Here is a 71,485-nt window from a genome sequence, read left to right as displayed (position 1 = left end):
GGGGCATGCCAGCTGGTCCCACAACAGCTGGCCTCCTAAGCAACATCACCAGGAGTAGACCCAGAAAGCTCCTGAGTTGTGAATGCCACAGATCTCAGGGGCATAATTCAAGCCTAGTGGGCCTAGAACTAGGACATGTATCCAGGCTCCCTCGCCCACCAATGACGTTCAGAGCTGGCTGTGAACTTCCCAGCTCTGACCTCCCCCTGTGATGGGCTAACCTAGAAAAATCCAGCCTGAGCCCCTCTGTGCTCTGCAGAAGCGTTGCTATGGAGCTGAATGGAGATGTTACTCTGTGAATCAGTACCATCTCCAGAAAAACACATGGACCGACCAGAAACCCCCAGCTCTTGTGCAGATGGGAAGAAGTGTTCAGTTGGCTCAAAAGAACGGACTGCATGAAGAGGCGTGCCAGGGCACAATGGGAACAGCCCATGAAAGAGCAGGGAAAAGCTATAAATGGGAGCTAGTATATGACAAATTCCACAAGGATTCATGGAATAATATAAAGTTACTGAATAATATTCTGCCAGACACTTGATGCCAGCCTTTTGCAAACTTCCTTGTACCCCGGAAAGCTCTGCTCACTGGGAGCATAGCCCTATGATTAAGGTACCAGATTGGTGCAGGAGGGGTTATGATTCATTTCCCTGCTTTGCTACAGACTTCCCCAGAATCCCTGGGCCTGTCACTTATGGACAAATTTTTAAAGTTATTTGAGCATCTAACTGCCAATGGGAATTAAGTGTCTAAATATGTTTACATATGGGGCTCTTAGGGAGGGTTGTCACCTCTCAGATGCCATTGCCACAACTGACATACACTCAGGAGAGCTGGCAACCCTGTTCCTAGGATCTCCAGGCCTCAGTTTGCCATCTGTAAAATGGAGAGCCCAGCACTGTCTTGCCTCACAGGGTGTTTTTGAAAAGACTAAATGCAATTCAGCCCAAGAAGCTCTCAGATACTGCAGCAATGCAGACTAAGCCAAATAAAGAGCCCTCCAGCAGGATAACTGCTGAGTACCCTGGTAAACCCATATCTTGCTCCATCCATTCTATGATCTCTCCAGGTCTGTTCTCAGAGATGTTACAGTTTGAGCCAGTTCCTAAGGGCAAACTATCACCATTTACCTCTATTTCCTCTGTCCACTTCTAAAGGGAAGAATGCCTTTTGTACTTAATCCACTAATTAGGCCTGTATTGCAGTATATAGGAACCTAATCCCCTAATTATATGTAAGCAGGTGTGATTGGAGGGTGGGTGATTATTTTTCAGATGGGCTGCACTGGAGGCTTGCAGCTGATTTGATCAGTGTAAATTGACTGATCAGCTAACTAATTGAGTATCTTATAAAAAAGACTCAGGTGCAGCAGTGAGCTCAGAAGATGAGGAAAGTGATATAGTGTTTCTCTAAGGGCTGGGGGTGTTTAGTAGTGGTGCCACTTGAAGGGCATGTTTCACTGAGTCATAGTACACTGGAAAATCAGTGAAGCTGTCTGTGGAGGGTCTAATTACAGGAGTAGGGCCTACAGCAGGGGTACCTGAGACAGGACAGTGTAGGGAGGAGTAAGATAGAGCAGAGGAAAGGAGAACTATCTGGGGGAGGCCTCCTTGAGCAATAAGTTAAGCTGCTGTTTGGGGAGGCAAGGCCTCCCCCCCATCTTATAGCACTGACCAAACTCCAGTGGTGCTCTGCCCAGGGCCTTCTCCTCCTACTCTCTGTGCACTCCTTCTAGCCAATTCCCTGAACCTAAATGTAGCAAATGACGGGGGGTCGGTGGGACACTCTTCTAAAATCTCCCTAAAGAAAAGGGAGTGTGTCATCCACTACATGCCAGGTTGTGAAGACTGGGCATGCAGATTGCACCTAATTAAAAGCACTAAATGGTGGGATTTAAGAAGTCGGCCACAGGTATTTTGATATACTCTAAAGTTCATCAACAATTTATTTGCAAAGCTTTGTACTAAAGGCAAATCTGTTGTCCTGCTGAATACAAAATTAAATATTATTCAAGATGTCATGCAACTCATCTGCTTTGTTTCCTTTATCAGTATTTCTAAGATGATTTTATTTTAAATTCATGTTTAAGCCTTCACACAGTAATCATTCCAGATGACGAAATATTTAATACGCTGAATCAAAGGCATTATTTAAACTTATCAGAGTTGACTAGTGTGTGGATAATAAAGTCCAATGCTTTTAGACAAAGGGAACAGTGATTTATTTTGTGTGATCTCCATAACAAGAGACAGGTTTGTGAAATTACCATAAGTTTATTAAAAATGTTTCTAAAGATTGTCAGCATAACAAAGGACTTCGTATCTTCCTAAGGAACTGATTTGGTGGGTTCCCTTAAAACTAGTTCATCAAATAAGTAACGAAAGCAGCTCAATTGTCCAGCTATCTGGAAGAGAAGGGATGTTGTCCCTTTAAGGGCTCTCTTAAACAGGGGAGGAAGGAAGGGAGAGCAGAGAGGGATAGAAAGGACTAAAAGACTTTGGAAGCAATTTTTGTACAATATTAATTACAACTAAAATGTGTATTTTAGTTAAGGGTGGCCTTTTGCAGAATTTATTTTAAAGGTGTATGTCTGATGAGCCAAGCATTTAAGGCTGAATACTCAGATTTGCATCTAAAAATCTCTGCAAGGATTTTACACTCTTCAACAACAAAGTAATGAAATATTTAAAGCAATTTTAAACTATGGTCCTGTGGAGATGATATAGTAAAGCACAACCATTTTTGTCAGTAAACTAAGAAACTGACTATCTTTGGGGTGGCACATAACAGTTAAATGGCTGTTATATTAAGGGCTGTGTTACAGGTTCAATTTTATGTTAACAGGGCTGGAAGGCTTTTCACTTTTAAGTTCATAGATCTACTCCATGGGAAGACTCTCAGCCTGCGGGGTCAGAATAGGGATAGGAAGAGGGAACTGGTTGAGTGCTAAGACCCAGGGAAGGCATTGCCTCCCCTTGCCTCTTCTACCAGCTACCCATGGAGGCCTGATTTATGAATAGCTGAGAAAAGAGCACAATCCCTCCTCTCTTACACTGGTTATCTTCAAAGATAGCTATTAGAGCTGGCCAGAGCTTCCAAATGCTAACACAGTCCTTGACCCCCTCAAAGTGCTGGGGTATCCGATCTGGAAGTAGGCTACACCCCTTATGAAAGAAGCCACTTCCAAGCCCAGATCCCACCTTTCCCACACTGGTTGAGTTTAGGGGCATTCCAATCTGTGGTACAGGTTGAATATCTCTAATCTGGAACTCTTTTGTCTGGCAAACTCCATAATCCAGAATGATTTTAGTTAGCTGGACGACCACTTATCATGGGGTGTGGTCAACCTTCCCACGAGCCCATAAAGTTTGTTTCCAGCCACCAGTCCTGGCTGTCAGTGTTCCGTGCTGTAATTTACCCCTAAATGTTTTTTCAAAGAGCCCCGTAAGCAGTGGAGGTGTAATGTGCTAGAAAATATTGACCTCCCATCATCCAGCAAATTCTCTCAACTGGCACCAGTCGAGTCCTGAGAGTGCCGGACAAGAGAGGTTCATCCTGTATTGGTTTGGACTGGCTTTTTCCCCTCCCCCCTCACAAAACTGCTTTTACTCCAAGCTGCGGACTTGCTGTTTCTCTACAGCTGTGACTCCCAACCTTTCCAGACTGTTCTCCCCCTTTCAGGAGTCTAATTTGTCTTGCTTTCCTCCACATTTCACTTAATTTAAAAACAACTTGCTTACTAAATCAGACACAAACATACAAGGGTGTCACAGGACACTGCTATTGAAAACTTGCTTCCTTTTGAATTTTTAACATATAATTATGAAATAAATCAATTGGAATATAACTATTATATGTTCATGTCAGTATACAGTGTGCAAAGCCATATCAGCAAGCGTTGTATGAAATTTTAGTGTGTACTGAGCAGCATTCCCCCCAATTATCTCCATCCATGGGCAGAACAGATGTAGTTTTGTGTACCCAGGCATGTGCAAATGTGCACCACCAGTAGAAACATGCTGCTGGCTGTGGGCACTGTGTGAATCAGCTAGGATCTCTCCTGGGTGACTGGCCAAGCACACAGCACGTGGCAAGTCGACAGCACAGAGTGAGGAGGGATGGATGTGGTGTGGCACTGTCTGCTGGTGAGGCATAAAGACACATTCGTTCTCTGAGCTCTAGAAGGTGATTGCTCTAACGAGCCTGTTGCGGGGGGGGGGTTTTTGCTCATTTGTTTTGGTGGTTTGGTTTGGTTTGGTTTCTGCGTGTGTCCCAATATTGGGCAACGAGGACCATTTTCAACACAATGACATTAATGGATTGCAGTGGAATTACTTGAGTTGTATTATCACCATAAGGGCCTCGATGCTGGAGCAGTGTCCGAGCTGGGCTCGGAACAGGCCAGGGAAAAGGTTTTTAAACTTTGTTTCCCTGACTGTCACTGGCTTGGGACTCAGCCAGGACCCACAACAAATTAGAACAGTCTTCAGAGTCATCTCCCTTATGCCAGGCTGCATCCGATCGCAGGGGACCAACCAGCTGGGTCTCCGGCACCTTTGTGCCACTGAAATGGAGTAAAGTATCAGAGGGGTGGCCGTGTTAGTCTGGATCTGTAGCAGCAACGAAGGGTCCTGTGGCACCTTATAGACTAACAGAAAACTTTAGAGCATGAGCTTTCGTGAGTTAACTCACTTCTTCAGATGCTGGTCTTGGAAATCTGCAAGGCCAGGTATAAATAGGCCAGAGCATGGCTGGCCTAGAACAACGCTTCCTCAACTCTCGTCCACTAACACCCCAGCTCTATTTACGCTACATTGACGACATCTTCATCATCTGGACCCATGGGAAGGAGACTCTGGAGGAATTCCACCAGGACTTCAACAACTTCCACCCCAACATCAAGCTCAGCCTGGACCAATCTACATAGGAGATCCACTTCCTTGACACTACCGTGCTTATACACAATGGACACATCAGTACCACCCTGTACTGTAAACCCACTGACCGCTACGCCTACCTTCATGCCTCCAGCTTCCATCCCAGACACACCACACGATCCATCGTTTACAGCCAAGCACTTAGATATAACCGCATTTGTTCCAACCCCTCCGACAGATACAAACACCTACAGGATCTGCACCAAGCATTCTTGAGACTGCAATACCCACCTGAGGAAGTGAGAAAACAAATCAACAGAGCCAGATGTGTGCCACGAAGCCTCCTGCTACAGGACAAGCCCAAGAGAGAAACCAACAGAACACCACTAGCCATCACCTACAGTCCTCAGCTAAAACCTCTACAGCGCATCATCAGGGATCTACAACCCATCCTGGACAATGATCCCGCACTTTCACAGGCCTTGGGAAGCAGACCTATCATTGCTCACAGACAACCTGCCAACCTAAAACAAATCCTAACAAGCAACTATACACCGCACCACAGTCACTCTATCTCAGGGACCCATCCATGCAACAAACCTCGTTGCCGGCTCTGCCCACATATACACACCAGCAACATCATTACAGGACCTAACCGGATCAGCCACACCATCGTGGGTTCATTCAGCTGCACATCTACCAATGTAATTTATGCCATCACGTGCCAGCAATGCCCCTCTGCCATATACATTGGACAAACTGGACAGTCTCTACGTAAAAGAATAAATGCACACAAATCAGACATCAGAAATGGCAATATACAAAAACCCATAGGAGAGCACTTCAATCTCCCAGGACACACAGTAGCAGATTTAAAAGTAGCTATCCTGCAGCAAAGAAATTTCAAGACCAGACTCCAAAGAGAAATTGCTGAGCTACAATACATCTGCAAATTCAATACCCTCAACTCAGGCTTAAACAAAGACTGTGAATGGCTGGCTAAATACAAAAGCAGCTTCCCCTCTCTTGGAGTTCACACCTCCAGATCTACTGATGACAATACAACTCAGCCTTCCTGACTGAGCTAACCTCGTTATCCCCAGCCTTGCTCTGGCCTATTTATACCTGGCCTTGCAGATTTCCAGGAACAGCATCTGAAGAAGTGAGTTAACTCACGAAAGCTCATGCTCTAAAGTTTTCTGTTAGTCTATAAGGTGCCACAGGACCCTTCGTTGCTGAAATGGAGTAGACCCCCTGGAGCAGGGGCTGGAATTTTGGCCAAATAGTTATGGCTTTTGTACTAGCATCTTTCAATGGACTGAGACTACAGCATATTGACGTCCACCAGGAGCTGAAAGGCAGGTTATTTCACATGCCTGCTGCTGCACTACGATTTGGCTTCAAACAGACACAAACATTAATAGTTTCTCTCCAGTGTACCTAAGCCATGAAACAATCCATTCCTGTACAGCAAACACATACTATCATTTCAGCCCAGCAATCTCAATACAGGGGAACAGTCCACAGAGTCTGAACATTTTACTGTAGCAGGAGATTCTGGTAATTGTTTGAAGATCCCAAGTTGAGGCGGGAGAGCTACTTACTTTTGGCTGAGAGTTGTAACTGGACACCACTGGCATGCACACATGCATGTGAGCTATCACATACTAAGCTAGCCCCACAGTGACTATGCTATGCTGAAGCTTTTCTATAAAAGGTCACTTTTAATATTAATCTCATTACCACGTCAGGAAGGATGGATCTGGAAGCGTCTTTTGTAAAGCTAAAGGTCTCTGTAGATCTCTGCATCTTTACCAAGACGAGAGCAATAACTGTATTGTTAGGTCTGCACCTGCCAATGGCAGATGCAGTGTGAAATGGTGTAACTGGTATTCTCAGAGGGGTAGAATTCACCTCTGTGCAAAGGGAACGATCCAAGTCCTTAACCAATCCATGCTTCTGGTGCAGACCCTTAACAGTCATGTGATCTAAAAATAGTAATAAATATGGGCTCATTTAGTTGCCTCCTGCAACTGGAGCTGTTCGACAGTGGAGCTCTGTGCATGGCTGCCCCATACATTTTGCTTACTCTTTCCCAAGCACAGGGTTGCCAGATATTGCTGGTTTTCATCCGCATGGTTTTCTTCTACTGGTATTAAAAAGTGACACACACTTACAGCAAGCGCATGTGAAGTGAGGTACGTACTTATTGCACACAACATTGGCTGTGAGAGCCACATGCGTCCTCTGCATCCAGGCAAAGCACTGCTCCATTTCAGCTGCCAGGCCCTGCCCAGCTGAGGTATACCAGTGCCATTAGCAAAACTGTCCTATCACGGGAGACCACCTTGGTTACGACAGTCTTGCAGCCCACTGAGCTGGAGGGCCACTCACGCGGCCCACTCAGTAGTCTACATTGCCCTCAGTGCATCAGGGGTTGTGTTTTTGCATTTTCCTGCACAACGGTGAGGGCTAGAGACCTACCTTTCTTTCAAATGAAAGCCAAGAAGCTCATGGAAATCACAGGACTCCAGGAGCTGCGACCCACCTCACCTGGAATCCAGTTGATTGCCACCCAAAAGGATTAAGATGTAGCAGTACTTTGACTGGATGCAGAGGGCGCATGTGGCTCTCACAGCCAATGTTGTGTGCAATCAGTACGTACCTCACTTCACATGCACTTGCTTTAAGTGTGTGTCACTTTTTAATACCAGTAGAAGACTGAGGCTGAAGACTGAAGGACCCTGAATAATTTTCAGAGAGTGATGGGAGAATCACTGTGCTCCAACAGTTGGACTGTGAAGTCGAAGTAGGCCAACCTCAGCACGGCCCAAACAGTGCACTTTTAAGCGTATTTCAGACCTTGCCTCACCAGTTTTAGAGCTGGCTGCCCCCCATCTCTAGCTGTTCGTGGCTTGGTGAAAAGCCCATCCCAACCAATGGGAAACTGACCCACTGGGCCACTGCTGACACGGCCTGTGCACACAGGGGGAAACTCCTGAAAGTGCAGTGAGTGGTGGGCACCTCACGCCCTCCATGCCTCCAAAAATCTGTCCCCTGAGCATTGGTTGGGGAACAGTTTTACCACTCTTTTTCAGACCTCACGACCTGAAGAGTCACTTTGAACAGCAGCTCGCTTGCGGTCTATGGTGCAATGAGGGTTCTTTTTTTGAAGTTGTGACCAGACCCCTTTAAACGAGGGTATGACCACGCTTGGCAGAACGCACTGGGAGGGACCACAGCAGAAGTTGGGGCAGGATCCTGTCCTGAGTGAAAACAGTAACAAAGCTTGAATTGACTCCAAAAGTGGAGGCTCACTTCATGTATTATTTTACGGACACCTCTTCTCTGATCCACCTCACGGGTACCCTTCCTTCTCCTTGGGCCAGCTACAGCAGCTGATGATGAACGAAAACACCATGCGGGAAATACCAAATGTGCTTTTCTCTCTCTGTAGCAGTTGGCAGTACGGAAGGGGAGCCAGCACCATGTGAACTGCCAGGTCTCTGCAGTCCACCCATGGCTGCCCTGTGGGGCCCCTGAGGTCCCTCAGTCAGTTTGGAACGTTTACCATCTCTACAGTCAATGGGTGGAACATTTGGTAACATCGCTCCAGCCGGCCTCTGTGGCCGCTGTTTGTCTGGCAATGAATGAGGACATGTGGAAGGAAGCCAAACCAGTCCAGGAAATCCTCCAAATCTTCACTGTTGTTCCACATTTGTCTGGCATCCCCAGCAGCTCAGCTGTGGTCTGGGAGCTCAGCTAGAGAACGAAGAAGTCCTTGTTGGACAAATCGGTGCATGGGCAGACAGCAAGCACTGACAGCTGGGCACCTGGGGGCTCTAGCCTATTTCTGTCCAAGGCTGGCTTGCAAAGGTGAGTTTCCCAGCTGGATTTGGGCCTGGCTTGGCTCTTCTGCTTCAGTTTGTCGCCATGGTCACAGCACTGACATGGCAGGAACAGCTTGGCTCGCTGCTTGGTCTTTGACATGAGGGCTGGGGCCGTCCCGATCCGAGCGGCAGGGCCTGTTCTGGAGCTCTGCGGTTCCAGCCAGCCTTTCAACCTGCTCCTCCTCTTCTGGACATGATCCAGGCTGATGTCTGACTGCGAGGAGCAGCTCTCGTTCCATCCTGAGCCAGCGTTCAGGCTCTGCAGGGGCAGGGCAAGACGTAAAGCTTTCCAGAACTTGGAGCTGGAGGGCTTGGATTTATCCCCGTCCCAGGTCACAAAGGCAGTGGACTCCTTCAGCCGGAGAAGGTCAGGACTGGGGATCTGCAGTGGCTGGTACTCCACCACTACGAGCTTGGTGGAGATGGTGTTCTGGCACAGGATACCCAGTTTGAATTCCAGCAAACTGATGCTCTTCTCTGTCAGGTAACCGGGGCTCAGAACCACGATCATCCGCCGGCTTCGCTGAATGAAGTCAAAAACTGCCTCAGTGGTATCTAGAGAGGCAAGGGCAGGAGAGGAAAACAAAGCCACATGAGGTGATTTCACTGGACCCCTGCATCATCCTTCCCATCGGGAGAAGAGAGAAGTCTGTTAAGTGTGGCCCAGCAAAACTGCATTTTCCCGGGGTCCCGGCCCACAGCAAATATCAACAGCTGATCTGTTTTTCAGTCAGCATCACCGTTACGGTCGGGGTAGTAGGCAGAGTCTGTGTCTGTCTGTAAGTTTCCTTGGCAGGGATGTTGGTGAATTAGGAGCATACCAGGTCAGATCAGGTTGATCCATTCCAGTATTCTGTCCCCAACATTGCCAGGTGCACATACTTCACAGGAAGGAGCAAGGGTTGGTGATGGAATTACCCGCCTATAGGACGTGCAGCTGTTTGGCATTGCTAGAGTAATGCATATATATTTTTAGAAGACACTCTTGAAATGATTGTAGGGCAGTTCTCTGGCCTGCACCGTGCAGGTGCTCAAAACAGCCGGTGCCTTCTGATCATGGCATCTAGGAAAGCAACCAGTTTATCTGTCCCTGAAAGCCTGTTTTTCAGGGGTTTGCACCAGTAACAGAAGCCATCAGGGGTTTCTGGGCAACTCCAGAAAGCCACCCTTTTCTTGTCTCACACTGGCTGTCCAAACACTGATGAATCCAAAATTAGAGACCTTTGGATATGTTGGCCCTTACCTCCTCAGCATCTCAGGTCACCCCTCCCTCTAAAATGGGGACAGTAAAAGTACTGTCTGGCAGAGAAGTTGGTTAAAGTGCATACATTAAGGCGAGCTCCTTAGAAAGGTGCTAGGCAAGTCCTGTGTGTTTACTACTATTAACAGTATTGAAATGGAACTGCACCCAGGAATGGCCCTAGCCTTTCTGTCTATAGCTCAGATGATGCAGGTTATAGAAAGTGCATTAATGCCTGATATACACAAGGATTGTGGCTATATGGCTTCATAGCTAATAGGATGGGGCTTAAAATGGCTGAGCCACCTAGCAAATTAACTCACCCTAATAAACATTGTTACCATGAAAACCCCATAACTTTTGAAGAGGTGGCCATACGGTGTCAGTAAAGGCACAGGGTAACTGGAACTGGTAGGGTGTGACCAGGCAGGGAGTGCTGGAGGAAAACATTCATAAACACAACACAAAAGAACCCGACAAAGAGCTTCCTTTGCACAAGAGAGCAAACCCAGCGACTTCAGTCCTCCTTGGTCAAAGCCCTGGCAGCTTTCACCTGGGAAGCAGATTGCTGCTTCAGTTGGCTCTTCCGTGCACTTTTACCAAGCTGGCCTGGCCCAGCATTGTGGGGTTCTCACTCGGTCCATTCGTACTGCATGGCTGTGCAATGCAGCCTGGGGGTGGGGAGGGGAAGGAGACAGACTAGCTGTTCCTTGCTAGCGACTGGCTTGCAGGGTCTTGTCTGGGTGCCTGTACAAGCATGTGTGTGTGTGTGCTGCAGAGCACCCTCAAGTCATGTGCAGAAGGGTCTAAGAGCTAGACATTTCAATTAGACCTTTCAAGGCTCTCAAGTTAGAGTACATCCAGTGCCCTAGGCATTCATTTGGCCTGCAGTCTGGAGAGGCTAGTTTGTGCATCGACAACCTCCTAGTGTGTAGGCAGGAAAGAAGAAAGCCAGAGCAGACTGAGACTCCTTCCCAGACGAACAGGTGATGGGATAACAAGCCTAAGGGAGTGGCTGATTTGATTAGGGATGAATCCCTAGCACTGACACAGATTTCCTGGGTGCCCTTGGGCCAGTCACTTATTTGCTCTGTGCCTCAGTTTCCCCATTTATAAAACATTTTGTCTGTTTTGTGTTTTTAGAGTGAAAGCTGTTCAGGACAGGGCCTTTCAGTCAGAGGGAGAGAGAGAGAGAGTGTGTGTGCGCGCGCGCGCGCCCGCACAGTCCTATCAACAAGGGGACCCGGTCCTGAGCTGGAGCCTTTGGGTGCTATTTATAACATGAACAGGCACCACTATTTGGATGGCATCAATGTGACTGAGGTGGTGCCTAGGCCTTGTGACGCTGGGCCTCTGCAGATGGGACAATTCCACCCTCTTGGGTTCTCTGTACCATAGATGCTGCTGCCTTGACAGAAATTTTGCCTTCGGCCCCATGTATTTGCTGAGGAATTAATGGGATAAAATGAAACTCAAGAGAATCATACAGGGACCGAAATGCAAAAGTGAAACTAAACATTTTATTTAAAAGTAAAATATATTAAAAAAAACCCAACAGCACTAATATGTCACAAGTAGGAAATGGTAGAATGGAAAACGGGCAACCTGGAACAGCCTAAAGCCCTCAAATGGAATGGAAAGCAAAGTCCGTTCTCCTGTGTGCAAAGCCCTCCCCGACCCCCAGTGAGATAAAATGAAGGTCTTTACCTTGAGCTGTCTATTACTCAATGTAAAGTCATAGCAGAGTCATGGGAATATACAAAAATGAAAGTACACACTGTGCTAAAATCCCTGCACTGGAAACCAAATACCACTAATAAAGTGGATAGGCTATTTTGAGATGGGACCCAGCAAGCTGCCCTATACACAGGACATTCAAAAGTCAAACACTGCAGTCAGTGATAACTTTGGTGCTTTTCTTCTTCACATGGTGCATGGAGATTGCCTGCCTCTTGATAATCCCATCTGGAAATGGGCATCTTGAATCAAGGTTGTCAATTGAGTTATGCTGACTTATGCCAGAGAAGGACATGGCCCATTATTAAATAAAACAAACAAACAATTAAAATCACACAAGTATAATAAAGCAAGAGGATTTTCGTTCCTAAACTAACTCTGTACTAACAATGGACATCTTGGTGCCTAAGCCGCCAGTGAGCTGCAAGATGCCTTGGCTGGGAGATAGGGGGACATCCATGCAGGCACTCCATTCTTTAAACCAATTTAGAAGCAAACAAAAAGTGTTCTGAGTGTCATTTGGGGCCTTCCCTACTGCATGCAGGTTTTCCAGCTGCTTCATGGCCACTTTGGTTACTTTTATTTGGAGATGCTTCACACAAAGGTTCCAAAGTCAACAGGAAGAAATGGGGCAAAATGATGCATGTTACAGGTTAACCCTGGTTTTAAAGCGTTTTATAAGCTGGGCCATGCTGATGCTATCACATGTGAAAACATAGTAATGGATTTTATGGTGGAAGGAAACCACACTACCTCCAGCACAGCCAGTGGTGGATGACAGCTCCAGCCCAGCAAAATATGTGCTTTATTCTAAGCAAACAAGCAGTTCTATTGACTTCAGAGAAGCTACCTGAAACCTGGAGTCACCCAGACTCTTCATTTGCTTAAAAATAAGTACATGCATAAACGCTTTGCCAGACTGTGATCTAAGCCAAGATGCTTTGCAGCTGGGTTCCTTGGCTGTACCTCCAGCCCAGCCCCACTATTCCTGTCCAGTTGGAAGGATAGTGCACAGATTCCAACTGTATTTTCCTTTTAACAGTGGCTCTGCCGTCTGTATTGCAGTTTAATCAAGAGGTATCACAAGGACAAGGGATGCTGGCAAACCAGGAGTCAGATCATGCCAAGGTCCCTTGGTCCCACTGAACACTGACAAATGCAGAACTGGAAACCCACTGGGCACACCTGTGTGGGAGTATTATTAAAATAGGTATTAAATTCACCAAACTGCATCCCAACTTTATGAAATACTTATGGAGTGTTTCTTGTATTAACCTGACTGAGCACCTTTGACCATGTGACAAGGTGAGGCTGACAGCCACCATGGGCCAGAGAGCAAGGTGGGAGGGCGGGGCTGGCTCTGCACCCCTGGAAGGGGCGAGGCCAATGACAGAAAGGGCAGGACCCAGGGCAGTCAGCAATTAGTGCCATCTGGACCACAACAGTGGGGTCCCTCTCTCATGCCTGCGTGGAGCAGCACTGCCATGGCCCTTCAAAGGGGTCTGGAGCTCTGGCCCCCCACTGCTGAAATGCTGGCCCTGGAGCAACTGCCCCTTTTACCCTCCTCCTCTTCCCCCTCTTCTACCCATCCAGCCCAGCCGGTCAGTGGGCCTGCTGCATTGTAAACCTCTGTAACTCAGACAGGAAAGGTAACACAGGCTTCCCACAGGCGGGGTAGGTCCTGCCCATCAAGAAGGTCCATTGAAACCAAAACGGGCCATTGTGTGCTGTCAAAGAGCAGAGCCCTTGCTTAATTGTTCCTTCCCACACCCACAGCCTCCCAGAAGAGGAGGCAGGCATGTGAACGCATCACATCAGTTTGAACTCTGGCAGGAAGGAATAAAAATCCCCAACGGGAAGACACTGAGGCCCTGTGCTGCCTGAACTCTAAGCATAACCAAGAGATCCCCAAGGCTTGGCCCAGGTTAGCATGAAAGGATACAGAGCTTGTATAGAGCAGCAACTTCTATTACCCCTTTGGAAGTGTTACACATTTGTGTGTGTATCTTACCTGCTTTAACCTTTGCAATAGCTTTCAGCTCTTTCCTTACTTGATAACTTGTTAGTGTATTAAGGGATTGGCTCTCAGTGTTGTCTTTGGTGTGCTATCAAGGGTGCAACCAGTCCTTGGGGATTAGGAGTAACCTAAATAGTGTTGTGATTTTTGCGGAGAGGGGATAAGGGACCAACTACCACAAAGACAGGCTTACCTCAGTGGCAAGATAGTGCCCAAGGGGACTGCCCGTGACTGGCTGGCATCGTGCTTGAGTTAGTGAAATCCAGCCATAAAATGCTCAACTACTTTGAGGTTTGTGCTCTGCTTCTTCACGGTCTTTCTGGAGGTCTGTACTCACACTCGTCAGCCACTCCGGATGGCCTAACGCTCCTCAGCTGACAGGCGAGTTGCAAGTCAACCTGAGTTACAGTCTTAGCCACAGAAAAAATACATGCATTTGCCAGAAGTAACACAGCTCTGGAATAAAGCAAAAATGGCCCCTGGAGCAATACACCTAGATGCCTCAAGGGCGGCACGGAATTTTAGTTGTCAGTGATTAACAGGGGAAAACCAGTCTTCCTTCAATAGGATAGTAGGGCAGATTTGCCCTGCCTGAGAATAGACTATCCTCTAACGCAATCATTAGTACAAATGTCTGTCACAGCAGTGTTTCAAAGCTCCAGCCAGCAGCCAGACACCTGCCCCAGGAAGCTCACAACACGAAAGGCTCTTGCTCCAGAGCTGCGCCTTAGCACATCAAGCTCCTGCTTATTGGCACAAGGGCCAGTGCCTCCCATTTACTTACGGGGAAAGCAGCCCAGAGCTTAAGCACCCATTGACAGCAGAGGGGCCTGTACCACTGCCTTCAGCAGGAGGGGGCAGAGTGAAGGAATCGCTGAAGGCAGGCAGGGCTGGTGTGCTGGGGCATAGCACTGAAACGCACTGCTAGGGCTGGGCAGATTTGTCTGGCTGTAGGCCTGACCTGTATTAGCAGCACCGAACCGCTCCGCTCGTGCGTCACACTGCTTCTTGCACACCCAGCCCTGCTAGTGCCCTCAGTTCTTCTCACTTCAGTGAGGGAGAATTCAGAAACAAAACGGAGGTTGGCAAATACCCGTAATGGTGTAGATCTACTCAGCCAAAAATCAGCACAAGCAGGGCAATAAATAAAAATACTTTATTGCTTGATACACCTTAAAAAATCTGTGCAGGGGGTGTTCAGCCCTCCCTGAAAAATCAGGAAAGTACATGCAGACTCGGTCCTGTGTCTCTCCGCTAGAACTGCTGCGGTCTGCCTGTCCCACACTGTGAAACACGAGCAACGTTGCCCAGTTAATCTCTTTCCATTGCTGGGAGAGCACAGTGTGGACACTCCAGTGGATTGTTAGCTCTCTGGAGCGCTAGCCCCAGCAGGGCTGCCAGCAACAGAGGTGCTGATTGACCCACGTACCGAATGCATTTAGATGTGGGCAGATCTCAGAGAGAGGTGCTTTGGGTTTGGATTTTGAAAAAACAAAATCAAACCCCAGGACTGGTTTGACCTGGGGTTTGTTTTACCCAAATCCGCAGTGCTGGGGTAGGCAGAGACAGAGCACAACAGATCCATTCGGTTTTGCTCTGCCCTCCTGCTGGAGAGAGTGGACAGAACCTGGTCACGTTTCTGAATGACAGACCCTCTTAGCTGGAGATTTGCTTTGCAAAACCAAGGCAGGTTTAAACCTGGGCTCAATTTCCTGAGACACACCCCGTTTTACATGGGTGTGACGTTTCCCAGTCTGGCCCCTTAAGGTACATCAAGCAGTACTGAAGTCCTGTAGTTAAAAGAAGCCTGAAAGTTTGTGCTGCAGGACTGATATCCTGTGGCAACCCAGCAAAGTGTTCCTTTTAACTGCTGCCACACCGCTTTCCAACGACCAGCAGCCTCGTTGGAACAGGGCTGTTGCTCTTCAGCGGTGAAGTGGAGCTGTCTGGATCGCTGTGAAGTCCCTGAGCTTGTTCTATGAATAGGGGTCGCTGATGCATGGGAAGGCAGGATCTGCAGCATAGTATGAATAAAGAAACTCCTCAGTTCTGAGGATTGCGTACCAAGGGTGTCAAACTCCAAAGACTGCCAAGAGTTTCTGAGCTGGGCCAGCTTTCACCAGCAGGGCTGTAAAACAAATAGCACCAAAGTGCCTTCGAAACAAACCCTAACGAGGCATGTCTGTGGCAATCGCTTCACACATGCAATGTCCCTAAGGAGAGCCGTTCCCATGGGAACCCACCAGGGAATGGTAGGGACCCTCCAATGCTCCACATTGTCATGCACAGCCCATCCTGAAGCAGAAATCAGAGCAACACGGCCACCTCCGTCTCAGAGGAGCCTGACCGACTGTGTGACGCCTGGTCTGGCAGCTGTGTTCCAACTGCCCCAGTGCTCCCAGGCAGGGCTTGCTGCCACCATGAACCACTGAACAGAAGGGATTGGCAGTCTTACAGAGGGACAAAGGGGGACCGAGGTCCCAGAACACAGGAGCAGGCCTCGGGGGAGATCCTGAGAGTGAGAACACCTCCTTTCCCCCAGTGATGGGTGCTCGCCCCTTTCCTGGGTGGCAAATATTTAGACCCTGAGAATGGATGTAATACTGATTGGCTCTTTCCCATTTAAATGCAGGGCAGTGCGCACACAAGAGAGGGCAGCGAGCGCCTCTCTGAGCAGGTCAGTTTATTCCTCCATTGGGAGGTGCCATTCGGAAATGCTCGAGGTGGAATCCTTCATGGCAAACCAGCAGAGGACACGTTGCCCTCCCCACCCCCTTGGTCGCTTTCCCCTCCTCCCTCAAGCATCGCGCAGGGTCGAATAGGACAGGTCCTGCACACTGATGCTACAGCTCCTCGGCTGCTTCTTCACTGGCAACTCCACCTGCAGCTGCTTCCAGAACCTGCCCCGCGGGTACTTGGACTTCTCCCCTTTCCACTTGATGACCGTGAGCACAGTCTTGGCCTGCTTTAGCTCCTTCACCTTGCTCTGCTCGATGGCTTTGTACTCCACCAGGATGACTCTGATGCTGCCCGTGGAAGCCATGTTCTCCAGTCCAGCCTTGAGCTCCAGAAGGGCTTGCGTGCCCTGGAGGACGTAGTTGGGGCTCAGTACAACGAGCAGGCGGCGGCTTTTCTGGATGAAGCTCAGGGTTTCGTCTGTGACAACTGGGAGAGAGAGACACCGTGCTGGTTAGTGACAGCTGAGAACACACCATGGGAAGGCTGCAAGAAGTCTTCCCAGACACTCCCACCAGCTCTTGCTAATTAAGGCCTCTGCTCCAGCAGCCAGCGCCCCCTCTCCTTCCCAGCAGCTGGGCTTCGCTCATCCACCAAGCATCCACTAACCATACCCAATCCTGATCCAGGCTGCCCTTCAGTCCATGCCTCAGGGAGAGGCTCCCCGAGGGCAGAGCGCAGCAGGATAGCTCAGAGACAGTGCTATGTATACACCAGTGCACCATGCTAGAACGACACGAGTCGATTGCTGGGGGCAGCTGTGTGCAGAGAATCAAGACGCTTTGGTCCGGCCTGGATTTATCCTGGTTATAACTGGGACACGAGGAGACCATTAAATCTGTTGGAGCAAAGCAAGACTGTCCTGGGGTCTGGCTGGGCAACGTGGTCCCGTCACAGAGCTGCAGATGTCATTTAAGCCAAGTCTACACTAGATCTTAAAGTCGACTGTAGAGACACAATTCCAGCTGTGGCAATTGAGTAGCTGGAATCGACTCATCTACAGTCGGCTTTCCTGGCCGTCATCACTGAGAGACGTCAGCAGGAGAAACTCTCCCTTCGACCTCCCTGACTCCTCATGAGATTGAGGCGCACGGGGTCAACTGTCAAATCCCTGATCGTCCGATTTCCTGCATCCCAACTAGGTGCACAAAATCGAACCCTAGAAGATCGACCGTGACCGGGTTGATCTTCCAGGGTGTGAAGACGTACCCTAAGAAGCCAGGAACGTCTGTTTTCATCCTGCTGTCACACAGACAGGCCTTTCAGTAAACCTTCTTACCCCTCTGCCTTGGTGTCCCCCTCTGAGAGACGGGGCGAGTCATTATCCACTCATGGGGGTGTTCTGAGGGTTTATTGAATTCTGAATGGCAAGAGCCTTAATTATTCTCCTTGACCTATTATTGAGCTGCTGTTCCCAGCTCCCTCATCCCAACAAGAGGAACTGCAGGGTGTCCCCTGGTGCAGCCACCTCAGACACACCAGGCTTTTTCATGCGGCATCTCTAAGGCTAGGCCACGAGAGCCAGTGACTTGCTAGCTAGTCGAGATGCCTCCCCTTGCTACAGCAGCACTGAGCGGACCTGCTTTAGCCACAAAATTCATGGAAAGTCCTTCTGAAGTGCATCTCCCAGCGGCTGCCTCCCTAGTTCATAGACATGGAAGAGCTCTCACCTGGTCACTAAATGTAATGGAAAGGAAAGTAACACAGAAGTGTAACATTGCTGAGCTGTCGGGGTTGGGGGTGGGGGTTGATTTGCTCTTGCCAGAACAACATAAGAATGGTCAGGCCCAAGGTCCATCTAGCCCAGTGTCCTGTCTTCCGACAGTGAACAGTACCAGGTGCCCCAGAGGGAGTGAAAAGATCACGTAATCATCAAGCGATCTCTCCCCTGTCACCCTTCCCCAGCTTCTGGTGAGCAGGCTGGGGACACCATTCTGACCCATCCGGGCTAATCGCCGTTGACGGACCAAAGCTCCATGAATTTATCTAGCTGTTTTCCGAAACCTGTTAAGGTCCTGGCCTTTACTTGTAAGATAATCCACCTCCTCTGTTTCTTCATCGGGGCATGGCCTGGAGGCAGGCACTGGCTGTCGAAAACTATTCCATGGCCTGTCCTGCATCCCTAAGAGGTAGATGAGCTGAAGCCCCGTTGTGTGCGAGGGGGGAGCAGCAGCCACGCCGCATGCGGCACAGCAACGAATCATGACCTCACCACTGCCCTGGTGGGACCTACCCAGAAGCCGGCGGTGGATAACCGCTGCTGTGCGCCTGTGTCTCACAGGGGTTGTGGAAGAACCGCTGGCTGGGCTTGAAGGTGAGGAGTCATAAGGGAGAGGCAGCCAAGGGATACAGGCAGGGAAGAGAGAAGCAGCGACATGACAGAGCAGAGCAAGAGAGAGGTAAGCTTGGCAGGCAGATTTCTGTGAGCCACTGGGGCGGTCAGGCTTCAGCGGCATCTCATCCTGGAAACAATGGTTAGCAAATCTGCCTTCCCTGGCCCATGGCTTCAACAGCCCAGCCCGAGACAGGCTGTGCTGACACCAGCCATTCCGCTGTCCATGCAGGAGACAGTGAGAGGCAGACGCATGGTGGGGACTAGAGATCCCACATTCAGCCTGGCCTTTGCCCTTGTTGTTACACAGGAGGGGGCAGGTTACGGATGAGCTGCCAGTCCACTGTTACAAGGGAGCGCGCGGGTGAAGAGAACTTTTTTTGCCCTCCTTGTTCTACATAGCCCAGTGGCACTCTCAGGGTCTTTGCTTCTGGAGCACATCACAGGTGGTAGCAGCCACATCTCGGAGCCTGGTGCTGGAAACAGCCACAGGCAGCTTGGAGCTACGCTTGTCTGAGGTGGGCATCACATTCCTTTCTTCAGACCGGGCAAAGGAGTGGTCAGGGTCCCCTGGGGATGGTGGTGCCAGATGCGAAGTGGCAGATGTCACCAACCCACACAGGGGATTTAAACAAGTTTTTCTTTTCGTACAAGGACAGAGAGCCCAACAGATCAGACTGCAAAGCAACGGTGACTGCCAATTATCCACTTGGCGGCTGAGCTCAGCTGAAAGCAAGATCACCGCTGGTGCATGCCCAGGAGCTCTTAGCACAGCGCACTGCCAATCTGCTCTGCTGGACTTGGCTGATTTGTTTTTGTTTAGTTCTTCAGGTTCCTGCTGCTTCTTGCTGTTGGGAATTTAGGAAGAGGTGCAGGCTTGCCCTAAGGGCAGGATACAGCTGTCTGCTTGCTGACCTGCCATCTTCAGATACGATCCTCCCACATCTTACAACACAAACAGAGGGAGGATATGGCAAAGCTTTGCTGAAAGAGTGTCACTGGTCAGCTAGGAGTGGTGCCGGCCAGTCAGTAGCTATTGCTGGTAGAATAATGGTAAAAACATTCTTCAAATAATATAAGTCTTATAATGAAATTTGTAAATAACTTCTGACCAGTTCTCGAGATGACTGTCCCACTGAGTCAGGCTGAGCTGAAGTTCTGGCATGACTACACCCTGCTGCTGGAAATGTCACCTTCTCACACGTGCCACCAGTGGTCTTTGAATTTTACCTGGCACCTTTCATGTGGATAAGAGATTCCTCCTGTCCTGTGCTAACCTGCTGGTCAGTGTTGCTGCCGAACATCCCTTGTGCTCCACATGCACAGCAGATGAAGCAATCTCTGTGCACGCTGTTTGGAAGGTGCTCTGGGACCCGTGGAGATGAAAGATGCTTGTTTTTCTATTGTACCAGTCCACGAGAAGGTAGTATGGGTGACATTGCACAGGGCGGGAAAGGAGTGTGAGAACAACAGAAGGAAAGACAGAGGATGACATATAGTTAGTTTCTAAGGAGACTGTGCGTTTGTTAGGTTAGGGGAGCATACACCAGACAAGCACTCCTTGAGAGCACTGCAAGAACACAACAGAGCTGTCCTTCCTGCAGTGGATATAGTGAGCAGAGGTGACCCGGAAGGAGGCAGGGAAGGGAGTAGTCTGTTAATGGGAATTTGGGAGTAACACCAGAAGGAAAGGAAACAGTTACGCACTTTTTCAAGCAACCAGCCAATCCGCCCCATGCATGCTTCGTGTTGTACAGAACCAGAAATGCAGATCTGGAAAGGACCGTGCATGGAATTCTAGTCCAGCTCTCTGCACTGAGGCAGGAGTAAATATGATCTAGGTCAAGGGCGGGCAACCTGAAGCCTGTGGTTCCCCAGGGTAACCTACTGGCAGGCCACCAGACAGGCTGTTTACCTTGTGTCCACAGGTATGGCTGCCTGCAGCTCCCGTGGGCTGTGGTTCATCGTTCTCAGCCAATGGAGCAGTGGGAAATGGCAGCCAGCCCACACCCCTTCCCACAACTTCCATTGACTGGGAATGACAAACTGTGCCCAATGGGAGCTGCAAGCAGCCACACCTGCAGCTACAAGGTAAATCACCTTTCTACTGGCCTGCCAACTGCTTACCCCACTGAACCATGTGCGGTGTGTGGGCTGCCCATGACTGATCTAGACCAGCCCATGTCTAGCCTGTTCTTAAGCACCCCAATGACAGAGATTCCACAACACAGAACAGCCATAGTGGGTGAGACCAAATTCCATCTAGCCCAGTATCCTGTCTTCCAACAGTGGCCAATGCCAGGTGTCCCAGAAGGAATGAATAGAACAGGTGATAGTTGAGTGATCCATTCCCTGGTACCCAGTCCTAGCTTCTGAAAAACAGAGGCTAGGGACACCATTCCAGCCCATCCTAGATAACACCATTTAATGGACCTAACCCCCAAGAATTTATCTAGTTCTTTTTTGAAGCCTGTTATAGTCTTGGCCTTCACAACAATCCTCTGGCAAATAGTTCCATGCTTTGACAGTGCATTGTGAAGAACGCTCCATAGGTAATTTGTTTCAGTGCTTAATTACCCTGACCATTAGGAACCTTTTCCTAATTTCTAACCTCAATCTCCCTCGCTGAAGTTTAAGTTCATTGCTTCTTTTCCTATCCTCAGTGGTTAAGAAGAACAATACATCACCCCCTTCCTCATATGTCTTTTATGCATTTGAAGTCTTATCATATCCCCTCTGTCTTCTCCAGCCCCAAAAAAATTCCTGGCTTTTTTTTTCTTTTTAATTTTCCTTCATAGGTTAGATTTTTTAGACCTTTAATCACCCTTGTTCCTCTTCTGGACTTTGTACAAATCTTTCCCAAAATGTGGTGCTCAGAAATGGACACACTACTCCTGCTGAGGTCTTATCAGTGTGGAGCAGAGTAGAAGGGTTATTTCTCATGCTTTCCTTACTCTTGCTAATACATCTCACAATGATGTGCAATTTTTGGCAACAGTAGTACATAAACTCTCATTTCATTTGTGAGCTTCTATAGTCCCAGATCCGTTTCTGCAATACTACTTCCTAGGCAGGCATTTCCCATTTTGTACTTAAGTCGTTATTTCCTTCCAAAGTGGAATACTTTCGTTTTCAGTTACTCCCTTTCTATCCTCACTAAGCAACAGGCTTCCCATTTCTGTTCTTGCAACGTGGGCCGACATTGTTCTTGCTAGCATTGATCCTGCACTGGACCCATGCATGGGACCTTGGTTTTGACTGTATGCTATGAAGCCACATCTCACCCTTAACGAACGACCCCCTCTTGGAATTTACTGCACAAAAGGCATTGAGGGTCCAATGGTATCGCAGCTCACTGTCTCCAGGTTATCTGCGCATGAATACTTTTTTTTATGCCTGATTTCCAGCCAGGCAAACCCTCCCTGGGATGTGAGAGTCAGGCTGGATCCTTCCTTCTTGCACATCACCACAAGCAATAAAGACACGGTTGGCTAAATTATTTCTTCCAGTGGACCGCCCCCGCCACGTGCCAACACAGGCTTAAAATCAACCCTGTTGATGATGCATGAGGGACAGAATCCTGAACGGGGGCATAAAACAAACTATCAACCTGCAATCTGACTAGGAACTGACACTGGGAGCAGGTCTGCCGCAGAAGAGATGCCAGTTTACGCAGTCACTTCTCAGCACAGAACTGCACTTTTTAGCTTACAGATGCTTCAAAACTGTGTTATAAAGCAGAATAAATCCTGAAAATTAAGTCCAGAAAGAAACAAAACCATTTAAAATGATCAGTGTTCACCAAATCCACCCCCAGCTGCCTGGGGCTTTGCAGGGGATGAACTAACCTGGTATTTTCTCACTGGACACTGACTCAAAGCCCCCAGTCAGGACTGGAATCTGCCATGAAACTGTTAGGTTTTTGTAAAGGGACAGATGCTGCTGTCAGGTAACATCTATGCAAACACAAGGTTGGATCTGCTCTGTGGGCTATATTAGACTTCGCTGCATGGTTGGGTGACACGAAAACACTTTTCCTGAGCCTCCTCCCACCTGCGCTTGTCAGTGGGTAGCCGGAAAGAGAAGCCAAGGTCCTCTCCCCCTTTCTCTCAGCACTTCTTACCACTGTCCTCGGCCAGGTGGGTGGCAAGGAAGAGTGAACCTGGAGCCCAGCAAAGAGAGGAGCCCCTCTCCTATCAATCTCACCACTGCCTCCAACACAACGAGGAGAAGGGCAGGTATGGCGGGCATCCCCCCAGACAGACTTACTTCCCCCCGGGAGGCTGTCCCGGTCGAAGATACACAGCTTGTAGCCAAACTCATTCTCCAGCACTGCACGCAGGGTCATCAGCACAAACTCCTCCTCCTCTGCAGTCCGGGCGTAGGACACGTAAATGTCGTACTCCTTCCCGTCTGAGAGTCAGGAGCACAAAGAGACCCTCCTGTTACTGAGCCTGTCCCCACTGGTCAGCCCCCTCCCACCATCCTACTGACTCTCGAGCCTATGCCGTCTCGCCAAACACAGCTTTGCACTTCTACGGCCCCCTGCCGCAGCAGGGCTCAGACCACCAGGTACATGCGCAGGGCAGCAGCAGTAAATGGGGTATTCCATAGCGGGGTGCCTGGGAGATGAACACAGATTCCTAGGAAGCCTGATTGCAGTTCTGCACTCGAGGCAGAAGAGCATCCTTTTCACACCTCTAGCAGAAAAGCCACAGACTGGACAACACAGCTCTGTCCCTCGAGATAGTCCCATGAGAGATCTGAATGGGGCCATGCGTGAAGAGCTTACACTGTCATGGCCGTGCTGCACATATGCTGGGGCACCCGCAGCAGATTTCACCCTCCCAAACCCAGTGTCTGGCTCCTCTCGTGAGCACTCAATTCACCTAGAAAAGTGCAAACAGTTAAGGATTTTTAGGGTCAGTGTTACCTGCTTCTGGAGACGGTAGAAATGCCTAATGCAAAAGTTATTTCCAGAACCAACAGGATGGGGGAAAGAAGCAGGGGCTGTAATGTCCCCAAACCCTTACCTAGAATGGCTTCGTCCGTTCCAAAGTGAGCCCGGTAGAAGAGAACCATTTCCAGCCAGTAGACATGGTAGACGACGATCAGGATCACCACCAGCAAGATGGTGGCTCCTAGTCCGCAGGCCAGTTCCACAATGTACCTGGGAGCTAGAACAGGTATTAAAAATAGGCAGGTCTTCTGTCACGGAATGTGCTGGGCTGCCATTGTAATGGGCACATGGCTGGAACATGGGCAACCAAATGGCATAATAGCCCACGAGCCCATCTGTAAATAGATGTTCTCATAGGGCATCAAAGGCTTGATCTGGGATGGGAGGGAAATATTCTCCCACCATTGAGAGCTGACTGCTTTGCGTAGCTCAGCGTCCAGGATACTGAGATTTAAAAGAAGGATGCAAGTACAAAACCAGCTGTGATTTCCCACCCAACCCAGCTGGGCCGGCAGAAATGAACTGAGAAAAGCAATCAGGTTTGGCTGCCACAGGATGTACACTCTCCCATTGCTGTAAATGGGAACTGTTTGCATGCACCAAGGAGTTAAGACATCTATAGAACGACTGGATGACCTGGACGACATCCCGGTGGCAGAACACCAGAAGCCCCTGCCCTGAGGGCGAGGCCATGCCTTTCCACTCAGCCCTGTGGAAGGGTGACAGTCACTGCACCACCCCAGAAGCAACACCAACAAGGAACCGACTCGGTCAGAATCCTCCCCTGCTTTGAGGAAGAGTTTGTCACGTCCTTCCTTACTAGCCTCTCTGGCCCAGCCCCAGTTGTCAGGGCCTAGAGAGCTCAGAACTATGGTTCCAAGCCCCCATCTTTTCCCCACCCACTTGACCGCAATGGGGAATATCAGACATGCAACCTCTGCTTCCTTCCCTATAGCTGGAAATATAATCTGGGAAGCAATAAGGCTACACAAGAGCAGGGCAGCAGGAAGTATTTGCTCCCCTTATTCCCTTGTGCAACAGCTTGCAGCCAAGGGCCACCTTCCCCAAAAAATTTCTTCCACATTCGATCATGCTTTGCTGCATCCATTAGCCATTGCTGTGCAAGTATATTACCTTTCATTCTCACTATGGCCATCTGATGACTTTCCCCTTTGGCATTTCTGGCATGACAGGTGTAGTTGCGCTTCAAGTCGTTGGCTGTGACCTTGGGAATTATAAGAATCCTTTCTACCTGTTTGTTCCCAAGATCATCAGTAACAACACTGGAACAGAAAAGTTAAAGGGTTGCAGGAGGTAATATTGGCTGCACTGTAGCATTACCCACCCCCCACCACACACACAGAGGATTTCAACCTATCCATTTTGCAAAGTCACCACCATATTTAGGAATTGCTTCATTTTTCATAGACACTTTTACAGCAGAATAGCTTGACGTTTTGCATACTCTGAACTGGTTTTGTTTCATTTTCTTGGCATTACTTTTTCTTCTTGCTAGTGTGTGGTACATCGATGACCTGGGGCATTTCAAAAGGGAAGAGGGTGCTAGTCATAAGAGACTAGACAGAGATTCGTGAGATCTTGGTTCAATATCCACCTTCATCACAGACTCTCTGTAGGACCCTGGGCAAGTTGTGTAGTCTCTCTGTGCCTGAACTAGCCATCTGTATGATGGGATAATACAATTTCCTTTTTCCTCCACTTTGCTTTGTCTGTCTAGTGTGTAAACACTTTGAGGCAGGGACTATCTATCCTACAACCTGCAAAATGGACCCCCAAGCCTGGTTGGAACCTCTGTGTGCCACTGTAACATCTATTCATATACCCACAGATTCCACAGTAAGAAGGGACTCTTGCGATCACTGACTCTGATCCCCTGTATAGCCCAAGCAAGTGAACTTGCCCAAAACATTTTCAAGTGCTGACAATTTCTGACACATATCCAACTATGATTTTAAAATTAGCACTGACTGAGGATTCACCACAACCCTTTTTAAACTATTCCAATGGTTAATTACTCTTGCTGTTAAAACATTATGCCTTATTTCCAGTCTGAGTGTTTCCAACTTCAAATTCCAGTCACTGGACTGTGTCAGGCCTTTCACTGCTAGACTGAAGAGCCTGCTGGTGACGGGAAAGACCAGGCCCCAAAAGGCTCCTGCTGAGACATGTGGCCTTGCCCCACCCTCCAAACCATAGAAAAGCCATCCAGAAGAAGCAGCCAGTCAGGACCCAGGAAGGCCCATAAAATAGGAGCGCTAACACCAGAGCCAGCTCAGTGTGGCTGAAGACTTCGCAGGAGGAGGATCTACTCTGGAGAGCTCCAGGTAGAGACCTGGCCCACACTGTGGAAGGTGCTGATGCACTGCAGGTAGAGTCCTGAGAAGGGCAAGGACTCTGTTGGGCGCCATTATAGAACAGGCACTACGATGGGCTCTGTTAACAGCATACCCCAGAAGGTTTAGCTGAAAAAACACCCAGCTGCAGTTGCTATGCACTATGGTTCAGCAGGGATGGCTGAGTAATTGCAAGATGTATTGATACATAGATGGCGAAATAACCAGAAGGCTAAGTAGCTAAAAGACTTTTGAACTTCAGGGGGAATGCAGGTACCTGTATTCCCCAGACACAGGCACCCATGAGAGACGAGACAACCCCTGTTACACTGCTGTTAAGTATTTGTTCTCCCTGCAGGTATTTATAGACTGTGATCAAGTTAACCCTTCGCCATCTCTTTGTTAAACTCCGTAGATGGAGCTCCTTAGTCTAGCACTACACGGCAGGTTTTACTTGTTCTCATGGCTCTTCTCTGAGTCCTTCCAGTTAAACAACATCCTTCTTGAATTGTGGGCCTCAGGACTGGACACAGGTTTCAAACATCAGTGGCACATTAGTCTCACAAAGAGCCCTTGGTAATGTTCCCTCTAACCTTTTCCCATCCCTGTGTGAAATAACTTTTTATGTGCACGGAAGCATGTGTGAATGTGCACCACCAGTAGAAACAACACCTATCTGTGAGCATTCTGCTAACCAGCTGGGCAGCATTTGAGTCTCATGAGCAGCCGCCCAGGCACTCAGTTTCCAGAAAAAGCAGTCCTAGCTGGGTGTTGGGGGTGCTGTTCTGCTGGACAGTTTTTAGACAGATCATAGCACTTTCTAGGTCTCCTTGCAAGTTCTGATTTGGGTCATTACTTTTGGCCAATCTGCAGTGTCCCTGCAGCCTCCAGTAATCTTGCTCTTCTCTTCTTGCCCTAAAATGTCATGCACACTTGCTCTATGCTACTCCGCGGCACCACTTTTCAGTGGCACATGACGCTGTAGCAGCAGAATGTGCCGCTCTCTCCCTCTAGTGGCTGATCCTGGCATGTGTCTCAGCTCGGGGAGTTCTTCGCTTCAAGGAAGTAAACACTTGTATACTTGGTGCTGTTGCCTTGAGGGAGTTCAGTCGGCATTTGTAGCTGTTGTGCGTGCGCTTGCGAGGTCACGGGTCATTACAAGTGATTTCCGTACTTCTGTCATAAAGCACTTTGGGATCCTCCCCAGATGAAAAACATAACAGGGTATGGAAGATACCCTAACAAATCCATCGCTCGCTACATGTTTCAGGTCATTGTGAGAACGGCGGGTGAAGAGCTCAGACCTGCCTTTTCCAAAACCAGCTCCTGGAGGTAAAGGGGGACCCTCCCTTGGGTGTTAACAGTACAGAGTCACTGACACATAGCAATGCAGTTCCCTTATTCTCCATTAGATGGCAGTGGTGCACACTAGCCCTTTTTAGCTTGTGGAATCCCTTAATGATTCCTTTGGAAGAAAACTTGGTGAGCAGATCACGGTTATGTATCGTAACTACACACATGTCACACTGGGCCCCGGAGTCATTTGATATAATCTAAGAAATGAGCGACCCTTGGTTCTCAAGTTTGAGACTTGTCAATAACCTGACCAGGCTCTTTCTTCCAAGAGCTCTGAGCCCTGCCAAAAGGGGCAGTGTTGATGAATAGCCCCGGCCTATATGTGAGAGCTCACGTGCAGCTATTGGAGAGGGAAAGAACTAAGCAATGAACATCCTTCTTACTAAACATTACCTTTCGGAGACTTTTATTCTTGGATCTGGGATATCCTCTATATTTTTTCCATCAATGGTCCACCACACCTCTGTCCGGGAGTCCTTCAGGAAGGTGAAGTAGACATCACAGGGCACAACAAGATCCTCGCCTAGGAGAAGAGGGTTAGAGCAAAGTGGACACAGTGGCGGCACTGCCTTGCTTCTGCTTTCCAAAGCCTTTAGAACCCGAGTTTAAATGGAAATGAAAAGGAACAGTCCCAAGAGCAAAATGCCTGTGAACTGCACGGCAACTACTTAAGCCACCTCCACAGAGGCTCAGACTAAATGTATACTGCAAATAAAGACAGGACAGGAACAACCATCCATCATGCAGAGGAGGAGGAGGTTGAGAAAAGTGCATTCTTTAAATATTGGAAGTCAAATCCCTACAGAGAGGAAATAAAACATTGGCAAGTCAAGTGTAAAACTATAATTTGGCAGACCAAAAAAAAAAAATTAAAGAACAACTAGCAAAAGACACAGTTTAAAAAGAACCCAAAACCAAACAAATAAATTAAATAAATAAATAAAACCTACATCAGGAGCTGGGAGCCAAGCAGTCAGTGGCACCTCTGAATGATCAAGGGAGCATTCACCAAAGGCAAGAACATTGCGCAGAAGCTAAATGAACTTTTTTTGCATCTTTCTTCACTGCTGAGGACGTGAGGGAGATTCCCACAAATGTGCTGTTCTTTATGTGACAAAACTGAAGAACTGTCCCAGATTCAGGTGTCAACAGAGAGGCTTTGGAACAAATCACTAGCTTAAACCAGTGCTTTTTTTGTGCTGGTACGGGCTGGTACTCTGTACTGGCACCATGGCAGCCCCAGCTGGGATCCCCAGCCAGGTGATGGGAATACCCCACCAGCCCCATGGCTAGAAGCTGGCTGTGGTATGGAGTTCTGCTGGCAGCTCCAGCCCCAGGGATGTGGCCGGGGCCAAGTGAACTCCAGCAGCTGAGTCCAGGCAGAGAGCTGGCAGGGGTGCAGAGCCCCACTGGCAGCCCCAGTTGAAGAAACTCTGGCCTGGGAGTGGGGGCACAGGCAGGGAGCCAGATGAGTTGAGCCCCCTTTTTTTGAAACAAGTCACCAGGCCCTGATAACATTCACCCAAGAGTTCAGAAGGATCTCAAATATGGAATTGCCAAACTACAAACTCTTATATAACCTAGTGCTTATATTGGCCTCTGTACCGGATGAGTGGAGGATAGCTAATGTAAATGCTGATGTTTTCAAAAGGTTCCAGAGGTCATCCAGACAATTAGAGGTGGGGCTCACCTCAAGGGCCAAAACAGAATTATCAGACACGCAGATGAATAAGGTATGTTGGGAAAGTAAAGCTTGTGTAAAGGGAAATTCTGCATCACCAATCTGTTAGGGTTCTTTGACACTGTCAACACATAGGTAGCCAGGAGTGAGACAGTGGATACAGAGTACTTGGACTTTCAGAAACTTTGTTCCATAAAGGAAGGGCCCTCTCAGGGCTCAGTAACTTCTTACAAGAGAGGAAATGCAGAGCAGGAATAAATTGTGGGTTTTCGCAATGGGGAGAAGTAATTAGTGGGGTCCCCCAAGGAGCTGTCCTGGAACCTCTGCTGTTAAACACACTCGTAAATGATCAGTGTGACGGCCAGGTTTGCAGATGACACAAAAATCATTCAACATAGTTAAGTCCAAAGCTGACTGTGAGGAATTACAAAGAGATCTCACCAAACTAGATGGATGGTCAACAAAATGGCAGATGAAATTCAGTGTAGATAAATGCAAAGTAATGCAAACTGGAAAACAATCCCAAAAATCCACACAAAAGGGATGTAAAATTAAACTGTCACTCAAGGATGACATCTTAGACCCATTGTGGATAGTTCCCTGAAAACAATGTGCATCAGAAATCAAAAAGCAAAACAATATTAGGCAGTGTAAGGAAATTGTTATGAAAAGGATTAACAAATAACTATTGGAGCCTAAGCTTTCCTGGGCAAAGACTCACTCAGTCAGATGCATATGAAATGGGTCTTTCCCACAAAAGCTTATGCTCCAAAAAATCTGTTAGTCTATAAGGTGCCACAGGACTTCTTGTTGTTTTTGTGGATACAGACTAACACGGCTACCCCTCTGATACAAAAAAATATCACCCTTATTACACAGTTATCAGACACTGGAAAATGTATTTTGGCCATGTTCCTCTGAGGAGAGAGAACTCAAAAGAATGACCAGACCAGGTCAGCTCAGTGGTCCATCTAATGCAGGTGTCCTGACTTCCACCAGTGGCTGGTGCCACGTGCAGCAGAGGGAATGAACAAGACAGAGAATCTCTCATTGTCTCTGTATTTCACTTTTGTTTTACAACTGAACAGTAAAACACACCTCTCCCTAACCCAGTGCCTTTTTGATTCTTACCGCCACAGCGTGAATGCATGTGATGGGTCTTCACCCCACACTTGCAGGTCATGCAGACTAAAAAGAAGGCCAGTCAGCCTGCCAGGCCACCGTGGAGGGCAGTCAGGTGGTGTAAGCAACCCCCAGCCTGAATGAGAGTACCCCGCTGAGGAGACGCAGGCTGGGCTGTGTTCAGAAAAGCAAAAAGCTGATGGTAGAGGAGGCCGTAGGAAACAGCCTGGCTGGGAGAAGGGAGGTGGGTTTAGGGTTTTGGAGAGTAGTAGTATATAGTTACTCCCTGGGAGGAGGGTGTTGTGGGGCTGGCAAACCTACAGAAGTGGGGAGGGCCAGCAGATAAGGAAGGGTACAGGAAAACAGCGGCAAGGTCTGTGGTGGAACCGACCTTGACTGCTGACTAGAAAGTCCTTAGGCTAGAGTAGAGGGCAGGCCCAGGTTCCCCTACTGGCCACTGGGGAATTGACACCAGTTGGACAGTAAAGGGGTCATTTGTCAGAAGAGGCTTTGATATCCCATAAAGGGGAAATGCGCAGCGACCTGGCTGGAGGGATACGTCATGAAGAAGGAGCAGCCTGTCACAGAGACTGAGAGGTGGCAGCAGGGTGTGCAGCAAGCCCCAGAAAGGGGCACTAGCCTTGGCCAGCGCTGGTCCCCAGAGCAGCCAGGCAGAGGCACGCCTCGCTGGAAGAGAGCCTCAGGGCAGCACGCACGTAACTGACTTAGTCTCTCAAAACCGCAGAGGCAGAGCAGGGCTACTGTCCCCATTCTAGAGACGGAGACCTGAGGCACAGAGAGAGCGAATGGCTTTCCCAGGTCCCGCAGGAAATCAGTGGCAGAGCAGGAACTGAGCCCAGGTCTCCTGAGCTGGAATCTAGTGCCTTCAGCACGAGACCTTCCTCATTACAAATCACACTTATTATTCGTAACACTGCAGCTCCCGGAAGTTGTCAGTGTCCAAGGAACGACAAAGAATGCACAAAGCGGTGCAAACCCAGAATACTAGAGGGCTCCTGCCCCACGGAGCTAACAATCTAAAGAGGTCAGAGTGGACAGAGGGGAGGTTTGGCACAGACAGACAATACACACCAGGCAGAGAAAGTCCAGTCAAACCTGTAGGAAGTTCTCTAATGGCTGCAGATCCTAGTGTTGGATTGCCCCCAGCTGGGCCCCATTTTACCTTCCCCCTGCTCCAGTGATGTCCCTGCCATCTCTGCTGCTGAAGGTGCTCCTGCCAGTGGAACCTGATCTCTATGGAATCACAGAACACTAGAACTGGAAGGGACTGTGAGTGGTCCTCAAATCCAGACCTCCACCCTCATGGCAGGACCGAGCACCGGCAAGACCATCCCCGACAGCTGTCTGTCTAACTTGCTCTTGTATATCTCCAGTGCTGATATTGTTTCTCCCTCCTCACTGAGCAGTGGACCTACCCTGCCCTTGGTCCATGTTTAGCTGTCGGCTCAAAGAACCTTTCAAAGCTGTGTCCTTGTCTCCCATAATTGGGTTTTGGTGATTCGGAAGTTACGAAAAAGAGAGAGAACCCCACACTGCTTGCAAAAGCAATCACAGTCCCACCTATGTTCTGAGAAAAGGCATGAAGGCAAGCCACAGGAAAGCAGGCAAACAAGAGGAACCTCTCTGCTTGTTAATTACATGGCTTAACTTAATCCTCTCCATCACTGCATGCAGGCTTCCCGTGAGCCGCTACCTCTGTGATTTACCTGCTTCGCGGTCGTAGATTATTTTCTCATTCGGATAGTTAATCTTCGGTGGCTTTGCCTTGTTTGGAGACCCTGCAGAACAGAAAACAGAATCCCCATCCCAGGGGTCCCAGCTGAAAACGCAATCAGTCTTCATTAGGACTTTGAATTACTTCAGGCTCTTTTAGGAATTGTACAGGCCCATGCACTTGTCTCCAGAGGTCCCAGATTCAAGTCTTTCTGACAGCGGTTACAGGTGGGGAACTGACCCACACCCAGCAGGTGTGTTGGTTACATACTTCCCCTAACTGAGGATGTATGTCCAGCACTTCAGAAACCCGGTAAAATTCGGGATGAGCCCTCACTTGTAACCAGCAACACCTGGACCAGAACCTGGGAAGCTAGTGCAGTCTGAGTTAAAAGCCAGGGGCTCTCTGCTAAGGCTGCAGAGGAGACTCGTTCTCTCTTGCTGTAAGTGGCCTCAGAGCCAGCACGAGGCAGTGAATCGGACCAGTAGGTGTGTGTGTGTTACAGCCACACAGGGAGGTCATTCACTCCCTGTACCCCAGGTGGGTGCACCTATCTCCCACTGCACTTGCTGAGAGCATGTCCCAAAGGGCAGAAGCTGATCTAAGTAGAGAGTAGTCCAGTCACAAGACTTGGGGTCCAGTTCAAATTTTGAAACCCCCCAAATACAGGGCTGGCTAAAAGGTCTGGGCCTAGCTGCAGTCAAGAGGAAGCCCACATCCCTCTAGGCACTTCGGACTTCACCTCCAGTGCTGCTTATCACAGATTTTTGTCTACAGTTGCTCTCAAAAATAGCAAAACCAGTTTTCTCCTGCCAGCAGTACTCCCTCTTCCTACCCTGCATCCAGTGAGCAGTGGTTACCAGGTGACACCAACGTAGTCCAGCGTTTACCAGGTTTTTACGCTCTGCAGGGTGGCTGCTGCCACTTAAGCTAAACATTCTTTAGTACTTGCATTGCACCACACATGTGCTAGACACATTATTGGTAGCTCTGAAGAGACAGCCAGCCTCTGCCCTGAAGGTCCTACCATCTGAGCGGACAAGCCAGCTTCTTTTAAAATAGACCATCTGAGAAAGTAGGGAATGCACAGCAATCACTGGAAAAAATGAGACACTAGTTCTCACTATAAAAAGACATTAGCCTGTACTACGCAACTGTGGTGGGGCATTGCATTCAGCTGCTAGCAGAGGCCAGTCCAGATCATCTGAACCTCACTCGCATTGCTTACCTAGCCTGAGATGTGTTGTAGGCATTCACATGCCTGGCGAGGCTGACCCTAGCAGATTAATCAATTCATTTACACCGAGGAGTTTATGGTGGAAATGATCAGTCTCTGAGCCTGAAAGAGCCTCCTCCAGACCTTTTCATCTCTGCCGCTACAGTTCTGGATGTTTTTATCCTCCTTACCTACCACCTTCATCTCTATGGTCCGGGTGAGGTTGTAGGACCTTCCGTTCTCCTTGTAGGTCACAATGCAGGTGTAGTTGCCTTCATATACTTTGCGGACAATGCCAATGAGGAGTTTTGGGCCATCAGGATATCGGTCGTGGAAGTTTTTCACCAATGTACAGTTCTAGAAGCAGACAGCAAAACAATAAACTTGTTTTAAATCCCTCTACACAAATCTACAGCTATGCTTGGAATAATCCCAGGAGACAGTATTTGGATTCTGATTACATGCTAAGATCTAGATTCTAGCCTACCATCACATCTCATGAGTTCAATTAGATGAGAGGGAGGCTTGTTCCCACTGTGCCTCAGTTTCCCCGGATAGCTTACTTTTCAGGAAAGATTAAGGCTGGGATAATTAAAGGAGCTAGAAGGAATTAGGCCCTCAGTTCCCATGGAGCTGTAGGTCTGACTCCTCTTCAGCTCTCTTCCAAGCTACTTGTGCAGTTTGGGTTCTTCAGGTCAGTTTCCCATTGAAAGAGACATTCCAGTGATATGGAATAAGGGCACTGGCTTTGTTCAGTTTTTTTTTTTCTTTCACATGATAGGCACCTGTCCTGGAGCAGCAGATGCCACAAGCAGCCTGCAGGCAAATCCCTTCTTCCAGAAATATCATTATTTCTGGGACAAGCTCTGCCTCACAAAGTAGGGCAATGAAGACTGAGAGCACACTCCCTGGCTGTTAACAACTGCTCCCCCAAAGAATTCACACCCCAAAACTAGCCCTTCAGCACATCTTCACACTGTACGCTTCTCATGCAGTAACAGCACCAGCTGCTGTCTCCTGTCATAACATCCTCTAAGCTCCTAGGGCCACTAGGGCTTTTTAGGATGCAATTTTCAAGGTGCTCAGTACCCAGAGCTCCCAATAAAACCAGCTGGATCTGCTCAGGAAATTAGCCCATAAATGCACATAGCTTAGCCAAACCATGAACAAAGGGGAGATGTACCTAGCTCCAGATCATTTAGAGGGTGCAAACGCCAAGAAAGAAGAATTATTTAGACTAGTACCAAGGAGGTATAATGGGATAAAAGGAAAACCTCTGGCTGGAGATTATGGGAAAAGTCCCATAACAAGTGCTACGGGGATCTGGAAAGGCTTACAAGGGAAGTCATGGAGGCAAGTAAAACCTCCACCCTCTGCACCTCCAACGCTTTTATCACTAGAGTATCTGAGCACCAACCAAACTGGCTTGGTAAACCTTTGCCTCCATCTCTTCCCTTGGTGTAGTGGGCCATTCCTCTTCTTTATCTCTATGGAAGTGAGTGCAGGTACTCTAGGGAAGTGCCTTGAACAAGCAAGGCAATGGAGCAGATGAGCATAGTAGGCTTACTCCACCTCGGACTTACCAGGTCCTATAGAAGAACAAGCTCTGAGCAATGCTGCGATGTTGGAAGGGTGAGGCTCCCCGAAGATACAGAAGTTAAAAAAGAGAACAAGCTGTAAACTGAACTATTCATGAACTGACACCACGTTTCAAGGACACTTTGTCAACTGGTATCCATTGACACAGCACTTTTGCTCTCCAAGAGAATATACTGATTGACCCAAAATGAGTGATGGACCATTAGAAATCCATTGCAGAGGAACCTTAATTGGCTTTTTTGTTTGGCTTTTATGACAGTCTAGCTCCCATTAGCATAAGCCCCTTCTGAAAAAGGGCCTGTCGCTTGGCACTTGGGAAAGGTTTCCTGCATTGTCTGAAGATCTGCACGTTTCCCAAGTGATTATTTCTGATTGGTGCATTTCCAAGGCTGAGTTATCTTAATGTGACAGTTTAAGACAGCAGTAATACACCACTGTTAATGGCTTTTACTGGGAGAAGGACAGCTTGCTGCCTGCACAGTGATTTTCACAGGGCTCTCTGTTTCATTCTGCTAATTGATTGCCAATATTTGAACGTCCATTGATGCTACAGATTAGTCATTTTGAAGCCATTCCTCCTGGCCCAAACCAGAGGATTTTAGTTAGACCAGACGCACTACTTGCCAGATGTCACAAGTGAGCAGCTGCACGCTTCCACCTAAGAACTTCAAAACGCTACACCAACATCTGCAATTTTAGCTTCTCAGCCTTTTGTGTCTCCACCAAGTGTTCAAAGGGGATTCTCTACCCACTGGACTGGCACATGAGAAGTATCGCCCAGTCCCCAACAGTCTTACTGCTGGTACATTTAGCCCTGCTTGGAGCAGAGCTGGATGCTGCTCTGCCTGTCACTAGCCAGGGTGAATGGAATCTCAAAACCCTCAAACACAACATCAAGATTGTTGAAAGTGGGGTGCACCCAACTGCATGCATCAGAAAGGGGCCAAGTCTTCAGTGGCGTCTTCAGCTGAGCCGACCCCCCCCCCCCAAAAAAAACCAAAAACACACTTCTCTTACCTACCTCTTGACTAGTAACAACAGTCCAGCAATCGAGGTCAAGGCACTTTACTCAGGAGGTCACTAGCCCTAATTTACAAGTGGGGAAACTGAGGCACCCAGTAGGCATGTGGCCTGGACATTCAACAACCCAGGAACTGAACCAACCTCTCCAGAATCCCCGTCTTGCACCCTCTCCACAATGCCACCCTGAAGCTAAATGCTTCCTTGGGAGGCCCCAATTGTGCAACACTGCCAGCAAGGGAAATTTTACTGCCAGTTTCTAACAGATCAGAACTGCAGCAGCAGCTCCATGGACTTCAGTGGCGTTGCATCAGGGAGTTTGGGGAAAATTTGGCCTCTTGGCTCTCATGGGACAAGAGCTGAACAGTTTGCAACACAGTCTGACCGAGGCTAAAGTCCAACTATTCCTTTCCTTACCCTGTACCAGTTGACTGTTGGAGTTACACTGGGAGGATAAAAGCCATCAATATCGGGACAAACTATCGTCTCGTAAGCATGATCCAAATAGAACAGTTCTTCAGTGGGTTTTATTGACTGGCTGATGCACGAACCTTGGTCTTTCTGAACAACCTCCAGGGGAAAAGCAACCTTGCTGCAATAGGTTGTGTTTCTAAGGACAGAGGAGGAAAACGTGATTAGCTTAGTCTAGTTCATTTATAAGGCACCAAACAAAATACAGTTAAAAGTCAGAGTCTAAGGCATGGAAATCACAGCTTGGATGGGACATATACAGCTGGAATTGTTGTATTTACACAATGGAAGAAAACTCCAGACAGATACACTGAGGCACACATAGCATCCAAAGGGTATGTCTACAGAGCAAAGTTGTTTTGGAATAACAGCTGATATTCTGAAAGAACATTGCAAGCACCTATACAATGCAACTGGTGTTTCCAAGTAATTTTGAAATAGCAGGTGTCTTATTGTGAAATTGGTAAGCCTCATTGTCCAAGGAATAGCACCTATTTTGAAAGGGATATTTCTACTTTAAAATAGGTTCTATTGTGTATAGATGACCTATTTCAAAACAGCTGAATGCTACACCCACAATTTCTCCACCCCAAAAAAGAGCCGGCCTTTGCTTCCTGCTCTCAGCCCCTGCCATTTTACATGGGCCACCCGGCAGGCAGCCAGTGAAGACCCACATAGAGCTAACTGCCTTCTTCAAAGGTTAGTGAGTGTGGATTTTGGGGGAGGGGGAGGAGGAGTAGGATGAGTTAGATGGGGAGCTGGGGGTACCTGGTTTGGGGGAGGGGGATGGGGCAAGAGTGGGGGGCTGGTGGTGCCTGACTTGGGGATGGGGAGGGGAGGGGCTCAGAGGGGCAGCCTGCACGGCTCGCACGACTTGGGCAGCTGGCCCCAGCAGTGCAGGGCTCAGGTGGCTGGTGGGCCGCTGGCCCCAGCAGTGCGGGGCTTGGGCGGCTCAGGGCTGGCGGGTGGGTGGCTGGTCCTGGCAGCGTGGGGCTCAGGCGAGCAGCTTGGGCAGCTGGCCCATAGTTCAGGTGGGTGGCTGGCCCCGACAGCATGGGGCTTGGGCTGCTGGTGGGTGGGTGGCTGATCCTGGCAGCGCAGGGCTCAGGCAGGCGGCTCGAGCAGCTGGCTCACGGGACTCGGGTGTCTGGCAGGCAGGCGGGCAGGCAGCTGGCCTTGGTGGCTGGCAAGCAGCTAGCCCCGGCAGCTGGTGGGTGAGTGGCTCTGGCAGCACAGGGCTCGGGCAGGCGGGCAGCTGGCACAGGCAGCTCTGGCGGCTGGCATGGAGCTCAGGCAGCTGGCCAGTGGGGGCTGCACCAGACACCCACAAAGGGCCAAGAAAAACCATTTGTGCTTATTTTTAATTTTAAAGAACATTTTTGTATCAAGTTTTTTTATTTATTTTAAATTACAAACTGAATATTTTGTTAAAAGTTGGGGTTGGATGATGGCAAAGAGGATGTGGGGAGGTACGAGGGTTTCTCAAAAATCAAAAGGGGGTGGGGGCGTGATGCTGACAAGTCTGGGAACCACTGCCCTAGCTGGAAATTGCTCCTTAATGGAGAGGGTAGGTGAATTTCGACTGTATTCTCTGCATGGGCGCTCACAGTTAGCAATGAGAGATATGTGCATTAATGTCTCCAAGGCGCTAAGCGTGATTATAATATAAATTGGCTCAGCACTGAGAATTCTAGTAGCTGTCACAATCTTTCAGCATTAATTCATATGCAAGTGGCCTTCACCTGACAGTAAGTTATTAAGTTAGCAACACAATTTTCTTGTTATGGAAAAGGCATTTGAGTTCCCTAACATCCAACACCCCTCGCCCCACGGAGCTGCTTACCTGAGCATGCAGGTGTAGTTCCCAGTGTCATTGAGAAGGGCAGGCCGGAACCAAAGGGAGTCTTTTTCCTTGCTGATCCGGTTGTGGGGGAGACGGAAGTTGATTGGCTCCTCCAAGTCCCAGCCTTGCCCAATCCAGTACCAGATCAGGGTTAAGCCAGCTGAATGAGCTGTGCTGTAGTTGTATTTTAGGAAGGCCTCAAAAAGCGGGCACTTGATCCTGGCGGGTTCCCCATCATAGACCTGGATTTGTTTCATGGTGTCCACTCCCCAGTCATCACACCGCTCTAGGGCCAGAAGGAAGAGACAGCTGAGCTTCCACACGGGCAGAAAAGAACAGCTGGCCATGCGTCTGGTCCCACTGAAATCAACATGTCTAGTGGGGGCCTGGAGACAGAGCTGTCCCCTCACACAGGTGCGCTAGAACGCTGGCTTCAGAATGCTAGGCACTTGCAGAGCTGGCATGGGACGAGGCACAGTGCACGTCATTGGAGAGAGGGCTCAGAGGGGGCTCCAGACCAGCGTGGGAAAATGAACAGAGTCCTGAGACGCATTCCATGGCTACGCACGTCACAGAACAGGAGGACTGGGGGTTGACCGCAGGGGCTGGCAGAGGCAGAAGCCAGAGTCAATTCACATTCCACTTCAACATGAGAAAGGAGTAAAAATGGGCCAAAGGTGAGCTGTTCTTTCAACAGGACTCTCTCTTATTTCCAAGTTTGCCTCAGCGTGGAAGTTCCCTAATCATATAGATAGGGAATGCAAGTAAACCCCAAAGCCGCTGTGCTGGCGAACTGCCATGTTTCCCAATTCCCCTCTGCCCACAGAGGGAAAGCAATGGCATGACAACACATCCTGCCTCTGAGAGCCGGCCCTGCATGCTTCCCCAGAGCCTGTGCACATGCAGCAAACGGGGCTACGTCTGGGGGAGGCGCCAGGAGCGCAAGGCTTCCGACTCATGCTAAGCCACAAAACCACAGTGAGTCACACAGAAAACCAATCCTGACGCAGCAGTGCACTCAGACACACACGAGTGAATTTGCCAGAAAGGCCCTCAAGTATGCAGAGATCAGAGGAGTACTGCTAAGCAGTGCCCTAAGACCTCTGTTCTTTGGTCCAACCCTCTGTCTCCTGTTGCCTTGTAGGGATCAAGCCTGTCTGGCCCATACTCTTCCTTGGAGGGACAGTGGAAAGTATTTTGGCCCCAAGCTGACATTTAAAATACAAACAAGATGAAGAGCATGGCTACCACAACCCTTACACTGAGCAAGGCTAGCTTGCATACCTTAGTGCTACTGTTTACACGTAAGATTTGAAATATGTGGCCAATCTGAAGATAAATGTTTTCCTGGGATTTTAAGAGGCAAATAAGAATGGGATGTGCATTTCCCTGAAGGGTGAGGAACCCAAACCAGCAGGAGAAATTTAGCAACATGGACACCAAGTTGAACATTGTCCTGTCATTCTTCAATCTGGCGGGTTTCAGAGGCAGCCCTGTCAGTCTGTTTCAGCACAGATAACAAGGAGGTCAGTGCACCTCAAAGATTGTCAGTTTTATTGTGGCAGGAGCTGCAACTCACTTCACTGTATGCACACCCCCTGCTCAAAAAAGCGTATGCCCTAATAAAATGGTTAGTCTTTAAGGGGCCACCAGGCTCCTTGGTATTCTTCTGTTTGAGAGCAGAAAGCAAACTTAAAGAGTGAAAAGTAAAACTAGATTTAAAACAACTGTTTCCCTTTCAACTCCCTGCGTGGTACTTTCAAATGTGCCCGGTGCTGGTTGAACTCTGCTCCTAGTGAAATCAGTGGTAAAACACCAATAGGACTTCCTGGGGAGCAGAGCTAAGGCAAGACTAAATGCTATGGAAAACCTTATCCTGTAAGTCCAACATGGAGGTGGGAATTAGCTATCTAGCATCTTGGTCAAAGCCGAATGGAACACAGGTATAATCGTCAGGGCCAACCGTGACCAGTGCATTGCTAAGCTCCTTAGAACCATGAGGCCTGGACTACTTGATTTATACAAGCTCAAGACCTCAGAGTAGTTAACAAAGCCAACTACCTGCTAAATGCATGGTGAAGCTCTACTGCTATTGGCTTCAGGCACATTTCTTTTCCAAAGAAAGCCTACAGCCTCATTCCCTTTCTCCGCTTCTCAATAAGGGAAGCGCGTGCTCTCCCTCCTCTGAGCAGGGAGGGCTGTCCTGGGAGCATATCAGGGTACTGTAAATGAGGGTTCCATGAGTTGGAGTCCATTCTGCCCTGCGCCCTAGCTGCTCCTGACTTCACTATGTCTCTTGGGGCTGTGTGATGGTCTGTTCGTTTTAGTCCTCTAAAGAGCAGGGCCAGAAGGGAGGGAAACTCCTCAAGGAATCCATTTTGGAGCACTTGGAAGAGGGGAAAAAGACCAAAAGTGGACAACATGGATTCACCAAGGGCAAGTCTTGCCTGACCAATCTGATTAGCTTCTACGATGAGGTAACAGGCTCTGTGGACGCGGGGAAGTCAGTGGATGTGATATATCTCGACTTCAGCGAACGTTTTGACACAGTCTCCCACAACATTCTTGCCCATAAGTTAGGGAAGTCTGGATTGGATCCTTGGACTAGAAGATGGATAGAAAGCTGGCTGGATGGTCAGACCCAACGGGTAGTGGTCAATGGCTCAATATCTGGATGGCAGTCAGTTTCAAGAGGATCGCCACAACCTCTTTATTAATGATCTGGATGAGGGATTGGATTGCATCCTCAGCAAGTTTGTGGATGACAGAAAGCTAGGGGGAGAGGTAGATTCGTTGAAGGGTAGAGATAGAATCCAAAGTGACCTGGATAAATTGGAGGACTGGGCCAAAAGAAATCTTATGCAGTTCAACAAGGAGAAGTGCAGAGTCCTGCACCTGGGGTGGAAGAAGCCCAAGTATTGTTATAGGCTGGGGACCAATTGACTCATCAGCAGTACAGCAGACAGGGACCTACGGGTTATGGTGGATGAAAGGCTGGAGATGAGTAAACAGTGTGCCCTTGTAGCCAAGAAGGCTAACAACATATTAGGGTGCATTAGGAGGAGTATTTTGAGCAGATCTAGAGAAGTGGTTGTTCCCCTCTATTTGGCACTGGTGAGGCCACATCTGGAATATTGTGTCCAGTTTTGGGCCCCGAAGTATAAAAAGGATGTGGATGTGCTGGAGCAAGTTCAGCGGAGGGCAACAAAAATGGTTAAGGGGCTGGAGCACATGACTTATGAGAAGAGGCTGAGGGATTTGGGCTCGTTTAGTTTACAGAAGAGAAGACTGAGGGGTGATTTAATAGCAGCTTTCAACTTCCTGAAGAGGAGGTCTAAAGAGAATGGTGAAAAACTGTTCTCAGTGGTGTCAGATGGCAGAACAAGGAGCAACAGTCTGAAGTTAAAGAGGGAGAGGTGTAGGTTGGATATTAAGAAAAACTGCTTCACCAGGTGGGTGGTGAAGCACTGGAATGTGTTGCCTAAAGAGGTGGTGGATTCTCCATCCCTAGGGGTTTTTAAATCCCAGCTTGACAAGGTCCTGGCTGGGATGACATAGTTGGGGTTGATCCTGCTTGAAGCAGGGGGCTGGACTCAATGACCTCCTGAGGTCCCTTCCAGCCCTATGATTCTATGAAACCTATAGCAATACTAAAGTTCTGGGCACACACAGGTCAATGATCTGCACCTTTCTGGACAATTGTGTGTTGGTAGTGGTGGTAGTGGTGTTTTGGTGGATGGGCACATAAAGGCTACGTCTACACTAGCACACTATGTCGAAGTAGCCTATTTCGACGTAAGAACATCGAAATAAGCTCCTTTGACGCGTATTGTCTACACGTCCTCCAGGGCTGGTGCCGTTGACGTTCAGTGTCGAAGTAGCAACGGAGAACGTCGGAAGGAGCCACCCTGGAAGGAAATGCGGAGTGTCCACACACACAAGCACTTCCTATCAAAATACAGGGCCAGCAAAGCCCCAAGCTGCTCCCTTAAAGGGCCCTCCCAGACACACTCAGCCTGCACAGCACAAGATCCACAGAGCTGACAACCAGTTGCAGACCCTGTCAACGCAGCATGGACCCCCAGCTGCAGCAGCAGCAGCAGGAGCAGCCAGAAACCCCTGGGCTAAGGGCTGCTGCACACGGCAACCATAGAGCCCCGCAGGGGCTGGACAGAGTGTCTCTCAACCTCCTCAGCTGATGGCCGCCATGGAGGACCCGCTATTTCGAAGCAGCGGGACACGGATCATCTACACACACCCTGCTTCAACATTCAGCGTCGAAGTAGGGCTCTATTCCCATCTTTGGATGGGAATAGTGATTTCAATGTCTCGCCGCCTAACGTCGATTTCAGCGTCGAAATAGCACACGGCGCGTGTAGACGCGACGTGTGCTATTTCGACATTGTGCCAGCTACTCCGAAGTAGCCGGCTAGTGTAGACGCACCCAAAATATTATCGTGACTTTTCCATGGTTGTCCATTACGATGGTAACCAGACAGCAAGGAGGTGTATTACCTGGGCTGGGTAAATTTTCCAGAGAGATTAGTAAGGCAGTCCAAAGGAATGGCCAGCGATCGCTCTGACCATTGCATGGATTCAGGAGCCAAGACATGCTTAGAAATCTCTACGTGGAAAAGCGGGTGGGCTGCAAAGCACAGTGAACTTGGGCAAAATGAAGCAGGGGGCCACATGGATACAGCATAGCTGCTCTGTACACTACAACACAGAGCCCTGGCATTAGATTACTGGCCTTAGTTCCATGGGAAGATGGAGATGATGACTGCACCTCAGACTGAATCTGGATAAACACTCTCAGGGTGCAGGAAGGAAAGACAAGGCGCATCAGTCGCAACTTGGATGGCAGAAACAAGTGTCCTTTCCATTTAAATCTTCAAGGCTGGACTCCCCTCTAACCCTCCCTCAAGGCTCAGGCTGGTGTTAAAGGATGCAGCCAGCGCTCACCGGCTGATGTGCATTTAGATTCACTATTGTGGGTGCTTCAGGCCTGAGGAACTGGGTTTTGTTTAGATGGGAGGACAAGTGAACTGATCTCACGCACACACAAAAGCCATGTTTTTCCTCTTCAGCCATTCCATGGCTCTTAGCCCAGTGCAGAGAATGCCCTAGCTGCTGGGCCTCGCCTGGCACTGCCGCAGAACAATGCAGAGCCTGCTGGGTTTGTGAGGCTGGCAGAAAGCTGGCTGTATCATTTCCCCAGTACGCGAGGGATTTAATCTGTGCCGCAGACTGATCTGGATTTGCTTGCGTTCAGCAGCGTTGCGTGTGCCGGCTCCCTGCCGAACTCTTCCCCCGCCCCAATCCAGGAGGCTTCATTAGAAGTTCAGATACCTGTTGGCCATGGATGCCAGCAAGTGCATAACCCTTTAGTGGGTGATGTCAGTCTCAAAAGGCAACAGTGGCATTTTATCCTTCCCTGGGCATTTCACAAGTAAGTGGATAGAGCACTGTACTAAGGCCAGGTCTACACTATGTCAAAAAAAAAAATCGATTTAAGCTATGCAACTCCAGTTATGTGAATTGCGTAGCTGGAGTTGATGTATCCTAAATCGATTTCTCCTGCTGTTCCCTCAGCAGGCGATGGACAGGAGAAATTCTCCCACTGACTTCCCTTAGTCCTCGCAACAGTGAGGAGCACCAGGGTCGACGGTGGAGCCCTGATAGTTCGATTTAGTGCAGCCCTGCTAAGCTAAATCGAACCCCGGAAGATCAACCACCACCATATCTATTTTCCTGCAAGTGTAGATACACCCTGAGACCCTGAAGACCACTGGCCTGCTGTGTTATATTGCACAAATCACATCCCCATGCAGTGTCTCAGTTTCCCCACATGAGGCAGGGTCTTAAAACACCACTTTCCTCCCTTAGAACAGGATAAATGACAGATATGCCAGACCCAGAACTTTAATCCCAACTTCCTCACATCTTTGTGGTTTTTTAAAAAAAAAAAAAAAAATGACCCTGGCCGGCTCTTGTTTTTTGTTTTTCAGATCTCCTGACCAATGACATTCTGCCAAACCAGCCCTGCTCTCAGTTTTTTTGCCCATAGATAGTTAAAATCTTGGAAACACAATTACAAAGAGCTGCTTGTGCAATAAGCTGTCTACCCCACTGGCATCTGCTAGGACACCATTTGCCAACTAGATGCATCCTTTTTAATCGTTTCGTATCCTTGGAAAGCTGCCCTCCCTGCAAAGTGTGTTGGATTATGCGGTAACAGCAGGCTGGGAGCCAGTGATGGTGGTTGTTTCTTAATGGATATGCTGATGAGTGCCTGACTGCTCCAGCAGGCACAACAGCAAGCTTCTTCTGATCTATCTGCACATTCCTCCAGCACACCCAGCTCAGAAGCAACGCTCTTTTTCAACCTGGGGTCTGCAGTCCCATACTATGGCTAAGATTTCCTGAGGGTTTTCCACTTCATTCAGAATTTTTTAGGGATCCACTGATAAGAAAAGGTTGAAAACCACTGATCGATCAGATTAGCAGCTTCCTGCCATCTTTAGCGGTTGCTGCCTTATTCTCTGAAGCAGAGCTGGTTGGTCTCAGCTTCAGCAATACACCGAATGGGAAGGGGAGACCCAAGCTCACATTCAGCTTGATAATGAACCAGCCTCAAAGCAGCAAGAAAAGTTGGACATGAAAGGCAATTCAATGCAAAGGTTTAATGAACAGAAAATCTCCCACTCTCTGCCCCAAGCCAAGATCACGGGGAATGGGGTGTGAATTACAGAGGAAAAGAAGAAAGTGGGCTGAAAACAGGTGTTCACGCCAGCGCTCAGTCAGACAGCGGGAGCTGTGCAATTAGAGGTTCTGTTCATTTGGAGTGGTTCTCAGGATTCTAACTTCGTACACATGTTCCAGCCCAAGGCTATTCCACTGCTGTGCCTACTACAAACTGGCAAATGATTGCAACTGTTCCCAAGCAAATCTGCACCATCACGTAGTCTCTATGTGCGTTATCTGCACCATGTTAGAGTCACTGGTGGGAGACGGAAAGACAGAGCAAACGTGGGGGGAAGCAATTGTTAACCCAAAGCCCATGGGGCTCCTTCCGTTGATTGCAGCAGCCTTGGGATCTGACCCCACACTTTAATGGATGTCATCATTTGCTCCTGCTGTCTCCAGTGGGCGGAGGGACTGGAAGTAATTTGTGACAGTGCTCAGATCTAAACCGTCTCCAAGATCTCCTTGGTTAAGTGTCTGAGGCATGTAGGAGCTCATGATTGTACTTCCAATCTCGGCATACAGAGGAGTCCCCCATTATGACCCTAGTGCCTTTACTGCTGCTTCCAGTCTTTTCTCCCACCTCCTCCCTAGTGCTACCAGTGGGAGAGAGAATATAAAAATGGCTACACTGGGTCAGACCAAAGGTCCATCTAGCCCAGTGTCCTGTCTTCTGACAGAGATCAACGTGTGATGCCCCAGACGGAGCGAACAGAACAGTCAGTCATTGAGCGATCCATCCCTTGTCACCCATTTCCAGCCTCTGACAAACAGCAGCTGGAGACACCACTGCAACTCATCCTGGCTAATAGCTATTGATAAACCTAACCTCATGGATTTATCTAGTTCCTTTTTGGACCCCGTTAAAGTCTTGGTTTTCACAACCTCCTCTGGCAAGGAGTTCCGCAGGTTGACTGCGCACTGCATGAAGAAATACTTCCTTCTGGTTGTTTTAAACCTGCTGCCTATTAATTTCACTTTGAAAATTTGGACTGAAATGTCCTGCCTTGTGGGGACAGAGCAAATCAGGGATAGAGCTGGGCAGAGAACACAGCAGTCCCGGCTACTAATCAGTCAATTGCACCATCCTGAGCTCATACCACCTGCTTCTGATGACCCCATCTTCGCACAACCCCTAACCAAACACAGCAACACCTGCAGTGGCAACAGCACTGGCACCAAAGACCCTGGCACCACAGGAAATTGGGCTTTGCTCACTGGCTCAGGTCTCCCAGATTCCTCACTGACTAGCAGTGGGGTGAAGAGCAGCAGGGTGCCCTTTTGGCACAAGCCAGGGAGTGGCACTCTCCGCGCAATGGAAGGGGAGATGCTCTATGTTACAGGCAGGGCGGTTTTGATTCTGCAAGAGAAATGTAAGGCAGGGTGAATCCGACCTGCTTTCCCACCTGCCAGGGCAGGGCGTTCTCAAGACCCAGCAGAGACAGGATGGCTTCGATGGACAAGGGATGGGGCCTGAGCTAGGGGTCTTAATATTCCAGCATGGGCTCTGTAAGTAGCCAATGCCCAGGAAGGACATACCGAACCTCTACTGGCAGCCAAGAATGCCGATTCCTTAATGTGTTTCCCTCATAAAGCTAGAGCCTGTTCTTCCCCTTTCCGTTTTCCTTCTGTAAATCACAACCTCTCTCCTCAGCCCCAGATAGGAAGCCTTCGGCTGAGACAGACACAATTCCCCTCTTCATGAGTCGCCCAGCTGAAGGCGAGCCAGCCAGGCCGCGAGGATTACAACATATTTCCTGCTAGGAACGTGACTCAATGAGGCTGGCATGCAAATTTGGCCTCTTCAAGAAGTTCCGTTCTCAGACTGAGACATAAGTCAGAATTCAAGGGCCAGAATCTCATGTTCCGGATCCAAAGAGGAAGGAAAGATTCTCGGGTGCAGATCCCGGCCCTGCCTGCCTCTCTGCATGACCATGGGCCAGCCATTCGCCCCCTGTCAGGCTCTTGGTTTTACCAGCTGTAAAATGGGGCAATGCCAGTGACCAGAGCATTGTGTAGTTTGTTTTTGCAAAGCTCTTTCAGACACCCCAAAAGCAGATAATTCTAAGCAGCATGCCACGCTCACGAGCACAATAGCTGAGCACCAATACAATAAGTGCAAAGAGCTAATCTGTCAATCCAGTTCACCACAATATTTTTAGCTGTGACTATTGCATCCAGGAAAATATACATGTGAAAGCTTCTTTTAAACAATGAATCCATCCCTGCTGACTTTAAAGGCCCAGCAATGAGTTTGTACCTGTCCTGCTGATCTGGAAGAGTGGAAGGCAATACCTCGCATGCCATTTCCCAAAACAAGTGTGACTGCTCTCTTACCTGAGCCACTGCCGAGGCTGGCCAGGCACAGCCACAAAGCAACCAGCAGGAGGCAGCGCAGCTTCATCCTGTCAAGACAAACACATACAAACAAGTTCTAATTATTTCTAAACTCTTTTCTCATCCAAGGCAAGTTTTCTCCTTGGTAAGTTTGTTCTGGCACCTTCCAGCCCCTGATTCTGATTTTTAAGGCTTTTTCCAAAAGTTGACATAGAAATGCCCTGACCATGCAGCTCCTAAGCCGAAAAATATACAGTTAGAAAATGGAAGTCCCATGTCACACACAACCATTCCAGCTCAGCATAACATTCAGGAACAGCGCATATGGACAAATACCACGGGCACCTGCCAACTGCAAGCATACAGCATGGAAAGGGAGAGAAGTCCCCCACCAAAGCCATAGCACTGCACCCCAGTGGGCTGCCAGGAGGAGATTAATCACCAACGTGAACAGCTAGTTCAGAAAGAGCAAATGCTCAAAGCAATTGTGCTAGTGACCCTGCAAGCTCGCCACTGTTGCAATACAGTCCCAGAAAGCTTTAATCTAACGATTCTGAGCATCGAACACATTTTGCACGCTAGCATAGCAAAGCCTGCAAGGCGTCGGCAACGGAGGAGAAGAAAAAGGTAAATTTGACATATAAGACTGTTCACTGCAAATATTTCACCCGGCTCAAGTGGGCAGGTGGCCTAGGAATGAAGCTTTGGTCACAATGAACACAACAGCTGTCAGACAAAGCCAGATTTTGAACTGGTGAACTATACAGAGTAAAAGGCTCCTGGTGCCAGTATCTCGCCCCTCAGTCAGGTCACTTTGGGAGATGTTTTGAACTCAGCACTTCTTTACAACTGGGACTAGTACCTGGCTCTCCTGATTCCCAGCCCTTGGCTCTATCTGATGCAGTGCATTATGGGATCCAGTCACAGGAACAAAGCCAAGGTACAATCCAACGTTCTGCTCTCACTACTCATCTTGATCTCTTATAAACGAAGCTCCCTGCATGCCCTGGCCCTCCCTGCCAGTTACGAAAGCAGACGTGTAGTAGCTACACTAATTAGTGGGACTGGTGCCTTCCTTCTACGTTCCCAGGTGCCAGGAGATCGTGAAGGGAGACAGACAACTGGCTCAGCTAAGGCAAACCTCGAAGAATCTGGCCTTTGACTAGAGAGAAGCATGTGCCTCAATGGGGCAATGAGCAGAGCCCCTAAAGCAGTAGCCATTAGCACTCAGGCACTGTGTGTAGTTAGGGACTCTGCAACCCAGGCTAAGGGTTTAAGGGTTCAACTTCAGGCACCTGCACTTGAAATTGCCATGACACTTCTCCCTGCTGGGCCAGCCTCTCCTAGCAGCAGAGGGAAATTGTCAAGAGCCAGGCTCTTCTCTGCCGAGTCCCAACTGCTGCCAGGCTACGAATGCAAAGCTGCCTAGCTACCATAGTACTGAACAGCTGGCCTGGCAAAGAGCACAGCTCCACTGGCTAATACCGGAGAACAGAGCGTTGCAACAGCCTTTCACTGCCATCCACACAGTTCTTAATGAGCAGAGAGTATTATGGGGCATCTCCAGCCACCTCGTAGCAAACTGCAGAAGCCTGCGGGAAGCCTCATCTCTACAATAAGCCCTTCCGCAGCCACTTCCACATGTGTTAAGCAGACATAGGCCAGGGCTTTTGAAGCAATGAATTGTTGCCCACTCCTTCATCTGCCCCAGGAACAACCTCACCTTCCTCCCAGCTCTCCCAAAGCACCCTGCCTGCCCAGCCCGCTGCTGCTTCCCAAACCTCTCCTGACTTTGGACTAAGTGGAGGGGGGGTGGGAGCCAGTCACACCAGGAAGGGGGCTAGCCAGGAGCCAACATGGAGCCTGGAAAAGGCAGGGTGATGGGGCTAGCAGTGTGAGCTTGCTGTCCCCTGGGAGAACAGCAGCCTTCTGGTTCTCGGGGGTGGGGGATGAGGAGGGAAGCCAATAACCTTTCTTCCCCATATCTGAACCAGGGAACCTTCTAATTGTTTACATCTATGGGTGGAATAATTTTTTTATGTGCACCAAGGCATGTACAGATGTACACCACCAATAGAAACGCGCTGCCAGCTGTGGGTGCTCTGCTAGTCAGCTAGGAAGCACCTCATTCTCTCCTGAGGGGGCCACCCATGTGCTCAGGTTACAGGGAACACTGCTCTGGACCTTCATAAAACAGCAAAGATGGAGAGAATGCAGGGGCAGAAAGGACCACTGTGATCATCTAGCTGACCTCCTGTATAACACAGGGCAAAGAATGTCACCCATCAATTTTTGCATCCAGCCCATACCCTGTGATTGAGCATGCTGATTTTTAGAAAGGCATTCAATATTCAGTTAGAGATGCCAAGTGATGGAAGCTCACCACACCCCCAGGTAGCGTCCCAAGAGTTAACTACTGTCACTCTTAAACGTGCACCTTACTCAAGCCTGAAATGATCGAGCTTTAACTTCCAGCCTTTGGATCTTGTTTGACCTTCATCTGCTAGAGAGCCTTCTGCTCTCAGAAGGTTTCCCGTGCAGTGCCAAGATCAATCACCTCTTCTTAGAGGACATAGACGGAGCTTGTTAAACCTCTCTTGATAAGGCAGGCTGGCACTGAATGTGCTTGAGCAGAGCATTTGGGTCTCACTGCTGAGCCATAGGCAGTTCTGGGAGGCACTGCAAAGAGGTGTAGCAAATGAGGGTCCATACTCAGTTCTCACTGGCTGTCTCTAAACATTCAGGGAGCCTACTCCTGTTGGCAGGTGCCAGGATAGTCCCCAGCGTGAAGCGCTGAATGATGAGCAGAAACCTGAAAATCCAGGCATTTGTGTTTGTTTTTCCATGAGCTCTTTGCTTCCTCTGAGAGCCAATTATGGGGTCTCAATAAAAATGAAGAGGTCAGGTCATCTTGTGGCATTTCTGTTGTCCAATGTGAAATGCTGCACTACTGCTGCCCCATCAATACCTGCCTGAGTCAGTCTGAACCACTCAGGGCTAAAAAATAAACACCAACTCTACTACCCACCCCCCCTCCCTCATGGACAATAAACAAACGCTTAATTTGTCTTCTTTTAGGTTGGTCAGAAGGAGGAAAGAGAGGCTGCCACTGCTCAGCTGGGAACAGAGCTGCCAGCACAGTGGGCTGGAACCGGGAAGGGCAACACATTTGACCAGAACTGGCAGCAAAGTTCCCACACTGCATGGGCTGTTGTTGGTTCAGAGGAGGTCATCACATCACCTTGTGTCCTCTGGTGTCTGGAGAGTCCACTCCCTGAGAAGCAAAGTCTTCCCTGTTTCATCATCAAAATACATCCACAGCTGACCCCTCTTCCCTACCCTTCACTGAACCCACTCAGTCCATGCTTAAGCAAAACAGGACAACTTCAGCCTTGGTGTAAGCAGATTCAATCAGTGGCTTCAAGGGAGTTTCTCCCAGTTACCCCAGGGCTGTGCCTGGCCCCCTTCCATCCAATAGGCTGCCATATTTGCATCCATTGGAACTTGAATTCAGTCATCATCTCAACGGGGGTTTTTTTTTTTGGCATCCTTTAGCTGTGCAGATGAGGACTTGCTTACCTTGGCAGTACAATTCAAGCCACTGGGTCTCTACTCCCAAGAGCACTGTGGTCCCCTGATAGCCTCATAAAATGGCTGCAATTCTTTTTTCAGTATAAAACCCAGTATTTCTGCAGCTCCCACCCAGCAGTATTCTCCGGAGCAGCGCACAGTTTGATTCATTTTTGGTTCATTCCAGGCTCCCCAGAGATCTTGTCACGAGACAGACAGACACAGAGCACGTCAGATTACAGCAACTTCTCTGATCTGTCTGGGCTGTTCGCCACTTACAGTATGATGGAACGCACACGGAGACAGAGGAGATTCTTTCTTCGCACTCAAAAATAAGAGGCAGAGCCTAGGAACAATGATGTAAGCTCCTGCGCCTGAGTCTGAGCAGGCACTCACTGCCTGAGCTTGCCCCACTGCAGAGTATAGTCCTGCAAATTCAGGAGGCTACAATGTCCCTCTCTGCAAGCACCCAGTTACCTGGAGTTTTCACCCTCTACCCCCAGCCACTCACTGCTTTACAAGTGTAATGCCAACAGAGCCAGGTTGCTAGTACCAAGGATTGAACCTGCGATCACAGGGGCTAAAGCCCTGTGCTCTACCACATGAGCTAAAGACCAGCTGGCTCTCAGCTGAGGGTGTAGAGCAGAGACTCCACTCACCCTCGTGTGAGGTCTCAGTGCCTCTGGGTACCACACAAGAAAGCAAACACCAGAGTAAGAAACCACACAAGGGAGCTGCTGTCAGAAGTAACTGCAGCACTGTTCTCCCCAAAGAGCCTGAGCCCCATCTAAAGGCAAATAATGCTGCATTTTCCACAAAGCTGCCTCCCCATTCTGTCCTGGAGTCCCCACAGAGATGTGACAGGTTTTGACTTTCCTGGAGAAGCCTCACTACAGCATATGGAACGAGAGCTCTCCTCAAAGAGTTCCCACTAAGTACTGCAGCTGAGAGGAGCCTTCCAGTTCATGGGACATTTCAGGGGGGAAAAATAACAGCCTCCAAGCAGCAGCAGCAGCAGCAGCAGCAGCAGCAGCAGGCTCTGCACATTGCTTTCTCCCTGCTGCTCTCTGCAGGATTGATCCTGCCTGGTGCTGCACAGCTCCCGCTGCCTTAGGCGGGAGGTTAATGCACTCAGCCCAGAAGGCGCCGGAAAGGCGGAAAAGCTGGCAGGGTGGGTTGAGGAGGTTTGCCTCGCGTGGCACGTAACTGGCTCCACCGCTTTGTCAGCTTTCACTTCTCCTCCTTGAATTCAGCCCTTGGGAAAAGCAGCCCTGGAGGCAGACCGTGGGGAGCACAGTGCAAGCAATTGTACTTCCCCCCGCCCCATGGATGGCTCTGAGTGGCTGGAACAACCTCTGCACAGCACAGTGGGGGGGGGGGAGGGCCCCCTCCCTCACATCGTGAGAGGAAGTTTCTCACAGCGCTTACAGACAACAGACCCGCACAGAGCTCAGCACTGCCAGGAACCGGGCCCCAACCTGCCCAGGCCAAGGGCTGGAGACAGACAAGAAGCAATGGGCTTCAATTGCTGCAAGGGTGGTTTAAGTTGGACACTGGGGAAAAAATGCCCAACTCCCAGGGTGGCTACACAGGGGGATGAATTGCTGAGGGAGGCGGTGGAATCTCCATCGTTGGAGACTTTAAGGGCAGGTGAGACCAGGGATGGTCTAGATCAGGGTGGGCAAAACATTGGGGCTGAGGGCCAGGAAATTGTCTGGAGGCCCAGGTAGGGAAGGCTGTGCAAGGCTGGGCCTACCCCTCCACACCACCCCGGAGCACCAGGGCTAGCAACAGTGCAGCTGGGTCCCACATCCGCAGATGCAGCCACACCTCCTGCAGCAACGGGGCTGGCAGCATGGCAACTGCACAGCCTGGTGCTGGGGGAGGTGAGGCTGCAGGGAGGGCAGGCAGAAGGGTACAGGCATGAGTTAGCCACCTCTGGTAGCTGGAGTTGGGCTGGCTCCTCCCTGCAAGGCAACTCCACCCATGCTCCGCGGTGACAGCTCAGGGGACGGACTGAAGGGTCCTATGGGCTGGCTATGGCCCATGGGCCAGAGTTTGCCCTGCTCTGCTTGAGATAATCCATAGCCCTGCCATGCATGCAGTGGACTGCACTAGATGACCCCTTGAGGTCCCTTCCAGTCCTACAGTTCTAGAGCTGGTTATTTAGTTGTTTTTTTTGCATCCTGACATTCAGGAGATACATACAAGAGAAGTATATTTAAAGCAAGGAACCAATGAGAACCAAAGAGCAGGAGAAAGGGACAGTCAACAAAAGTGGCTGCAGACAAGAAAAGAAAAGAAAAGAAGTAATGGAGGCTGGAAAAGGCTCGTCAGCCCCTGGGGACATGTTCTTGCTTTTCAATATTTGTAGAAGTAAACAGAACAATGGAGGGAGTAACTAGCAGAAGGCATCAGGGCTCCATTTAGCTGGGACTTGCTGTAGTTCCTTTCTAATCGGCTCTCTCTTCCAGAGGCAATTTTGGCATCCAACGACATTGTCGTTTGTTAGCATCTCAGTGCTTCTGCACATACCTCCCAGAACGCAAACCTTGAGTGTGGTGAGTTTGCATGTTCCACAGAGAGCCCCTCAGAGCAGCCCAGCGAAACCCTGACCTGCGCTGCGAGTATGAGCCATATCATGTGTGTTGTCTTTCACACCCTGACCTTCCATCTCTGGGAAGCAGGAGGCTTGTTAAAAGTTCCCTTCTGGAAGACACTTTTAAGAATGCAACAGGGAGAACAGCCACAACAGTGCGATAGCAAATGCCCTGGCCAGTCGGCTAGGCACTGAATATCCCTCATCTCAGAGGCAGTCACCCCAGCCAACAAGGCTGGTTGCAATCTGTCCTTACAAAACCACACACATCGCGCCTGAAGGTCAGGTGTAGTACATTGCTTGGGCCACCAGTGCAGGACTTGAAAAACTTAAAGTTCATTTTACTGCTCTGCCATAGACTTCCCGTGTGACCCTAGGTGAATCACTGAACCTCCCGTGTCTCAGTTTCCCTCTGTGCAATGGAGAAAGGAGCAGCCCTGACACCCAGGGCTAATGACAGGAAGATAAACTCTAGTGGTGTTCAGGAATTTCTGTCTTGAAAATTCTTTCATTTCGTATTCTATTTTATTTTAAATGTCAAAATGGGGCAAAGCATTTTGATGGTATTGCACATAAAATGAACAGGGGAGGGGAAATGGAAGGGATTTCATTTCTCAGAGTGAGTTGCACATTTTTGTTCTTGTTCCAGAATGAAAAAATATTTTGAGCTCATCCTACTTCCCATTGAGTGGAAAACCCAGCCTCTGCTCAGCTGTAAGGAATAAATCAGGCTGTGAGATATACAGATCCTGTGGCAATGGGGCCATATGAATACCTAAGGCACGTAGAGACATTGATTCCCTTTTCCCTACTCTAGAAATTAAAATGCTGATCCCACATATGCCAGCGAGAGTCAAAAGTAACTCCATTGGCATCATTAGGCCACTGGAAAACTAACGTACATCACAGTCAATATACACCCGCCTCTTAAGCTAATCTGTCTAACTATTGGGACTTGGAAGAAAAACAGCTTGAGGGCAGGTAACTCCATGGCTGCTTCTGCAGGGGACAACACGGTGCCAGACATGACTTTAATTTATACCAGGCCTTTCAGATCTTCCCAGTAGGTCAATAGTCTGAGTCCTCTGGCTAAAGGGGATTTGGCCAATGTTTTTTCCTGCCTTGTGCTGTATATTCATTATAAATGCTAGGAAAGTCAGACCCAGGTCACAGTGGCTAAATAGGGCCACCTAAGCCTTCCAGAAGCACTATGCTTTGCCTGGGTGGTTGGCAGCTGATGGGAAACTCAGCGTTCCTGCATCCTTGCCTGCATCGGGGATGTCAGAGCAGGAGGAGGCTTTCTTTCTTCTTCCCACAGCCCCAAAGCCCTGCAGTATGAACAGTGTTAATCCTTCGCTCTGAAGGGCAAATCAAGAAGCCCTGGTGCTACAATGTGAACAACAGAGAGGGAAACTTTTTTTGCTATTCTTTGGTGAAGGTGACTCATCCTGACCCTGGGATCAGACTGATGCAATCCTTTCGGGGAAGTGATGGAGTACAGATGATGCAAACATTGGAGGAGGGGTACAAATAATGCAGAGAACAGATCGTGGATTCAGGGTGGTCCGGATCAGGGTTCTCTCTAAGTTTTTCCACCCATGGAAGGAATGAATTTTGTTATGTGTATGGCTGATGCACCTGGGTCATTGGCAGGAGGAAATGAGCCTGTGACCTTAGGAGCTAAAGCCCTGTGCTCTAGTATATGAGCTAAAAGCCAGCTGGCCCTCAGCCAAGGCTGTATAACAGAGAGTCCCAGCCTCTGGGTTGGGACCCAAACATGGGTCACCATTAGATTTGGCGACAGTTTCCAGCTTGGCGACTCTGAGCCACATGTAGCTCTTTAAGGAGCCATTTGCAGCTCCCACTGCTGCCATGGGGAGGGGAGAGGTTTGGGGCTGCGAGGCGTTTAAGCCTGGGGGTGGTTGGCGATGAATCAAGTTTTATAAAATAAAATTTTCCCCAGGGGAGACCTCCCCCCCCGGTTTTGAACTGCCTTGGGTCATAAAGTCTTACTGAATTGTCAGAACAGGTCACCGTCTTGAAAAGGTTGGGAACTGTTGCTGTAGAGCAAAGATTCCCCTCGCCCTTGTCAGTGGTCTCGGTGCCTCTCAAGTTACATGTGCACCGAGGTATGTGCAGATGTGCGCCACCAATAGAAACACATGCTGTCAGCTTTGACAATCTTCAGGAGCTCTGCTAATCAGCTGGGCAGCACCTGAATCTTTCCCGGATGGCCGCCCAAGTGCTCATCTTACAGGGAACACTGGTCTGGACAGCCTAGTCAGTGGAAAACAAGCAAAGGGCATGTGTAATCGTCCGGCTAAACGTATGTCCAGGAACAAAGAACACATTCTTTGTTATACCTGCAGGATGGGGAGCTCTAGTCTGGGACTCTAGAAAGATATAGCAATTCAGCTGACTACAAGGCCCTCGTGGCAGGTGACAATGTGGATAAAATAGTTAATGTGATGCTGGGCTGAGTAAGGGGATCCAGGGGGTGGAGAGGTTCTTTTAACTGGAATACCAAGTTGATATTCTGGCATCCACAACTCCAGAAGAATGTTGATAAATAGGAGAGAGTGTTTAGAGAAAAGACCGAAATATGACTAAAGAATCAGAAACCTGCCTCATGGTGACAGCTTTGGGAACTCCAGCTATTTCACGGAACAAAGAGAAGGCTAAAGGGTGATTTGATAACAAGGATCTGCCTGAGGAACACATATTGAATAATGGGCTTTTCAAACTAGCAGAGACAGGTATAAAATAAACCAGTGGCTGAAAGTTGGAGCTGAACAAATTCAAATGGCAAGTAAGGCACAAACTTTTTAACAGTGACAGTAATTAGCCACTGGAACCATTTACCAAGCCAGGGCTGAGGTGGATTCTCTATAACAGATCAATTTTAAAATCAAGATGGGACCGTTTTCTAAAAACTCTCGATGCAGAATTATTTTGGGTCCTTTCTGGAGGTCAGCTGGAGTGAGGGAGAAGTTGGTTGCTAACGCACCATCACTGAGAAAAGCCCCTGGAAGGACTCTGGGACTACCTAGTCATGGCACGAGGAGACTGGCATGGCTGAGGCGGGGCACATGTCAATCCTACCGGCTGGAGACGTCCACTGTCAGCAGATTTGAAATGCACAGAGAGAATTAACAGGCAGCAGCATTTTCCAGCCCAAAGTGGACCATTCGTAGCCTGGCCCCAATGGTGGAGTAACATCAGAGCAGTTGCCCCAGGGCCCCCACGCATGAGGGGCCCCAAGTCTACAGAACTGCATTTTTGTTTTAATGGAACAAAAGAAATGTGTCCTGTCATTCTTATTTTTGAGAATGCATCCTGAGTAGTAAGAAACGTGCATAGATTTTAAAGCATACATAAAGAGGTTACATTCATATACTAATCTATGGTGGAGGTCTTGTGACTATGTCATCCAGGGCCACACCTGTTCTTAACCTACCCCGGCCTGTCCCAGGGAGCGGGTGTGAAGATGTCTGAAAGCATCACTGTCTTGGCTCCTCTCTCTCTCCTGGTCTCGGGAGGGTGTCCGTGGGCACAGCTGAGCAGAGAGCGGCAGCTGCTCTATAGATTACACACACTACTTTGCAGGCCCACTGACAGGGGAGGGGGAAAGAGGGAGTTGCCCCAGGGCCCGGTGATTTAAAAGGGTGCACAGCTCTGGGCTGCCACTGCCTCTAACATGACAGCAGAGCAGACAGAGCCCCGGGCCCTTTAATTCACCACTGGAGCCCCACACGCTGCAGCCTGAGCAGCCCCAAGGGCTGTGTGGGAGAGGCAGGTGCAGCAACGCTGAGGGCTTCTAGCTCCACCCCTTCCATCTACAACCCCGCTCCTTTGGGGGAAGGGCAGAACTGACCCCACATACACACGTTGCCCAGGGCCTGGCGAAATCTGCCCTCAGCCCCGCTAACAGCCTTGCCGGCTGCATCCTCATGGGCTGTCTAGCAAGCAGAGCCCACCAGGGTTCTGACACTTCCAACAGCTCAGTCGTAAGTCACAGCCTGGCAAGGCAGCCCCACCTGAACAAGCCCAACAAATCACGGGGACTGTTGGCAACGGAAAGATCCGAGGAGTGGTCCATGGAGAGAGAGAGAGAGAGAGAGAGAGGCTGAGCCAGAGCTGTGAAACCAACCCGTGTAAATTACGTGACCACCTCAGCCACCCAGAAAATCAAGCAGCCAATCGTGGGAGCATTTCCGTGTCCAAGCACAAGGTCTCCAGCCAGGACACCCTATTGTTTACATGAGGATCGCCATCCAATGCAAAGCTTCCCAGAGTACATCAGAGAGCCAGTTGCCCAGGGCCTCCCAGGGCTCCGCCCAGGATTGCTCTCTTTCACAATGCAGCAAGATGGTCAAATGGGGGTTTTGACAACTCATTCTCGGGAAAAAAAATTACAAACTACAGGTTGAGGGAGAAACAAAAACAACCGGTGCAGCCTGCAGCTCGGAGGCCGTTTAAAAACCCAGGAGAAAGGCTGCTCCCTTGACAGCAAAGATCCAAATGCTTTTTGGAAATACAGCGCAGTGATGTGATCGTCAGGGAACCAGAAAAATCCTAGAAAACTTAAAACAAAACAAACAAAACAAAAACCACCATCAAGCTAATCGGTGCTGCCAGTAAAGGACTGATCCTGGCTATTTCACTTTTTGGGCTTCACCCAGCCTAGTGCATCACCATTACTTCCCGTTGGAGACTCTCTCATATTCCTTACATATCAGTCTCCAGAAATATCCCAACCTTTCCTTTTCTTAACTGTGTTCCCTTTGTTCCTAGCTACACCACATCTGCCTCACTTCAGCTCCTCCCTTGGCATTGACACCTTTCAGATGGCTGTAGGCTGCACTGCAAGAATTGATATTCCTTCCTTAGTATGCCCCAATGAGCTGAGTCTGCCAGCAGCACCGGTGCTGTGCAAGATCCTCTGGCACACTGACTACAGCCAGTTGAGAATTTTTCAACAAACCTTTTTCACACCCCTCCAAAAATAGTGTCTGTAGGAGAGAGTTAATTCTGAGGAACTTGCCAACTCAATGCAGTTCTAAAATTGTCAACAACAGGACATTTTCATATTTTTCCTCATGAAAAAGTTTTGCTTTTCCCCAATTCAAAATGCCTTTGTGTTGCAAGTTTTCAGTTACTTCGTAATAGAACAAATTAGAAACAGGTGGGGAAAGGTCAGAACTCATGGACATGGAGGATAGGTCCATCAACACCTCTTAGCCACGACGGTCAGGGGCATGAACCCCATGCGCTGAGTGCCCCCAAGCCTTCGACTTCCAGCTTCTGGAATTGGACAACACGAGATGAATCACTCCAGAATTGCCCTGCTTCGTTCCTTCCTTCAGAAGCACCTGTCCCCTGTTACTGTCAGAAGACAGGGCCCTGGGCTCAATGCACCACTGATCTGACCCAGTCTGGCTGTTCTTCTGTTCTTACAAATTGAAATGCAATGTTTTGAAATTATCAGAACAAAACATTGTGAGTGATCTTATTTTCTTTTTTCTCCAGTTTGTCAGTTCAGGAAAATTTAACACAAAAATCAAAACTGGAATTAATTTTTATTTCCTGCTTTAGGATAGAAATTCTGTTTTGAATCTTGAGGATCTTAGGCCATGTCTACACTAGCCCCAAACTTCGAAATGGCCATGCAAATGGCCATTTCGAAGTTTACTAATGAAGCGCTGAAATGCATATTCAGCGCTTCATTAGCATGCGGGCGGCCACGGCACTTCAAAATTGACGTGCCTCGCCGCCACGCGGCTCGTCCCGACGGGGCTCCTTTTCGAAAGGACCTCACCTACTGCGAAGTCCCCTTATTCCCATGAGCTGATGGGAATAAGGGGACTTCGAAGTAGGCGAGGTCCTTTCGAAAAGGAGCCCCGTCAGGACGAGCCGTGCGGCGGCGAGGCGCGTCAATTTCGAAGTGCTGCGGCCGCCCGCATGCTAATGAAGCGCTGAATATGAATTTCAGCGCTTCATTAGTAAACTTCGAAATGGCCACTTGCGTGGCCATTTCGAAGTTTGGGGCTAGTGTAGACGTAGCCTTAGTGGGACAGAAACACCCCTTTGTCAGGCCCCCACCAACTCTCTTTTATTCTCTGCTTACCCATTGCCCCAAAAAGTTACTCAGCCCAACATCAGCAAAGGAAAATTCCCAAGTGTCACAATGTCCCATTGCAAGACCGACAAAGCCTCACTTTTCCACCCAGCCTCATCCTCTGCTCTGCAATCACCAAAGCCCACGCACATTGCCTCATCTTCAGCTCTGCAACCAGGCCTACAGAGACCATTTTCCATAGCTAAGGTCTCCTCTTCGCTGTGCTTTGAGCCAACAATGGAGCTGCTCCGATATCACACCCTAGTAAAGATACAGTGTACACTCATGCAGCGTGATTTTGGTTCGCTCAGAGCACCCTGGTGAAAGTTGCACTGAAATAAACCATCCAGGATTTATACCAGCAGTGACATGGCTACGTCACTGGCTAAAATCCCAGTGTAGACAAAACCCAAGAGTTTGCACCTGTAGTTAGGAAGCAATCCTGATTATTTTCTTTTTACCGTGTATCCATTTTTCTTTGGAGTGTCTATAATCTCCTCATTTTATACAAGACACAAGACAGTGATTGGTTATTGTGCAAGCTGCATCTGTTATAGTCCCTTGTTTTCATGCAAGTGATTATTCCCTGCCATTCAGCACTGGTGAGGACACACCCAGAGTACTGCATTCAGTTTTGGGCCCCCCACTACAGAAAACATGGGTTCAATTTTGTCCAGCACAGACATCCTGTGTGACCTTGACTAAGGCACAAAGCCTCTTGATGCTCCGGATCCCCATTTGCAGAGCAGGGATAACAGCCCTGGGTGACCTAGCACAGGTGTGGAGAGGAGAAATACTATACAGAGTGCGAGGCTCTCAGATACCAGCGCACTCACCTGGTGATGGTGGCCAGGTAAGTACTAAGGATGGATGATGACAACAAAACAAATCTGCTCTTGTGAATCATTAAGAGCCCTGAAGACATGATTGCTAAAGGAAGGGGCTCGGGGTGAGTCCCCACATTATCAGGGAGGATTTTAACAAAGGGGTGGGTTCCCAGATGACCCGAAGGCCTCCCTAGCACATCACTGAGCATGGGGAACTTGTCCTGGCTGTCCCTCTGATGCACCTGAACAAAGGACACAACTCCAGCCCTCAGGGCAATCATGTGGCACTCTCTACCTGCAGCATTTAATGTGCCTTGAAACAAAATGACCCTAAAATACCATTGAAAGCGTTTAGCAAGCAGTCTTCTCAGAGAGCCCGCGTCTCGTGACTTCTTGTGCCTACAAGAAGGGAGGGTTGGGACAGAAGTCAAAGTAGCAGCAGAAGGCAGCGATCATCATCAATATTTATTACTCAGAGAGATTATGATTAATTTCAAGAGGTCATCGAATGTGCTCCCCGTGCTGAAGGACAAAGGAAAGGTAATGTATGTGCTGCTGACATTTCCAGAGCTGCAGGGACAAGAGAGACAACCCACTCCAGGCTGAAACCCTCCCCAGCCATGCCAATTCCAAATGTCTCATTCCTGGAGTTTTCAAGCCCCAGCTGCCAGAAAGTGGGAGCTTTCTTACTATGAAATCTGCACCTCCCAGCACCAACCCCTGCAGCCTCCTGATTGCCCAGACTCTGAATTCCTTGGGACCATCTACGCACACAAAAACCAGCATTTCCCCTCTCCCTGCTTGTGCACCAGTCCCTGTTAGTGCACCCAGTGGAGACGGAAAGGACTCCTTTGAATTTCACTGCCTTGCTAAGCAGCAGGGCTGCAGAACCCTGGCCGTTCTGCAGAATGGATCGCTGCTGCTGAGCTGTGTCCATGTCCATATTGAGCTAAGAGGAGAAGACGACAGTGACCCTGAAGCAATGCACTCACCCTCTTCAGCGGCCACATATCTCAGACATTCTGGTGGGACAGAAACATGCCTCTTGCCTGCCCTCCTCCAAATCTCTCTTTCTCCACTCACCCAGCAAGTTACTCAGCCCGATATCAGAAAAGTTCCCAACTGTTGAAATGTCCCATTGCAAGACCAGTGAATCATCACTTTTCCCCCAGCCTCATCCTCTGCTGTGCGATCGCCCAACCCCACGCACATTGTCACATCTCCAGCTCTGCAACTGGGCCTACAGAGTTTGCATAGCTAAGGTCTCATCTCGTCTGCGAGTTGAGCCAACAGTCATGCTGTCTATAATGTGCAGCATACAGCAGGGAAGGATGCGCTGGGTTTGCCCACTAGCAGGACTGCTACACTCAGTGAGCTGGGCACTCCCAGCCCCTCTGTGTGGATTCTGTCTCCTATCCCATACTCACTAATCATTTGCATGTCAGCCGTGCCTAGAAAACTTGTCAGGGATTGAGGCCCCCATGGTGCTACAAACTCACCACCCTGCCCCAGACGGCTGAACACCCCTTAGCCTCGCCCAGCCAGCAGCACGTGGTAACTGAACTTCCTTCACCTGACACAGGGCGAGAGCCCCAGGCTGCTCCTTTCCTACAGAGCTCCAGGAAGCAGGAGAGGTTCTCACTGGGAGCCAGGGAAATATGAACATGGCAGGGCTGGGCTGGGCTGAGTTTCCCCCGCCCTCAGAACAGTCCTCAAGGTCCCCCACTTACAGATGGGTGCCCCAGCTAACATGTTCTGAGGCTTCGTAGACTCCAGAAGCAAAGCTGTGGGATCCCCCTGCATCCAGCAGGATGGGTGGAGAAGCAGGCTGCACATCTCTCTAAAAACCCCTGCTCGGAATTGCATGGGGAGCACAGCCAGTCTGCTTTGCCAGCTCACCCCCTAATGGTGCAGGCTGGTGGGCAGGAAAGGGGGAGGTGGGCATCTTGGAACCAGCAGAGAAGGGGAGCTCTCAGAACCAACACAGCAATGTGGAGGGGATTACCTCAGACCACCAATGCCCCCTTCAGAAGTCAGTAAAGGCCCATGGCTCAGAGCATCCCATCCTTCTGGCTGCATGTTACTCCTCTGAAGGGGTCTAAGTGTCAGACAAAAGACAAGCTGTCCTGTAGCACCTTGGAGACTAACAGTTTTATTAGGTAATGAGCTTTTGTGGGTAAGACCCATTTCCTCACATCTGGAGCAAAAATAAGAATCCAGGGTTTACATATTTTCTCCAAATCTGAGGAAGTGGGTCTTGCCTACCAAATCTCATTACCTAATAATATTGTTCATCTAAGGTGCTACAGAACTGCTTGGGTTTTTTTTGTGAAGCTACAGACTAATACGGCCACCACTCTGAGTGTCAGACACATCTCAAGGTATTTCCCCGCCTCTGTTCCATCCCACCTGTCACCACCTGCCTTTCACTGAACTTTAATGAGCAAGGGTGGCCAAAGCCCAGCCCCTGGAGACATCTCTTGTGCAAGGGAGTGTGCTTAGTCAGCTCAGATCAGCATGCGTGCATGTGCGCCAAATACCTCGTCTTTGCCAGCCTGACCGACTTAAGCAACAGGATCAATATTTTCCTGCCTTATCTCCGTCATTTGTGAACAAAGGCAGGATAGTCTGGAGGGGTTGGGTTTGGTTTTGCACTGTGCCCCTATATTGCAGTGTGGTACTCATGAAAGCCCAGCTCTAGGAGTTAGGACTCCTGGGTTCTGCCCCCAGCTCTGCAAGGGATTTGTTTTGCCCTTGACAATGTCCCTTAGGGAAACTTTTTTAAAGTGATCACCACCAAGGTAGGGTACCTCAGGGGTGAGCTGACCAATGTGAGCCATCCAGGCTCTGGCTTGCAGAGGTACTGAGCACTCCAGAGGCATTGGAGTCTGCCCTTCCAAAAATCAGGACCTAGATGACTCAAACTAGGCAATGGGAGTCAAAACTTGGAGGATCTGGGCCCCCAAAACTGAGGTTCCCTAAATTAGTGGATGCTTATAAGAGTATGGACCATAAGCTTCCCATGCTAGCTTTTTCCACACTTACCTAAGAACTACAGTAATGCCTTCCTACCACACAGAGAAAACATGAAGCTTAATCAATGTGTTTAAAGTGCAAAATATTAGATTAATTCCCTCAGTTCTGGAGGTTTTGTGGTGCCATCGGTGAATGCACCAGTCACCTGCAACTGAAAACATGGGTTTAAATCCTGATTAAATAACAAAAAAAAAAAACACATTAGCCACTTTCCTTAGAACAAACCGTCTCCTGGCTGCTTTGCTGGGCACATGGGAAGCTCTAGCAGATGGTACAACTGAAAGGCAATTTATTGCTGGGAAAAGATGGATGTCTTTTAGTAAAACCTACCCCAGAATGAGGGCTCATTCCTGTTCTTGTGGAAGGCAGTAGCTAAACTACTGCTTTCAGCAGCAGCACAATTGAGCTGTTCAGTTTCATTAAAAAGCATGCTGAGGATGTACCCAAATGCATTTTATTCATCTGTCTTCATTCGTCTGGGTTTCTTAAATGATTAAAAAAAACAGATGAAATATCACCAGGAATATCTGAAATCCAGCAATAGAACATTCAGCCTTGTTCCAGCCACAATGTTAACACTTCAAACCACAGCGTTAACTGAACAGGAATGATTTCTACCCCCTGAAAAAGCGGATTCCCCTGCAGTTGAATAAACTGCAGTTAGGTTACTATGTTTACCTAGGATCAAATGCAAACCAAGTAAGAAGAAAGAACTACAAGTGTAAACAAAAAGGCAAAACAAATGAAAAGTCTCTCTACAACGTAGTGCGCTTCTTAATAACCCAGTACTGTAAAATCTCTATTATCCGGCACCCCCAGGGGAACTGGAGGTACCGGACAGCGGAGCAGGCCTCGTGGCCGCAACATGCCAGTTAATACAATGTGCTGGTTATCCGGGTGCCAGATAATGGAGCTTTTACTGTACAGATATATAGCTATGCAGTCATACCCCGCGATACGCCCATTCGAGTTACGAGAATTTGACTTTACGAGGAGTTTCACTTAATACCCCTACTTCAGCTTACAAGGCATTTCTCACGTTTACGAGGACCGATTTGGAGGCTGGTGGCTCTGGTAGGCAAGCACTGAGGGGACGGAGTCGGCTGCATTGGTCTTGACGAAGAGGCCGTGCAGGGGGGCGGCGGTGGCCTGCGAGAGGGCAACAGTCTGGTGCAGGGAGTACAAGTCCCAGCAGTAGATCACGCCGCTTTGCGAGACGTGGATGGTGGGCACACAGCCCAACTCAGCCCCGCTGCTGCCGCTCCCCACCCCCGGCCAGCTAGGGGGCCGCCACTGCTGCCCACCCTGCACAGCTGTGCCTCGGGGGCCACTTGCTATCTGTGCCACTCCCTCCCATTTAGCGCCTGGCTCGCCCGCCACTGCCCCCGTGCCTGCCTAGCGCCCTACGCAGCCAGCCCCTGGCAGTGCCCGCTCCCCACTTAACCTAAGCTGGGCTCAGGCCGGGCTGCCTCCCTGTGCCCTGCTCTGCCCTGCCCGCCCCCTTGCACCAGATTTAATGGGATTTGGTGTTGTTTTAGCATAAATGGGTGTACATTTTGGGGCTCAGGAATGCATAAAATTTTTTCCCATTGAAATTAATGGTAATTACATATTCAACTTACGAGAATTCGCCCTAAGAGGCACTTTTCAGGAACAAATTACCCTCATAAGGCGGGGGAAGACTGTACAAGGTTACGTGCATCAGGCTGACCAATCTTGTCTCCTGATACACTCCTACGGGGATTTGCCATCTGTTGTGGCTCCAGAGCCACCGGTTCTAGATCCCTGCTCAAAGGCAAGAGACATGCAGCTCTTTAAGGACTTCTTTGTGGCTCCCGACGCTATAATTGCAAAGTTAAAAAAAAAAACAAAAACAAAAAAACCCTCCTGATTATTTTCAATAAATGGTGATCATCGTACTTTAAACACATATCACATTACAAACCATTGTGTGCGAGCTGTTCTTAAAATGGGGGTTACAAAACGTATAGTTTAACATTATTTATTATTAAGGATCATTTTGCATTCATGTGCATTGCGGCTCCTGAATTATTGAGCTTATTACTGAATTTAAAAAATGTCTTCTCTTGCTATTTTGGTTGCCAACCCTTGCCTTAGACTGTAAGCTATTTGGTGCGGTACTGTCTTTATTCTGTTTGTACAACACTTTGCACAACAAGGCCCTGAGTCACGAATAGGGCCCTTAATGTAAAACAACTCATAGCAATAATTAATAATAATGTGACTTCCAATTAGCGCTAAGCATGAAGGCCACCCTCCTGCTGTCACTTAAGCATCTGAGTAAATTATGGACAAGGATGGCTCCATTGCATATCATGGAACTATTCATGCACGTAAGGTTACTCACAGGCATAAATGTAGGCAGAAATGAGGCCTACGAAAAAAAATGTGTGTCTTGCTTTTTGATTTGTCTAATACAAGGAATCTACCAAACCACAAAAAAGCATTCTGCATCTAAATTAAAGAGTCAGTAATGGATTAAACCTTTCTGTTTTAATAAGCTGTCCTTGCAGTCCTGACAACACCTTCCATTACTAAACCTTGACTATTCCACATGACAAATACATTTCCTGGATACCACAGTACAAATCACTGATGGCCACAACACCACCCTCTACCGGAAACCCACTGACTGCTACACTTACCTACATGCCTCCAGCTTCCATCCAGCTCACACCACATGATCCATGGTTTACAGTCAAGCCCCTAGATACAATTGCATCTGCTCTGACTGTACTGACAAAGGCCGAAAACTACAAGACCTCTACCAAACATTTATAAAACTGAATTACCCACTGGGAGAAGTGAAAAAAACAAAGTGACAGGGACAGACAAATACCCAGAAACCAGCTACTTCAAGACAGGCCCAAGACAATCAACAACAAAACACCACTTGTCGTCACCTATAGACCCCAACTCAAACCCCTGCAGTGTATCATTAAAAATCTACAACCTATTCTGGATCAGGATGCTACACTCCAGAAGTCTCTAGGTGACAGGCCTGTCCTTTCCTATAGGCAATCTCCTAACCTAAGAGATTCTCACCAGCAATCACAGGCTACACCGCAGTAATATTAATCCTGGAACTTTTCCTGGGAACAAGCCCCACTGCCAAATTTGTTCACATATTTATTCTGGGGATACCTTCATTTGACCTAACCATGTTAGTTACAAGATCAAAGGCACATTCTCATGCACTGCTAGCAACATTATATATGCTATTACGTGCCAACAATGCCCTACCACTATGTACATTGGACAGACTGGGCAAAACCTTCGCCAAAGGATAAATGGACACAGAACAGACATCAAGAAACTCATCACGCATAAGCCAGTCAGTGAACAATTCAATGGAGCGGGCCATTCTGTTAAAGACCTGAGAATGTGTGTCCTGAAATGAAAAGAATTTAACAACAGATTAGAGTGAGAGATTTATGAGTTAGTGCATATTCAAATCCAACACATTAACACACGGTATGAACAGAGACATCTTTCACCTTATGCATTACAAGGACTGTTTCCCTTCCTTTGATGCTCGTAATTATCTCAGACAGGACAATTAACATACTCCCACCCCTCAGCCCCTTCCCTCAATCCTATTTGATTTGTCAGTTTTTCTTGCCATTTTTTTTTCTGGTCCTCTGCACTTGTAAATATCAGTCTGTATTGGAAATGAAATTGATCTGATCAAGTGGGTCTGTCCCATGAAATTTCATCAACGAATACATCATTTTGTTAGTCTTTCAAGTGCTACATTTCTGCTGCTTTGTTTTGTTGGAGTACAGACTAACATGGCTACCTCCCTGTTACTATTAAACCTGAATTCATTAGCTTTGCTGTACTTCATCCCTTCTCTCAGTCACATAACAAAACCCACCTGTAATTAATTCCATGGTGCCCCAGTTTCAAGTTTTGTCCCCACTGTGAATGCTGCAATATTATGGGCCTCCTTTTTCAGAAAAGATTTGGATTAGGGTTACGTTTTAGAAAAAATACCAAATCCAAACTCAGATTCAGAGGGCATTTGCTGTCAATCTAGCTGCAGTGATGGCAGCTTGTAGCCAAGTCAGTTGTGGGGTTACAGGCCCGACAGCTCCACAACTAGAAAAGGACTGACGTGAACTCTGCCTCCAAGTAATTTCCAAATTCCATAGTGGCCCAGAACTGGCAGGAAGAGAAAAGTCAGTTTACATTTGGCAAATATGACAACTCTGTATGCTCTCCTGAGGCTGTGGCATCTGATCTAGCTTGTAGAGACAGCACTGCTGGAAAGAACACCAGCCGCGAGCTACAGGGAGCTACCAAGCCACCAATTCTGCTCCCTAAGCAGGATAGTACAGGGGTGCAGTCCTCTGCTCTGCTTTCAGTGCCGGTGAAGACCACCAGCTGTGCTGGGAGAAAGACACCCCAGGGAGGTTCAGAATGCAGCTCTTCAACACTGCGAGTGTCCCAGCTCACTGTGGACAAGAAGCCATTGGTACTTTTAGTCACACGCGCTTTTATTTTCCAAAGCACTTCCGTTCATCTTGCCTGTGAGATTCAAAGAAAGACCAGAGCAGCATGGCTGGCAAATTTTACACACATGCACATATCAGCTGTAGCCCCTCTAATAACCAGTGCCGAAAACTCAGCCTGGGCACTAGGAGACAAGCTGGGTTCTTTCTTTCTTACCCGTCGCCAGCAGCGCAGTGTTACACGTTCTACAGCAATGTCTGCCTGTGCCCACCCTAGAATCCTGTTCCAATGCCCACGTGTTTGACAGACGGGTGTCTTCTGCTTGTCAAAGGAAGACAGAACTAAATCTCAAGGGGATGACAGGAACGGGGAGGGACCAGCAGGCAGCACTTGCACCTCCTACAGACTTCAGCAGGAAATGCCTGCATGGCTCCCAGCAGGAGGCCCTCAGAAGGTCAGGTCCTGAGGTGCACAGCTCGGACAAAATCTCCTCTCACCTCCCCACCTTCCAGTGTGTGCACTTCAGAGCCAACCCCCAGCCCAGCAACTCCCACGGCTGACAGTGTGCCTGGCCACTCCTCAGCCTCAGTGTCTCTTCTGGAGCTTAAAGTTCCCCCTTCATCCTCAGACTCCCTCTAAGCAGCCTATTGCCCCTCTGCAACCTTAGCCAGCTCTGCTTGATTCCCCTCACATCTTTGTTCTCCATTCATCTACATCCACCCCCATCCCTACCCACCTCCACACCTCAGCCACCTTTGAGCCTAGAGCCCCCCAGCCCCACATCCTTACACACCCCAGCTACCCAGCAACACATGCTCCTCCAAGTCAAACCTTTACACTAATGGTCCCCAAGTCCCTTCACCAGTTTGCCCTAGTCTCCAAGGCCTATCATTCCCCCCATACTCCCCCAGCACCTTGTTTCTGCCCCAAAAAACATGTTCTGCACATCTTGCCTAGCCCCTTGAGTGCCACTCTCACTCCACTTCTCTACCTACTGCCCCCCCCGGCCCTGTACTCAGACGCTCTCCCTTGTTATGCCAGTGCAAAGCCACTGAGCCATGTGGGGCATGAAAACAGACATCAGGTGCTGGACAACTGCATGATTCCATCCATGGAGCAGGTGCTCCTACAGGTACTTCGCCATGGCTATTTCCACACAAGCAACCTAGCACTCAGCCAGCTGTCCTCTTTCACTGCTCACGAGAGCTACATACGCTACGGAGAACAGCAAAGCAGGGGGCCTTACCTCCCCAGACAGCACTCTACAACACAGTCACACAGCTGGTTGGACAAGGTGATGCCCTGTATCCCAGCTCCCTCCACACACATGCTAAACATGTTGTCTGCTAGGCACCTTACAATACACACATACTCTGGAGCTGCCCAGAACAGCCTGTCATATATGGCTCTTTCTAAGGCCTATAGTACAGCTAATAAATGATATTGGACCTCAGGCCAAAAGCCCTCTGCATGTATAAATCTAAGTTGAGCAAGTTCAGCTCAGGGACGAGCTGGGGACCATAAAAAAAAAGGTAGCAGTTAAAAACAGACTGCCAGGAAAACTAACTGCTTTAATTACCTCTGATCAGGTGAGTGGTGCAATCTCTAAAATGCAGAAATAAATGAATAAATAAAATAAAATAAAACAAAACAAATGAAAATAAAGCCTATTCTATAAAATAGTAAAGGACATTTGAAACCTGTTGCCAGTGCACCATCACTGGCTGAACCACAAAAGAGTTCCCAGCAACACACTCTGTGTGTGTGTGCGCGTGCGCACGCACGCACGTTTTCTGTTACAATAGCACCTACAGGCCCACAAAGGTTCCATTTTTCTAGACACTCTACATACTCATTAAGAGAGACAGTCCCTGATGGTGTTTGTTAATCAAGCCATGTGGAAAACAAATAAAAATGAAACAGACATCAGTCACAGAACTGCAGGGCCTACAAGACCTAGTCCCCATGGTCTGCCTTGCTCCCAGCTCCAATCAAACCAGCCCAACTTCATCATTTTCTCTCTAAAACCTGCCATATAATGCTTGGCACTTGTGGAGACCAACTGCCTGCAAACACACATGGTGGGAACAGTCCCACTATGGGCAGCAGCTAATCGGTTTCAGACCGTGCTCTGTACTGCCAAAGACGAGGGAGCGCTGAATGCTCTGAGCTGTCTTTTTCAGTCTATTTCCCTGTTGGGTCTTCAGTATGAGCCACCCCCACCCTCTTCTCCCCACTTACAGCAGCAGAGTGCAGCTGTTAAAGGCTCTTCTGCATGAAATGCAGACGGAAATGAAAGTTACACCTGGGGCCACAGTTAGTGCATCTTCATTGCCACCCAATTACGACTCGTCTCAGGAATCTTGGGGAGCTGCAAAGCTGGTGCCTGTAAATGTAGCCAAAATAATTAAACTACAAAGCTCATTATTTGTCCTGCTCTCCCTCTTACAACAGTGCAGACTACTAATGTCTTTCATTGAAGGCCATTCAAACGAATCATGTAAGCTTTCCCAACCTTTCTGATCCCTCCTGATTCATATACTAGAGTGGGTGAAGATTTGCAGATCACTGGAGTTTTGTGTGTGTGAGCAAATTAGCCTGCCTTTGTGAGTTTCCCTGCGCCTTTTTTCACTAGCTGGAATTAATGTCCCCATCTTATGGGCAGGGAAACTGAGGCAGGAGACGTGCGGAGGAGGAGGCAGAGCGAGAACACGGAGAAAAAGCGACGGTGCAGGATATAGTAACAAAACACCGACCCCCGCCCCGCTGTTTGCAAAGTTTCCTGCCAGGAATTAGTGGGGACCCCCGCCGGACCGGCCTGCCTGTCTGCAGCGCCGCACCGCGAGTGCCTGGGGCAGCGGTGAGAGGCGTTTACACGGGAGCGACCAGCCCGGGGCGAGAAGGGTCCCAACGCCCTCGCCGCCTGCACCCTCGGCGGCAGCGGGGCGGGGCCCCCCCGAAGCCAGCCCCGGGGGGGGGCAGGGGAACCAGCCCGCAGCCCCTGCCCCGCGGAGCACGGGCCAGTCGATCCGGAGCCGCGGACCCACAGCTGCTGCTGCGCCTCCGCATCTGGAGTGGCAGGACCCCGCGTCTGCCCGGGGCCGGCGCCCCCCAAGTCCCCGATCCCCGCCCCGCTCACTCATCCACTCACCTGGCCGGGGCCGCCGCAGGGTCCCGCTCACTCCGAGCGCCGCCGCTTCTTCCCTTTCCCTTAAGGCTCCGACCCCCCGTTCCCTGGCCCCGCCCACACTCCGCCCCCGCGGAGCTGATTGGCCCGGCCTCCCCCAGTGACGTACTCCTATGCAAATGAAGAGGATTTCCTCCTTCCCCTCGGCGGGGCGGGCGGAGTTTTCCCGGCAGTTGGGGGTGTGACTTGCGCAACCTGCGGCCCCGCGGCGCCCCGGGGCTGGGCTCCGCCCCGCCAGATGGGCCGGGGAAGGGGCGGGCTGCGGCCGGGCTTTGCTCCCTTCCAGCTGTGCAGCGCCGCAAGAGTCAGGAGTCCGTCGATGGGGCCGTCCCTTACCTGGGCCGCCTCACAGGAGTCCCGACTTCTTTCAGGAAGGGGACAAATTGCCCTTCATTTCAGGGGTCT

At 49.1% G+C, this 71,485-nt stretch overlaps 1 protein-coding gene across 2 annotated transcripts; it reads right to left on the bottom strand.

Moving 5' to 3' along the window:
* Positions 1-11,505: 11,505 nt before the first annotated feature.
* IL1RAP (interleukin 1 receptor accessory protein) lies at positions 11,506-71,064 on the bottom strand. 2 transcript variants are annotated; one of them, XM_075004214.1, is made up of 11 exons: positions 71,045-71,064; positions 47,268-47,335; positions 38,187-38,472; positions 36,290-36,482; positions 33,445-33,610; positions 32,030-32,101; positions 27,893-28,022; positions 24,924-25,072; positions 23,863-24,006; positions 23,099-23,242; positions 11,506-16,926 (listed from the first exon to the last, which is right to left on the bottom strand). In XM_075004214.1, the coding sequence occupies exons 2-11, from the start codon at positions 47,332-47,334 to the stop codon at positions 16,559-16,561; spliced, it is 1,719 nt and encodes a 572-aa protein (XP_074860315.1). In that variant the 5' UTR covers position 47,335; positions 71,045-71,064; the 3' UTR covers positions 11,506-16,558. The 2 variants fall into 2 exon arrangements, with proteins under 2 accessions (XP_074860315.1, XP_074860316.1); XM_075004215.1 differs by lacking the exon at positions 71,045-71,064 and adding an exon at positions 70,135-70,224.
* Positions 71,065-71,485: the final 421 nt, after the last annotated feature.

Source organism: Carettochelys insculpta, chromosome 10 (genome assembly GCF_033958435.1).
Source record: "Carettochelys insculpta isolate YL-2023 chromosome 10, ASM3395843v1, whole genome shotgun sequence".
In the NCBI taxonomy this organism is placed as follows: Eukaryota; Metazoa; Chordata; order Testudines; family Carettochelyidae; genus Carettochelys; species Carettochelys insculpta.
This window is presented reverse-complemented; position numbering and strand designations above follow the sequence as displayed.

Coding starts and splice junctions, on each gene's coding strand:
- IL1RAP (XM_075004214.1), bottom strand. CDS start 47,334: ATGAAGCTGCGCTGCCTCCTGCTGGTTGCTTTGTGGCTGTGCCTGGCC. Junction 38,473..47,267: donor CAGCCTCGGCAGTGGCTCAG/GTAAGAGAGCAG, acceptor TTCTGGCCCTAG/AGCGGTGTGATGACTGGGGA. Junction 28,023..32,029: donor AATCTACGACCGCGAAGCAG/GTAAATCACAGA, acceptor CTCTTCTCCTAG/GCGAGGATCTTGTTGTGCCC.